Source organism: Syzygium oleosum, unplaced genomic scaffold (genome assembly GCF_021117445.2).
Source record: "Syzygium oleosum isolate NSW1041296 unplaced genomic scaffold, Sole_v2.1 Sole_v2.07, whole genome shotgun sequence".
Classification (NCBI taxonomy): Eukaryota; Viridiplantae; Streptophyta; class Magnoliopsida; order Myrtales; family Myrtaceae; genus Syzygium; species Syzygium oleosum.
Genome location: NW_026607491.1, coordinates 12,271,278 through 12,338,263, shown reverse-complemented (window position 1 = coordinate 12,338,263; position 66,986 = coordinate 12,271,278). Strand labels below are relative to the sequence as shown.

Genomic DNA, 66,986 nt, shown 5'->3' with positions numbered 1-66,986 from the left:
GAATTTTTTTTCCTTTTTTCTTTTTTTTTTCTTTTCCTTCTCCCCCCTGGCCTGTCCGGCCAGGGGGGAGGCTCGCCGGCGAGGGCCCAGCTCCGGCGAGGCGAGTTGGGCCCTCGCCGCCGCTGGGCGAGCTCTGCCCTCGCCGCCGCTAGGCGAGCCTCGTCCAGCTCCGGCGAGGCGGAGCTCGCCATGGCTGGGCGAGCTCCGCCCTCGCCCAAATCTGGCGAGGCGGAGCTCGCCCTGCCATGACGAGCTCCGCCTCGCCAGATCTAGGCGAGGGTGGAGCTCGCCAAGCCATGGCGAGCTCGCCCAGCTCCGGCGAGGGGGAGCTCACCTTGGCTGGGCGAGCTCCGCCCTCGCCCAGATCTGGCGAGGCGGAGCTCGCCCTCGCCGCCGCTAGGCGAGCCTCGCCCAGCTCCGGCAAGTCTACTCTAGCGGGTGGGACAAACCGCCTGTTTCCTGTCATAGGCTTCTTCCCCAGACGGCGGTTGTCTCTGATTTGGGCAAACCGCGATCCAAAAGCGGCTGCTCTTTCTTGCTGGTCCCGCTCTATAATCTGTGCCCGCTCATATATTTCTCCAAAATCTTTGATATTGAGTGACAAAATCTGGCTCCGGAGATCCGGCTTCAAACCATTTCGGAATCTCCGAGCTTTGTCCCGTGGGTTCTCTACCATGGTTGGCGCGAACTTGGCCAATCTTGCAAATTCTGCTTCATACTGATCAACGGTCATCTGACCTTGGCGCAGTCGCATGAACTCCATTAACTTCCTCTCCTGGGCGACTTCCGAAAAGTACTTTCCATAAAAACTTTCGACGAACACCGCCCAATTCAACTCTGCACCTTCCGGGAATACCCTACCCCTGGTGGCTTTCCACCAATCATTCGCACCACTCTGCAACTGATACGCCGCCAACGTCACTTTCTCTGCATCGGTGCACTCCAACACCTCAAATGCCTTCTCTAATTCATCTATCCAATCTGGGGCAGTTTCGAGGTCACCCTTGCTGTTAAACTTTGGCGGCTTCATCTTCAAGAATTGCTCCACCAACTGGGGCATCTGTCTGGCTACTGCGGGTTGGGCCTGCCCTTGCTGGGCCTGATTGCCTTCGTTACCAGCAATTGGTGCGGCTTCAGCAGCCTGCGCATAAGCTGCGGCCCTTTCCTGCGCTTGCATACCCATTATGTGTCCTATTTCCCGCAGGGTATCCATCACATCGTCGAACCTTGGATCTCTAGCTTCGCGGACTCCCTCGCTAGACTGACCTTGGGGCTCTTTTCCTCTTCTCCTACTCATCCTTACGAACTCGGCTACTCAACTGCCTGCTATAATTCCACTAAGGAATTAAAGATTTAAACTAATCTATCCCAGTCTAAGTCCTAGGCAGGTATCTAACACAACAAGCTAGCACACAGCATGCGTTCCAACACAACTGACACAAACTTCACCCAAGGGGATTAGCACACTTACCTCGGGTCCTGCCGCACCTGCATTATTACGGGTCACACAATCAATTACTCAAAGCACAAACTGTCAGGAGATGTACTTAGCACATGAGGTCACCCTATGGACTACCCATGGTCTCATCTCTTCTTATCACTCCAGATTTCGACCGAAATGGACCGAGCTGACCTTGCTCTGATACCAAATCAAACGGGGATGTCACGTCCCGAACCCTCCGGCACACGAGCATCCCACCCTTGGTCGATTTTGGTGCAACGCTCCCAGGACGCGTCGCCGACCCAACACCCAAACAGAGATAAGGCACATGCGGAAGCAATAACTAAACACCCGTATAATATAAACACACGAGACCAAAGATAGAACAACAACCAAACAGGAATATACTTACAAATATACATTTTCATTTCTACAAGGAAACCTTTTTACAAAGTACTTTTTACAGATCAAAAGACACAAACACAGAAAACAGTCAACCGCCACAAGATCAAAAAGGGGCAAGTGGCTAGGGGATGATAGACCGTCTACAGGGAAGGTCACAGTCAAAAAGGTACGAGCTTCCCTTCTAAGGGCTAGGACCTATACTAGAGCTCCCAGTCCGGATCAGACTCTGAGGACTCCTCTGAAGAACTCTCCTGAGACTCAGACTCCTCGGAATCCATGTCTTCTGCCGCGGCCCTCTCATCTTCGGAGTCCGGCTCTAATTCCGGGTCGAGGTATAGTCCTATCTCCTCATCTGAGCCTAGCTCTTCAACTTCCCCATCCTCATCTGAATCTAGGTCCATGGCCTCTAGCTCATCCTCTTCGTCTGCGAACTGATCTGGGTCTTCAACTATCACCTGCGGCTCCCCATTCATTACTTCATTCTGGGCATCCCAATCATGATCATCCTGAGGATTTATCACCTCACCATCCGCAACTATAGGCTCCATCATGCCATTTCCGTCAAGTGGGGCGTTGAAGGTCTTGAGAGGCCGGCCTATGTTCCCATCAACGTCTCGAAGACACCAAGCAATGTACTCCTGGGTCTTATAGAAGTATTCGCTCACGTTCACAAAAAGTACCGATCGATACCTTACATAAGCTTCCCCATTGCCAGAGGGAAATACGTTGGTCGACCGCTGAATTTGTGTCGGAATCCCAAAAAGTGTAGGTAGTTTCGGCATGATCAGGGACGGGGGTTTGAAAAGTTTACCCTTAGGCCCAGATCACTCACCTCACTGACCCTGCAGGTTAGGCATTTCAATATAATAATCAAGTCACGTACGCGAACACACTATCCATACGTACGCCATACGCATGCTCATGCTCAATAGTGTTCGTTTCGCATGCCATTCACCGAGTCTCACACGCTCGCACACTGGCCCATGCATTCTTATGCATGCAAATGTCATCATCATGCCATGTTTCATTCTGGCTCACACTGCACACTGGCTCAATGCTCAATTATCAAATTAATACGACCCGCGTAAAACGCATCAGGTCTCTTTCTTAAATCACAACACTTCGTGGCCCGCGTAAAACGCATCTCCGGCCCAGTGTCTCTAGCCTGCTTCAAAGTGCATGAGGCGCAACACCGATCTCCTCATGAACCAGAGCCCGCGTAAAACGCATCTCCGGCCCAGTGTCTCTAGCCTACTTCAAAGTGCGCACGGCCCAGTGTCTCTAGCCTACTTCAAAGTGCATGAGGCGCAACACCGATCTCCTCATGAACCAGAGCCCGCGTAAAACGCATCTCCGGCCCAGTGTCTCTAGCCTACTTCAAAGTGCATGAGGCGCAACATCGATCTCCTCACGAACCAGAGCCCGCATAAAACGCATCGGGTTGGTTGTCATCCGGACGTATCGGGCATCGTCCCGCGTAAAACGCATCAGGACGGCACACCCCGCGTAACATGCATCAGGGCGAAATGTGATCACACATACACACAGCCAGTTATTATCTGAACCCCGCGTAACACGCATCAGGGTGATTAGGTGATCACATGCTCATGTCAGGCACGCATTCTCGCACAATTCTCATCTCATGCCCCATACTCGGCATACAATGCGTGGCCATGCAATGCAATATAATGCAACATGAGCATCAACATAACACAAACACCCTTCACCACACAGTGCCCAATTCACAAACGACGTGCTCACTTGGCCAATTAATACCGTGCGGCCCAATACACAATTCACCATTCGGCATTCAATTTAGGCCATCAAATGACCAATCACACTCCGCACAATTTGGCCACACGAACACACGACATGGCAATACCCGATTGACTATAATTGAGCACAAATAACCATTAATCAAACAATCCGGGCAATCCCGGCAATTCAGCCAATTAATCCTCAATTTACCGACACTAATCCGAACATCCATTACTGGGGACAGCCACTATTCACTCCATTATCGACCTCCAATTCGCCACTAGATCACCACAATAATCCACCAAATTAATCGTGATCTCAACCTCGAACTACCGGTATCAAATTCTCCTCAAATTGTACTAGTATATTCTAAACCGGGCCTGTCTAAAAATGTACACTGGCCTAGACCGGGTCTAGAAAGTTATACTCACTTAATCCAACTTAGGCGACGAAGAACGGGCGGCCAATTGCCGATGAACGGCGAAATCGGCGGCGGCGTTCCGGCGGACGGCGGCCTTGGCGACGAACGGCGGCGGCGGTCTCACCCGGCCGAGAAAGGAGGGGAACGAAGGAGAGAGAGAGAGAGATGGAACGGGATGGTGATGCTGGTGAGGCACGGCGGGAACGGCGGCTCGGCGAGCGGCGGCCGATCACGAACGGCGGAGGAGGACCGGCGGAGGGGAGGACGATCGTGGGAGGGGAGGAGGAAGTGGCCGAATGAGCTGGTGAGGAGAGAGAGAGAGTGGGTCAAAGGGGTCAAATATGGCTGGTTAGTCGAGGACAAGTGTCAACGATCCATGGAAATGCCTAAAATGCCCTTGATCCAATGGCCCTCATTTGATCTTATCCAATAATTGAGGGGCAAGATGGTCTTTGGCCCAATAATTGAGCTGAAAATTCCAATTTAACTAATTCCAAATTTCCAGTCCAAAATTCGGAATACCCAGCACAGGGTCCAGGGGCAAAATAGTAATTTTTCCGTCCCGGGCCGAAATTCCATTTTTCGACCGTACCAACCCAAAATATGATTGGCCAGCATAATATGACGTCGGTTCCGTAAAAATAGCCTCTTAAGCCCTCGAAAATCGACATCGAAATTCGGGCCCAATTTCGCGATCAAAACTTGCTCAATTTCAAATTTCAAATTTCAATGTTTCTTACTAACGGGCGGCTGTTTAAGGGTTACGCGTATCGACCTAGGTTGTCCGAGTCATCACGGTCTCGATTATCGGGAGAACGAGAGGAAGTATCGCTAGTTCCTGAGGCTACGATCGTTCGGTTCAAGTTCAGGATCGGTTGGCCACGCGTACTTTCGGTCGTACAGAATCACCTGCTATCCGATTGCACGTCGTTGGCCTTGGCCAAACCACATCCATCACCTTCCTACGATCGGCCCACATTGGCCCAAAATATTTCCTCATCGTTTCTCGAAATCTGTGCCAGGTTGGCGATCGGGTCCCTGGTCCACGTACCGTGTTTTCTAATTAGCCATTCCCATTTGGTCAATATCCCGAGAATGATCAGCTCTGGGCGAGACTTTCTAAAGTGAAATGAGAAATAATACTCGTTTTATTGATTCCGGAATTGAGTCGAAATTCGGGGTGTTACAATCATTAACATAGCGATCTGGTCATTGCCGGTCGTCCTACATGACACACCGCCACGTCGGCGATTTTCGGCGAAAAATGGTTGAAATGACTATATTGGAATTATGTGTAAATGTTTAGGATTAAAATGGCAAAATTGGAAAGTTTAAGATTGAATTGGCATCCATATAATAAGTTTACTCTAGCACGAGTGACTGGTGAAACTTTAGTTGGAGCCAAAGACCACGGACCACATCATGCTTGAAAAGAATCAATGCTCAAGAGTTAAGACCATTAGTTAAGGGAAAAATTTCAAATAAAAGCCCGAACTGAAGTTGTTTTCTCAAAATAAGATCCATAGTCGATTTTGTCCCAATTAAAAGCCTGAAGTGGTCATCCTAATCTCAAATAAGACTTTGATATCACGGCCAAACAAATCTTCACCGACGTACTTATTTCGGCAGCTACATTATGGGCAATTTGTCCAAAATTTTTGTAAAGCACATTCTTTCCTAAATTGGGGCTCTAGTTTCCATGGCCATTTGCTTCCTGCCTAGGCTGCCGTCTATCATGGCCAGCGCCAATGGCTTCCTGCAACTGATGCCAGATAAGGTGAACCTGCACACCAATGTTGTCGCTGAGGGTGCACTAACTGTCACACCCCAAATCCTACAAGAATGGAATAGAGGTAGTGACACGACCGTCCTTCCTCCCGAAGGACATAGCCTCAAACCCTATCAAAAGAATCAACTCTCAAAAGTTCCCATCAAAAGCGCTCTCGAACTATCGGCCATTAATCGAGGAACCTGAAAAACACGAAAGATGAAAAGAATGAGCTATCACGGCCCAATGAGTAATACATTTTTTCAAAGCGGATCGAACGATCATTGTGCATCGTTATAAAATGATATCAATCTCATTATCTCAAATTCAATATAAGATACACATAAAATATCGAAAATTTATGATTACTTTCCAAAAAAACTCTATACATAAAAGATCAGTCATTAAAACTTACTCAACAATAACAAACAAACATCAATGGTCTATTCCATTGATTAATCTCATCAATCACACGTCCATGGTCTATTCCATCGACTAATCTTACACTCATCATCGAACTATGATCACGTTTAACGCCGTGACAAAGGCAATCAAGTTTACCCCCCTTGGCTAGATCTACCACCTATATAGCCGGTGGTTCGGCCCAGAAAGACGTCCTGACGGTATGCATACCCCCCCTCAATGGGTTCTCGTTATAGCAATATGAGCCATATCAACCAAAATATTTCTCCAATAACGCACAATCAACACTAGAAAGTTATTTCATTAACCGATTTTACAAACCGAATCACATAACCTTTCACAATTCCATTTATCAATTAAAATGCATTTCATAAAACATTTCGTAATCTATACGAACTACTTTTGGAAATTCCTTTCACTAAACATTTAACCAAAACATTCACAACTAGTCATTTTAGACCACTTCATAAAACATTCTCAATCCCTTTTCAATCAACTAAGAAGGTAGTAAAAGTTCGATCCAATTTATGCAAGAAACATGCTCTTAATAACTTATACTATATTAAAAGTCTACCATTTTCAAGACATGAGTTTGTAAATTCATGGAAGAAATAATACTACTCACCTAGAAATGCCCCAAAACCAAACAAGAACGCTCATTCGAACCGACGATCTCGTAATCCTAACAATTAAATGAGAATTGACGTTAAACCGAGTAAAAAACTACGATAGCTACGAAACGGCTAAACAACGCTTAATCGCTAACGAAACAAGTCAATGACGCTCACAAATCGCTTGTCCAAAGCGATTATCCAAACCCTTCCGTAACGCGAAGCTTGAGCGCGTAACTTGATTGCGCCATAATTTTCTCTGTTGGACCCCGTTCCAAGTAAACTTATAGTCAAAAGAAAGCCCATTCAAAGAACTACAAGAATTCCAGCTTGGCCGTCCCAAAATTAAGCCAAAAACCGACGAAAATCGGCCTAAAAGCTGCTGGTCGCGCACTGTTCACCACGTACGCTTAACTTCAAAAATTTGTTTCGGGCAAATGGTAAGTCCAAATCGAGATCCGTAAAATCTCACAGCTCCACAACACCCTAAACTACCAATTCTATATATATACGCAGCTCAACGACTTAAAAATCGGATTTCGCGGCTTGAATTTCATCAAACTCCGAAATTTAAATCCTAATCCGAAAAATATTCCGATTGAACAAGCGAGGGGCTCAAGTACTTACCGGACGTTGCAATGCGTGTTAAATCTGACTTGGCAAGACATCCGTGGTGAGAACCCCCTCTCCTTTTTCTTCTTCTTTCCTCGCGCAAGCTCTCGGTCCCTTTAAAAGAGCATAAGTCCCACTTCTTTCTTTTCTTTGACTTTTCAACCCCTTTTTCTTTTCTTTTCATTTTTTTTGTTCAAAAAGTCCAAATATTACTCTAACCGTCCCATCAGTCTCGTCGCCCTGGTGATATTCATAAAGGAGCCGAGGATCTCGTTGAAGGTGTGGCCGCTGACGACGGCTGGTCGTGGTTGAATCGGGCTAACACCAAGCCGGCGATGAACCGGGCAGACGCGTTTGGGTGGGCGTACACGAACTACTAGCACAGCACGGGGGAGCAGCTCGTGTACTGAATTTGCCAATTTGTGGGGTGCGGTTTTGGCGGGCTGGGCGTTCAAAGCTCTTGTTCCCCCAGTCCAAAAAAGCCAGGAAAAAGAAGGCTTGCGAAGTAAAAAACAAAGACAAAAGGGGTGTCTTTTTCGTCAATCTCTATTGCTCTTTGATTTGTTCACCTTGTTGGAGCATAATCGTGCTCGACTGGACAAATCCGAATTGCCATCAACATATTTTGCTTTCCAATCAGAATATTTTGGACAATATTGCCCCCGCTTCAGTCGTCGGAATAAATTGGCCGGCGGAGATTTATCTTATCGATGAGTTCATTATCTTATTTGAAGTTAAATTGGGGGATAATGACATAAACAGTTCATGAATTCTGGCCCAATATGCAGTGTGGTCCCCGAACTTTTAATTTATTCAATATAATCCATGAATTTTAGCTTAATGTTCAATGTGGTCCCTCGACTTTTAATTTGTTCAACGTGGTTCATGGACTTTTGGACCATGTTCAATGTAGTCCCTGAATTATGTGAAAATGTGCAATGCATGTACTAAAAGTTCATGGATGACATTGAACATAAATAAAGTTGAGGAACCACATTGCGCATCGGATTAATAGGATTAAAGTTCAGGGACTATATTGAACAAACAAAATGTTCAGGAATCACTTTGCATATTACACCAAAGTTCATAGACTGTTAGTGTCGTTTTCTCCCTTTAAATCGGACACTTCATGGCACAAGATCCACTCTTGCAAGCCCTCATTTGGAATTTTACCTTCTAAGCAAGCTCCGAGCTCGTCTAGATTCAATGCTCCCGATTTACTTGGAAGTTTCGGCGCTAATGCGCCAAAAGAATCGGGCCGAGCTCGAACCAGATCCAGGTCGTGACCCGACCCGGCCCGACCCGTTTTCGGGCGAAGGTCCGAGGCAGGACCACGTAGGACACGACAAAAGCGAAGAGACAGGTGGCCACATCAATGACGGCGAATCTTTCTACTTCCTTCCTCTTGCCTATCCTTCCCTTCCCTTTCCTTCGCTTTTGCTTCCTATATATCAACGACAGCCTCGTCAGCTCTTCCACACCAAAACGAAGTCCAAATCAGAATCCCACCCTCTTCAGGCGACGAAGGAAAACCGAGTGCCCCACGCCCGCCCTCCTTTCTGGGTTCCCCCCCCCCCCCCCCCACATCGCATTTCGGCCAAAAAAGTCTCGTCTTTCGCTGTTCTCCACCGGCTCTTCTTTTTGGGTTTTTTCTAGGGCTCTTGGGAGGAGGGTTCTTGGGTTTTGTCTTTTTTTGGGTTTCTGATTCCGGGTCGATTGTGTTGGTCGTGCGATTCGAATCTGCGCTTGTGGGTGTGTGTGCGTGCTGATTGTTGTTTGTTTTGCGTGTTGCGAGTCCCTTGCGGGTGTTGGTTGCGGAGGTTCTTTTGGGGGGAGTGATCATGATCGATAACAATAACTGGAGGCCGACGCCGCCCGGCGGCGTGGGGGCCGGGGGCGCCGATGCCGCGCTCGACGGGGGCGATTGGAGGTCTCAATTGCCGCCCGAATCGCGGGAGAGGATCGTCAACAAGATGTGAGTGCCTCCTTCCATTCGCTTCGGTTTTCGATATTTTATTGGTTTCGCAGGGTGGCGTTTGGAGTTTGTGAGGGATCGTTGCTTAGGAGTGATTTCCAAGGGTTTAGTATGTTAATGGTTTTTGCAATATGGTCGGGGCGCAACGCGAATTCTGAGGAATCTTTGGCCGTGTATTTTTTTCCTCCTTTGGATCGTTTCGTTTTAGTGAGTCTCAAATGTGGGATTTAGCAGGTATGTAGGCTGGTAACTCTTGCTACAGTGCTTAGGTCCCATCGTAATTTGGATGTAATTCTTTCTTAAGTGTAGAGGTAAGGCCATGTGGCTTTTTGGCAGGAAATCAGTTATGCTGGGAACAAAAAATTTACGTATCCGGAACCTGAGGATATTTCAGCGTCTCCTTGCTTGTAGGTCGTATTATTTTCTATTACTCTCGACTTTATTCGTCCGTAAAGCTGTTACCGGAAGAGGTACGTGGGCAATTAGTTGCTAACGGGGGGTTGGGGTCAAAGTCGTTTGTTCTTGTATGTAAAGCTTTGCTTGGGAAATGGTTGTGTTGATTTAACGGGGAGAAAACTAGACCTGGAGGAGGGTACTTGGGTTCGAAGATACAGAGTGGATGACTAAATCTAGTTGAGGAGCACATGGAATCGGGCTTTGGAAGCACATTAGGCAAGGATGGGATGCTTTTGAAAACAGACTTTCTATTAGAGTGGGGAATGGTAGGAATACTATGTTGTGGGATGACATATGCTGTGGAGACACTGCTTTTAAACACTTATTCCCGGATGTGTATGCACTAGCAAGAAACAAGAGACCTAGGGTGGCTGCTTGTTGGAAGACTAACAATGGAGAAACGATGTGGGAGAATAATATCTTATGTAGTGCTCAAGATTAGGAGCGTGTAGCTTTCTTGAATTTTTTTGAGTTGTCGTACTGAGCATGTTAGATGTGAGGACGATAGGCTGCGGTGGAATTGCTGTAACTCTGGAACTTTTTCTGTCAAATCCTATTATTCCGATCTCCTTTATACTCAGATGCCATTACAACAGAGCACACTTTTCCCATGGACATCTATTTGGAAAGTCAACGTCCCATTGAAGGTTTCCTTTTTTGCTTCAGAAGCTGCTTGGGGATGTTTTCTTACTTTGGATGATGTTCAGAAGAGAGGAAAATACCGGCTAATAAGTGTTTTTTTTGTGCAAGACTGAAGAAGAGAGCATGAATCACTCACTTTTACATTGTACCTGGACCAGAAAGATTTGGGCTGCGGTTTTTGCAATATTAGGAGTGAACAGTGCGACATGAACTTTGGGCATCTTTTTCAAAAAACCAAAAAACGTTATCACTGAACCCATGGTTATGGACCCGAATCCATTAGTATGGAACATTTTCTTTTCCAAGTGAAATCCCCTAGTATATGAAAGGGTGAAAAAGTGCTTTCGTTGTTGTGGAATAAGAAGCCTTCGTATCTTAATGCATGTATTTAATTTATTCGGAGCTATTAGAGCGGGATCCATCCCACAAGATCTCTTCGTTAGTTGGGGGAAGAATCCGCCCGAATCGGATTTTTTGAGGAACATATCGAGAGATAATTGGATTTGGTTAGACAATGTGTGGTTGGTAAACAAGGATCGGTTTTTTAGCAAGGTATGGAATGTATCGTCAAATATTCAATATGATTCTACAAGATCTAGTTTCGTTCAAGTAACGGATTCTAGCCAATTGAAAGGATCTTCTGATCAATCCAAATATCATTTTGATTCCATTAGTAATGAGGATTCGGAATATCACACATTAATCAATCAAAGAGAGATTCAACAACTAAAAGAAAGATCGATTCTTTGGGATCCTTCCTTTCTTCAAACGGAACGAACAGAGCTAGAATCAGTCAAAACCAAAATAATGAATCCGAGCACATGGAGCCATCTCCTATTGGCAAGAAAACAGATGGCAGACTAACTGATATTTCGATCAGTTAGTGAAAGAGCCCAATGCACAAAAAAAAAGGCATGTTGGGTCTTTGAAACAGTTCGAATGACTTTCAGTTTATGTGTTGCAAAGAAACAGATTACTAAGATGATTTTCCTCCTTTTTTTTGTTGGCTCATTTGGAGAGACAGGAACAAAAGTGCATTTTAAGGAGTTGAATCCTTGTGGGATTCTGTTAGGGATAAATTGGTTGTACCCTCTTCACTTTTGGTAGCAGGAAAGTCCAATTTCATACATCTAGTTTGTTGGAATTTTTAAAAACAGTCTTTTGTCCATAATTTTGTTTATGCGCGGCTTCTACCTAAAGCCGTTCTGTTGGGGGTGGTACCCCTTTGGTACCTTCTTAATGAAATCTTATTTATCGTAGAGGAAAAAATATTACTGGTGAGAAAAATTTCGGCTCAAGTGCAAATCTCTTTTGACATGCAGAATGGAGACTTTAAAGAGACACCTTCCCGTTTCTGGTCCAGAGGGTTTGCAAGAACTCAAGAAAATTGCCGTGAGGTTTGAGGAAAAAATTTACACTGCTGCAACAAGCCAGGTATTATATGATGTCCATGCCTTTTGTGATTATTTTATATCAAGTTTCTAATTGAATAGAGGATGCATAAGCAAAGTGGATAGGCGTGTGCTTAAAATTTAGAGTAGTGTTCTTTTATTCGCATAATCTGTTGAGAATTTTTATCATTCGTGCGTCTATATAGTAACTGGAACTGTTCAAATATGTACATTTAGCTTTGCGCCAGTGAAATCAAGTTTGCTCAGTGCTGTGATATCGCGCTAAGATTTTATATCTGCTTCATTTTCTTTCTAACTTGATTCAGTTATGAAATGATTTAGTGATTTCTGCTTCCTTTCCCTTTTAGTCCGATTATTTAAGGAAGATATCTTTGAAGATGTTGACAATGGAGACAAAGTCTCAGAGTACCATACCTAATGCTTTGCCATCTAACTCTGCTGGGAATAGCACTAAGGACTCGGGTACGACTTAAGTTCCTGTTATTTGATATTGACGTAGGAGTTAGAATTTCTGTTTCGTTATCCCCTGATATAGTATATTTTCATTTATGTATTTGTACTATTTTTTCTTATACATTGTTTTTGGGGGACATTGCAACAGGAGTCTTAAAACTTGTTATGATAGAGGCACTTGAATCCTAAAACTTTTATTTTGTGCACTTAAGTCCTAAGACTTGTGACAGTCTTGTACTTTAGCTCTTCCGTTGGCTCTATTGGCCCCATTAGGTTTTAGTGGATAGGAAATCTAGGTGGCTTTTTTTTTTTTTAAATATTAACAGCCACTTAAGATTAAAAAACAATAAAAAAAGCCACATGGCATCTTCCTTCCGACTTAAAATTGATGGAGTTAATGGAATGACTCAAGTGCATAGACATTGCAAGTTTTATGCTTAAATGCACAAAATGTAAGTTTAGGACTTAATTGAGGACTTGCCTAGTAGTTGTCCTGTTACAGGGCTTTACGTAGTGCACATTTATAGACACACCACAAGGCATGCTGCTCACGGATTTTCGTCGTAGTAACTGAAGTTAATTTCTTTTTGGAAAAATGACACAAATCGTCTATAAACTTTGGCCCAATGTGCAATGTGGTTTCTGAACTTTTAATTTGTTCAATGTGGTTTCTGAACTTTAGTCCAATGTGCAATGTGGTCCATGAACTTTTGTTACATGTTCAATTTAGTTCTTGAACTATATGAAAATGTTCAATGTAGTCCCTGATCTTGAGTTAATGGAAGGACAAAATTGAACATTTTCATATAGTTCAGGGACTACATTGAACATGTATCGAAAGTCCAAGGACTACATTGAACATTAGGTTAAATTTCGGGGACCACATTGAACAAATTAAAAATTCAGGGACCACATTGCACATGGGGTCATATTTCAGGGACCATTTGTGTCATTATTCCTTTTTTTTTTTTTCCAATCTTGCTCATTTTTAACCTCAAATGCATATCTATACCATGGTTAGTAGCTCATTTGAATGTCTCGTTTACATTTGTAATATGTTGATTAAATAACTAAAAGATCTTGGTGTTTTTTCATCAGTAGAATTAGATTTGCATTTGTGAAGAGCAAGTTTTTCGAAGAGTGGCAGCTATACTTAAGTTTTACTAGAAAGGGCCAAATGCTTGCATCTTTTGTAACTTCCTCCCACTTTTTTTTTGCCTTAAATGTTATATTTTCTCTTTTTAAAAGTGAGTCTCTCTTATGGCGTCGGAAGATGCATGCTTGAAAAGATGATTCACCTTGCTCCTTTATTTATTTATTTTTTGTAGATTTCAAGATCAATCAAGTACATGAACTTCACAAAGATTTTTATTTAGTACTTGTTGAAAAGAAAATGAGTGGTCATTGTTTGTTTGTGTTTGCTTGTCCATTATCCATCCAGTATCACTTGCTCAGAAAGTTTCAAGTTGGAATACATAGTGCTCTAAAGGTCGTACTTGTGGTGCATCTATACCTCATTCCTTGTCTCTTTGTTCTATTTGCAGTTAATGCTGCTATGCATGAATTGGTCGGTTTCTTGATTGACTAACATAACTTGTATATATTGTATGTCAACTCAAGTTATGCAGTCGCAAATTCAAAGTCAAAGCCAACCAATGCCTAATTCCTTACCTGTGAATCAGCCTCAAGCACGTCAACAGTCGTTGGTTCAGAATATTCAGAATAATGTTGCATCTGGAGTTCAGGCTTCTGCCAGTCTATCGTCTACATTGCCATCTGTCTCTGGCTTGAACCAATCTTCCCTCTCGAATATTATTGGGCAAAACAACAACATGCAAAATATGCCTAGTGTTTCTCAGAACTCGCTCGGGAACTCAATGGGCCAAGGTCTCAATAGCAACGTGTTTGTAAATTCACAGAGGCAAATTCAAGCCAGGCAACAGATGGTTTCCCAACAGCAGCAACAACAGTCTCAGAATCCACAGCAGTATCTTTACCAGCAGCAATACAATCAGCAACTTATGAAGCAGAAGCTTCAGCCGGGAAATATCCCGCACTCGCTAGTGTCATCTCAATTCCAACAGCAGCAGCAGCAACAGCAGCAACAAAATATGCTACAACCAACTCAGCTGCAGGCTCCTCAGCAGTCTGTCCTTCAAACATCTTCTGTCATGCAGCCGCCATCAATGCAACAAGCTCCTCTAACTGGTCTCCAACAAAATCAACAGGCTTCAGTTCCACAGTCAACACAGTCCATGCTTCAGCAACATCAAGGTCTGAGGCAACAGCAGCCTCAGCAGGCTGTTCATCAACAGCAAGCATCTTTGTCACAGCAGCCAATGTTGACTTCACAGCAGCAACAGCAGCATCAGCTTTCAAGTCAACAGATGATGCAGCAGAACCAGTTGGCCGGTCAACAAAATAACATGGGAGATATGCAGCAGCAGCAGCAGCAGAGATTGATTAACCAGCAGAATAATCTGCAAAACCTCCAGCAGCAGCAGCAGCAGTTGATGCCGCAACAAAACAACCTCACAAATATTCATCCTCAGCAAATGGCACCTCAAACTAATGTTTCTGGGATGAATCAGCAGCAACAATTGGTTGGGTCTCAATCTGGTAACTCTAGCATGCAGGTTGGTCAGCACCCAGCCCATGTGCTTCAACAGTCCAAAGTTCCTGTACAGCAACAAATACAAGGTGGCACATCAAATTTGCTAGCCTCTCAAGGACAACTATCACAAGCACATCCAATGCAGCAACAGTTGATGTCACAGATTCAACAGCAGCCTGCACAATTGCAGCAGCAAGTAGGCCTGCAACAACAGGCTAATTTATTGCAGAGAGATATGCATCAGAGACTTCCAGCATCGGGATCATTGGTTCAACAGCAGAATGTGATTGATCAGCAAAAGCAATTGTACCCATCACAAAGACCTCTTTCAGAGACATCGACAAGTAAGTCTCTCTGGTAACCGTCCTAGTTTTGTTTCTTTCTTGCTATGTTCCCTGGCAAACAAAATATTCTTAGATCTTAAATTATCGATAAAGAATTTTTCTTCTACTTTTGTAGTGTCTATTGATGGCTCTGCCCAGACGGGTGACTGGCAAGAGGAGGCTTACCAAAAGGTTTTGTGCCACAGTTTTGTTTTATTCATTGAATTTTATGGAATGCATGTATTATGCGTGATACTTCTCATATTTTTCTACGGGTTTGAATAGTTTGTTGGTGACTGATCTTTGTTGCTGGACTTTAGTTATATGGTTTAGTAGGATACAAAAGTACAAAAGTACAAAAGCACAGATGAGAGTATTAGTAGTTTTGTAAGGTCAAGCCAGGGAAAGGAATTCATTCGCATGAGATATTGGTTTGGAAATTGACTTGATAACAAATACAGCTGTGAGACAGAAATGGGTAGTTGGCAACGAACTGTTGATAGTGTAATCTTATGTCCGAAGTGTCAGAATGTGGGGAAGTTGCATAATAAACTATAATTTGGGGATAGTAGTATAGCCTTGTGCAGGAACCGGTATGACAATAACAACTGCTGAACAGGAGCCAATTCCATTGCTAGAAGTTGTAGAACATCATACATTATTGTGATGGGACTTTTTCTTGGAGAAATTTGAAAGCCTTTGAGTGGAATTTGGTTAGCCAATTCTTTACACGGTGTAGTCTAGACAGGTGCTTATGGTTTCTAAACCTACATATCCCTTCACTAAAGGTGAATTTCTAATTATGTAGTGACTCCAGGCCAGTCGCATTAACATGTATCTAACAATTCTTGTTATGAAAAGCTGCAATGTCTAGCCAAGCTTATATTTTGTGAGGATCAGGTATCGATGATGATGCTATTAATCTGTGAGTTAAGCATGAGAAGCTGCCAAAGAGTGCTTTCTGATGAGCTTTTCCGTTTTTTGTATGACATTATGAAGAGGGAAAAGGAGTAGTTTTGTAGGAATCCCTTCACTAAAGGTGAATTTCTAATTATGAAGTGACTCCAGGCCAGTCTCATTAACATTTATCTAACAATTCTTGTTATGAAAAACTGCAATGTCCAGCCAAGCTTATATTTTGTGATCAGGTATCAATAATGATGCTATTAATCTGTAAGTTAAGCATGAGAAGCTGCCAAAGAGTGCTTTCTGATGAGATTTTCCGTTTTTTGCATGGCATTATGAAGAGGGAAAAGGAGTAGTTTTTTGCAATGGAAAGAGAAGTCATTTGACTACTGAATCGTGTTTACTTAAGAATTTTTCCGTGTAGTGTTTAAGATTGCTGTTTTTTCTTTATCAAGGAGCAGTAAAAGATAAAATCATTGATATGTCTTAATGCAGAAAAGAAATTACCATAATTTTGTCTCTGTCAGTTAATTTCCTTTTCCGGTTTTACATTTTTTTTTAATGTTATCCAGGTGGCGGTTAGCGTTCTGATGAAACAGTAGCTTATACAAGTTGCTAATCTTTTTTTATTCTTCGTACTTGGCTTGTTGTATAAACAACACTGATGCGGTTTAGTCTTATATAAGAGTTGAGCTTTATTTAGATATCCATTGTGAGTACTAACATGCAGCTATCTGTTTCTAGTAATCTGAAAATGCTGAAGTCATTTTGTCCTCGAAGTCATTCTTCTTCCTGTTCTTTATTTTGTGTTCCTTTGCTCTTGGAAGACGATTATTGTTGAAAATTTATAGATCATATGATAATTAGCCATGGGGAAATACCATCAGTGGAACTTCCTTTCAGTTGTTTGCTGGTAATGTGAGTGTCGGTAGTGCTTTTTCTCAATAAGTATTGAAAGGTATATGTTATTTGATTTGTAGAAGAGAACGACCCAGGAGGAGTTTGGATTGATCAATGCAGTACTTATTTTTATTGCAGATGAAATCCATGAGGGAAGCATATTTACCTGAATTGAATGACATGTACCAGAAAATCTCTATGAAGTTACAGCAGGTGTGTAAAGAAAGTCTGTTATTGAGAACAGTCCGATTAAGCGTTGTTGAGAAAGTATTGCTTAATTTCGATTCTTTCCTAATGATGTTACATGGAGTAAACATTTCTTAAGAAAGGCAGCATATATAATTGATCTATAAATCTTTGATTGATGTATCATCCTGTTCAATCTCTTTCTTATTACTTGTTATTCTTATACATTGCCAGCACGAGTCTCTTTCACAACAGCCAAAGTCAGAGCAGCTTGAAAAATTGAAAGCTTTTAAAGGGATGTTGGAGCGCGTAATTACTGTTTTGCAAGTTAACAAAGCTGATATAGGGCCTACTTTCAAGGAGAAGCTGGTTCATTATGAGAAACAGATAATAAACTTTATAAACACAAGCAGGCCCAGGAAAGTAGCTATGCAGCAAGGGCAACTTCCCCCTCCTCATATGCACTTGCAGCAGCAGCAGCAGCAGCAGCAATCACAACCTCAAATTACTCAAGTGCAGTCACATGAAAATCAAATGAACCCTCAGTTACAATCAATGAATTTACAAGGTTCTGTAGCATCAATGCAGCAGAACAATATGGGAAATTTGCATCATAATTCTATGTCTTCTTTGTCTGGGGTTTCAAATGCACAGCAAACCATGATTAATTCACTACAACCAAATTCCATGGACTCTGGACAAGGTAATGCCTTGAGTACAATGCAGCAGGTTGCTTTGGGATCTATGCAGCAGAATCCTGTTAGTGCTCCACAACAGGTGAACATGAGCACCATGCAGCAACAGGGTGGGGTAAACATGTTACAATCAAATGTTAACACCCATCAGTCTAATTCCAATATGCTTCAACATCAGCATCTCAAACAGCAACAGGAACAACAGATTCTACAGACACAGCAGCTTAAGCAACAGTATCAGCAACGTCAAATGCAGCAACAACAATTCAAACAACAGCTTATGCAGCAGCAGCAGCAACAACAGCAACATCAGCAGCAGCTACAGCAGGCTAAGCAGCAGCTTCCTTCGCAACTGCAGACTCATCCAATACCACAACTTCATCAGATGAATGATGGAAGTGATATAAAAATAAGACCAGGTATGGGGGTGAAGCAAGGAGTCTTTCAGCAACATCACTCAGCGACACAGCGCTCCTCTTTTCCGCATCAACAAATGAAACCAGGAGCTTCATTTCCTACCTCTTCCCCTCAGCTTCTCCAGGCTGCATCCCCTCAAATTCCACAGAACTCATCTCCACAGATTGATCAGCAGAATCTGCTATCTTCTCTGACTAAAGCTGGAACTCCTTTGCAATCAGCAAATTCACCTTTTGTTGTTCCATCTCCAGCTACTCCCTTGGCTCCATCGCCGATGCCAGGGGAGTCTGAGAAGCCTATGTCTGGCATTTCCTCCCTTTCTAATGCTGGAAACATCGGAAATCAGCAACCAAGTTCTGCCCCAGCACCAGCCCCTTCCCTTGCCATTGGCACTCCTGGTATATCGGCCTCACCCCTGCTCGCAGAGTTCGGTCCAGATGGTGCTCATGGCAATGCATCTGCTGTTGTCTCCAGCAAGTCAACCGTGACTGAGCAGCCTATTGAACGATTAATTAAAGCGGTTAGTCAAGCAAGAGCATCACTCCTACCCTCGCTATCAATTCATGTTGTTTATTACCTCTGCATGCATAAGATTTAAAACAGTCAGGTGTGGTAACGCTGTTGTTATTCATCTTAGGTTAAATCAATGTCGCCCCAAGCATTGAATGCTGCGGTCAATGACATTGGTTCAGTCGTTAGCATGGTTGATAGGATAGCAGGATCAGCTCCTGGAAATGGATCTAGGGCTGCTGTTGGTGAGGATCTAGTTGCTATGACTAAATGTCGCTTGCAAGCCAGAAATTTCATGACACAAGATGGGGCATCTGGAAATAGGAAAATGAGGCGTTACACAAGTGCAATGCCTTTGAATGTTGTATCATCAGCTGGCAGTGTAAACGATAGTTTTAAGCAGTTCACAGGTGCAGAGTCTTCTGATTTGGAGTCAACTGCAACATCCAGTACCAAGAGGCCAAGGATTGAGGTATCCATCTCTCTGTCTCTCTCTCTCTCTCTTCATTGGGCCTGTTATCTGCGCTTTTGTACTTGAGCACTGAAAGTTCTTGTGAGAATGAAATACCCATCCTGCTTCCATGCTTGATTTGGTTACTTGAATGGTCGATCTTTATGCGGGTCTGTAGATGCCTTTAACTCATATGCACAGTATTTGTTTGATCACACGAATTGTCGTAAGACAAGACTATTTCACAAGAACTAGATCTGGACAGCAATACAAGGGTATGAGTAAGATTTCTTGATGGCCAAAGTGTCTAGTTAGAGCATAAGATTGGACTAAAGAGTAATCGCAGAATAGTTGTTGCCCAGGGCATTGGAAGTGCAAGTGAATGGTCATTGTGGAGTCTTAAGCAAAGATAAATATATCTGGCAGTATCCTAAATGTCTTTTGTTTTAGAGTAGTTGCTTTTAATTGTTGACATTCAGAATTTGGAATTGTATCATACTTTTTAACTGAAACGTGGTAGTTATATTCAAATAACTTCATTTAGAAAGAGAAGAACATGATGGATGAATAAGTTGTTTTTTCAAGAAAAGAAATTATCTCTAGGTACATATGAGCATATAGTTAGATACAATATATACTATAATCGTGCTTCCAGTTGGGGGTTCTCTAGGCTGCCTTAGCATTTTACTGAAGAAACCCAAATGCCTCGTGTTTGTGCAATTGGATCATGAACAAAATAAGCAAAGGTACACGAGATATACTAATTTATATTGTTTTGACTTCAAGAGTTATGCACAAACACAAGAGTCATCTTGGGTAAAATTTTGAGAATGATCTGACATTTAGAGTGATTTTTTGTGCCTTTCCTACATTGCATGACCCATGATAATCATTCACCCTTCTCCTTGTCCATTGAGTCAGCGTTTGGTTTTACTTCTCAAATTCAGTTGTCAAAATTGATCGTTTTCAGGCAAACCATGTCCTGTTGGAAGAAATAAGAGAAATAAATCAGCGTCTTATAGATACTGTGGTAGATTTTAGTGATGAAGATGTTAATCCAAGTGCGACAGTTGCTGTCGCGGAGGGAGGGGAGGGAGTCATTGTTAAGTGCTCTTTCAATGCTGTTGCTCTGAGCCCGAACTTGAAGTCACAGTATGCTTCAGCGCAAATGGTAGGTTTGGTACCCTATGCAGTTTGAGGTTATCATGAGATGCTCACGGTGCTGACCTCTTCTGTGCTTTTTTTGTAACAGTCGCCAATTCAGCCTTTACGGTTGCTTGTACCCACAAATTACCCCAATTGCTCCCCTGTGCTATTGGACAAATTTCCCGTTGAAGTGAGGTAAGCCACTGGGTATTGTCCTTTTCCTTTTGTGCCCCCAGGTAAAATCATTATTAAGTATGGGAGGCATAACATCAAATACTCTCTTAGAGTGACTTACATCTGCTTTGACTTTTCAGTAAAGAATATGAAGATCTTTCCGCAAAGGCGAAGTCAAGGTTCAGCATATCCCTCCGAAGCCTTTCACAACCGATGTCACTTAGGGAGATAGCAAGAACTTGGGATGATTGTGCCCGAGCAGTTATTTTGGAATATGCTCAGCAGAGAGGGGGAGGCAGCTTCAGCTCGAAGTACGGGTCCTGGGAGAACTGTTTGAGCGCCGCATGATTCTTTTTGCCACCTGTGCAAATATTGAGGGAGAGCTGCTTTGGGAGTTCCTTTGCCACATGCATAATATCTTGTTGGTCGAGGTGGTTGTTGACATGAAGCTGTTTTAAGACGAATTCTATAGTAGCTTGGAAGGTTGGAAACAGAGCCTGCATTTCCGAATTTTTTCGGGCCGTCGGGATGTTTGTGCTAGATTGTAACATTTGGCCGTCGGGATTCTGTATATTATGCATGTCGTTTAAGCCAAAAGGATGGGTTTGTTGCTGCACGTATGTCTGTGAACACTCACTGCTGTGGTGTAATGTCTGTATTGTACCGTTCTTCCTTTCTCACATATTTATGATGTTAGTTTCAGATCCCTTATTGTTAATATGTAAATTCTCCCTCTGCCGATTGGACTTGGTTCCTGTTTTCAAGAGTACCCATGCCCATCCGTTAGAAGTTCGGTTCATTTCTAGTTTGCGTAGGGAAATCATTCGGTTCCGTCGCATTGGATGCATGTGGAATCTCATTCTTTGGAGCTAGAAATTGGTTCCGTCTGGTCCCCCACAGTTTCTTTCCATGGTGCAAGAAAAGGTATAACTAGAGTTCAAATGGTACTAGGAACATCTCATTGGAATCTAAAAAAGCACGTATACGCACAAACGTGCATTCACATTCCCAGAATAGCGTCGCAATCGGAAAATGTAAATCCAAGTTCAAAACTTTTTCGGCCGTGACCCTTAAAACTGAAAGTTGCCGACTTTTAAATGAGGTGCTCTGCAGAAGTTTTGGTAAATTGTAAAGGGTAAATTAATTAATCGGCTTGCAAAGGCAAACCATGGAAAGGATTCCAGATAAGCATAATGACACAAATGGTCCTTCAACCTTGATCCAATATGTAATGTAATTTTTAAACTTTAAATTTATTCACTATGATCTCTGAACTTTAACCTAAAGTGTAATGTCTTCTTTAAAGTTATAATTTGTTCAATGTAGTTCATGAAATGTATAAAAATGTTTAATATTGTCCTTTCATTAATTCAAGTTCAGGGACAACATAAACATTTTCATATAATATAGAGACTAAATTAAACATGTATAAAAAATTCAGGGACCATATTGAACAATTTAAAAATTCAGGGACGATATTGCACGTTAGGCTAAAGTTTAAGAATCACGTTGAACAAATTAAAAATTCATTAATCACCTTGCAGCACGTTGAGACGAAATTCATGCACCATTTTCGTCATTCTCCCTTCTAGATATCAGTCTGAAAATGACTGTCCAGCTCCATTTACGATTCAGAGGAGATAGGACACTCCATACAAGTTTGGTCGGACTTTAGCGGGCTCGAGAAACGCTGTAACGCTTGTCTGAGCCCAACTCAATCTGCTGTTCTCCCGGCACCGGCGAGCAGTCGGAAAATCAAACCCATCCGAGGGCGACGACTTCGTACTATAAAACTCTCCTCCTGTAACCGACCGACCCAGAAGAGATCTTGGCCAAAACAATGAAACCCCACAACCTCCTCGCTCCCCAAAACCTCAAGCACCAATGCCTCGCCGCTCTTCCGTCCACCGTCAACGCGCTCTTCTCCCTCCATTTCTCTTCATCCGCTCCGCAAGGCGCCGGCGACCAGTCCCAACCCGCGATCACCCCGCAGATGCTGCTGAGCTCGGTCCAGTCTTCTCAGTGGCATTTCGTCAAACAGGTGTCGGACCGCCTCACCCCTTCCCTAATCTCGGCCACCCTCTCGGCTCTCGAGGAAAGGCCCGAACTTGCGCTCGAGTTCGTGACCCGCGTCGACGCCGGGTGCTTCGATACGAGGACCTCCTGTCTCGCGCTCGCCATCGTTTCTCGCCTCCCGGATCCGAAGCCCGCGCTGCAGCTCGCGAAGAGGACCATTGGGTGCGTTGGTGCCACCGTGAAAGAGGTCTTTGATGAGCTGGTGAGCTTGCGCGGTCGATCAGGTACGAAAAGTAGCATTGTCTTTGATTTCTTGATAAGGGGTTGTTGTGACATGAAGATGGGTCATGAGGCGTTGGAGTGCTTTGACATGATGAAAGAGAAGGGCATCTTGCCCAAGACCGAGACTTGTAATAGCATGTTGAGTTTGTTGTTGAAGTTGGACAGGAGAGAGATTGCTTGGGTTTTGTATGCTGAGATGTTTAAGTTGAGGATAAAATCCAGTGTCCACACTTACAACATAATGATCAATTTGTTGTGCAAAGAGGGAAAGTTGAAGAAGGCAAAGGAGTTTACTGGTTGGATGGAGGGTTTGGGCATAAAGCCTAACGTTGTCACATACAACACATTAGTACATGGGTATTGCTCGAAAGGGAGAGTTCAGGGTGCTCTAATGATTTTTAATGCGATGAAAGCTAAAGGCATCGAACCGGATTCCTATTCATATGGACCGATCATTAATGGGATGTGTAAGGAGGGGAGACTTGAGGAGGCATCCAAATTTCTGGGTAAAATGTTGGAAGTTGGGTTAGTCCCCAGTGCTGTGGTGTATAATGCTTTGATTGATGGGTACTGCAGCAAAGGGGACTTAGAGACAGCTTTTAGTTATAGAGATGAGATGGTTAAGAGGGGTATAAGGCCCACTATTTCGACATTCAATTTGCTTATTCATGCTATGTTAATGGAAGGAAACACTCTTGAAGTTGATAACATGATGAGAGAAATGGGTGAAGAAGGGTTGGCTCCCGATGCCTTCACTTACAATATACTAATTAATGGGTATTGCCAGTGTGGCGATGCTAAAAAGGCCTTTTCTCTTCGTGACGAGATGTTGGTTAAAGGGATCCAGCCCACCCGAGTAACTTATACCTCACTTATATATGTTCTGGGTAGACGGAACAGAATGAAGGAAGCAGATGATTTATTTGAGAAAATAATTGGTGAGGGTATTAGTCCAGATGTTGTGATGTTTAATGCAATGATCGATGGACACCGTACTAATGGGAGCATGGAGCGTGCATTTTCACTTTTGGAGAAAATGGATCAATTTAAGATTAATCCCGATGAAGTCACCTACAATACACTAATGCAAGGACTTTGCAAGGAGGGTAAAGTTGAAGAAGCACGTGAGCTTCTAGGTGTGATGAAAAGAAGAGGGATAAAGCCTGATCACATCAGTTACAATACTCTGATAAGTGGATATAGCAGACGTGGTGACATGAATGATGCTTTTAGGACACGGGATGAGATGTTGAGTGTTGGATTCAATCCCACACGTCTCACTTACAATGCCCTTATTCAAGGTTTATGCAAGAGTAAGGAAGGAGATCATGCAGAAGAACTCCTCAAGGAAATGGTTAATAAAGGCATCACTCCAGATGATGCCACTTACATCTCACTGATTGAGGGAATAGGGGAAGTTCATAAATCTGAAGAAATGGTGACTCTCGAGTAATTAGCACAAGAAATTGTCCTATCCGGTGATAGCAGAGAGGTGTTTCGGAAGGAGTCTGGTTGAGAGAACTCTTTTCACCACCAGGTGTTGGGGAAAGGTAATTCAGCACATTCTTTTTCAATCCATTCCTGTGAGTGTAAGCGACAGATCATATAAATATTTGTCAAAAATTATGCACATGGAAGATGGTGTTCCAGAAAGTAGTACTTGTCACTCAGTTGATTCATCATTATATTATAGTGATTTTTCCAAAATTTTTATTAGTTGTTTTTTTTTGTCAGATATAAGTTGTTTGAATAGTTCATACCAAATCATGTGGCTGATCTAATATGTATATACTGTAATATGGTGCTTCTGTTTGTCCTCTGAAATTTTAACTAGGTCCATGGCGCATGGCGCAGAACAAAATGCTTCAATCATTGGCAGAGTAGAGCAGACCATTTTGCAATTTCTGTTTTGCTATCTGAAATTATCTACTCTGCAAAGGGTTATAAAATTGTCATCTCAAGAATGGAGCGCACTGCTTTGCTGCAATTGGTTTATCTTGCAACTAATTTCTGCATCCTGCAAGTTGTGCATGCCATTCACTTTGGTAAGGATATATGCCTGTGATGAACTGTGTACAAAGGAGATGGTATTTTCGCGTACCTCCATCGACTGATTTTAATTATCATTGTTCTATTTAGGGGATTAGGCTCTCGACACTAATGTATTGATGAAGTAATTCTTTAGTTGAGCCCAAATGGATCCTTGTTGCTTTGGCATCCATTTATCTGTTACCGCATTCGATACATTTTTTGCTTGCTGCTTCCCTTGACATATATTCACTACAAATATATTGATTTTTAAATACATTTTTCCTTCTAATTAGGTGAACTGATTGGAGGTTGAATTTCTTTGCTACTGGAACTCCTCAAGCAGCGAGGAATGTCATGATGGGGTTTACAAGTCATTTCTGGATGTAATTAAGGCAAAGAGGGTGACACTTTGCTTGACAAAGGGATCAACAATTCAGGTCGTTCTGTCATTTCGTAGGACACTCACTTCCATTACATGATGTGGATCGCCACTGGAAATTGCAATAGAGCTTTTTCAGATATTCGTAATTCTTGGACTGACTATACATCTTACTTCAAACATAGGAGTGCTTCTGACAAAAAAAAACAAGCATAGCAGTGCTAAGAGTAGAATTCGGGAAAGCAGGCCCGGTGTATGGGAAATACTGCAACAAGTTATGCTATGGCATGTTGTACAGCTGAATAGAGAACCTACTCTGCATAGATTAGGTAATGGGTTGTTGAACTTAAGTAATATTGCGTGTTGATTTTGTGGTTATTCTCATTTCTACCCCTCGGGTATTTCTCTTTTAAAACGTGTGACTGATCTCATTTAGGAGAGATTATTAATGGGCAGCACTATTTCCTTATATACAACCACAAGCTGCTGCTGCCCTTCTTCTTGCTATAAAAGCAGCTGCAAAACAGGCACAGACGGTGATATGGAGACCACATAAGTCCAAAGAAGAATCATTCAATCATTTATCATGTTAAAGAGAGAAATGTATGCCTAAATAGATGAGAATGACCTAGTTATATCCCCGAACGAGGCTTCTTCAAGATGTTTTAATCCACGAGTGATGAGAATTCTCCAAATGAGGAACTGAACGTTTTCTATACTTCTTCGGTACATTTCCAGAAGGCGGTGAGAACTCCAGCTGCAGAAGGGCATAATTTTCTAAGCAAGCTGTATCTCGTGACCATCAGACGCCCACCATGGGGACAAACCTAGGAAGAAGATAATGCTTGGGTATGTGATCTTCTTGTCTATGCATTAGTCTAGAAGATATCCTACAATACTGAGGAGAACGGAAGAGAAGGAAGCATTCCTAAGAACAAGACGGGCCATGTTTTTGACGAAGAAACTGTCGCATGTTTGATGTTTTATTGCGGTTAAAGCCGTCTCTGTCTTGCAACTGCACGTCAAGAACAAGTCAATTTCCCAGGCTTTTGGGAGGTTAGATTTCTGGACGATAGTTAGGAGCAGTAATGATACAGCTCACCTCTGCCCAATAAATGAATTACTGATGTTTTCTTGGAAGCACGAAAGAAAGGACATGAATCTGACATGCAGAAACATCCACAAGGGGCCCTCTTACGCATACATTGTATTCGTCACATGTGATCGTCCTGGACATTGCGACTTCCATTTATAGCATAGCAAAGCTGAAAGGATGTGAGATTTGGTTAAATGACGGATGCCTCTAGCTATTTCCTGGAGCTAAGTAAATTGCGATAAACTATTCAAGTTCGCAGTTAAATCTATCTCCTGTGGTTTTGGAATATGAAAATCCAGCATGAAGCAAGGGTCGTTTGGCAAGCTGGCGAAATCTACTGCTCCGTATGTTTCGCGAAAAATGAATGATTTGAAAAAAAAGTTTCTAAAAGTGATCGTTTGTATCGATTAAAATAATTAGTTAATAGAAAATATTTTTATTATCGATAACTTCATTCGTTTTGTAAGCAATATAAATAATCGTTTGTAGGAAAATATTTTCCAAAATATTTATTTTTCGCGAAACAAACGAAGCTTAAATTGGGAAGAATTTGAAGATGGAAGAGATCTAAGCCTCATCAGATTGAAAATGCCTTACGGCATATTTGGTTGCACAATGGTGATAGATTACACTCGTGCGTTGCCATCAGGGAGAGTATAGAAGGCAATGTATGGAGTAATGTTGGGGGAACCAACTTTTTGATAAGGACATTATAAGCGCTATAATTTTTGTACGACGCTCATTTAAGTGTCATAATTTTCTTTTTCGATCACTTGAGTACCATGATTTTTTCAAAACATTTACTTGAGTGTTGTATTTTTTTCATCACTTGAGTAACGTAACTTTTTTAACAAAAAGTTTACCATAAGTGTCGGAAATCCGAAATGATGGAAATTTTTTTTTTATAAACTCAAACGAACTCTGTACGAAAGTTATGGCATTAGTGATGGTGCAATATCACACGTTAGGAGAAGAGAAGCTAAGCATAATTTGCCAATTTTGACAGGTGACGCTCAAGTGAACGTTTTTGAGAAGTCGTGACACTCACATAAACGTATTTTTAGAAGTTGTGGCACACAAGTGATGGAAAAAAAAAATTATAGCATTCAAGTGAGCGCTGTACGAAAGTTATAACACTCGCGGCGAGGGACATCACACGTTAGGAGAAGAGAAGCTAAGCATAATTTGCCAATATTGACAGGTGAATCTGAAATTCAGAATCGGTAAGATGTATCTTCTCCAGCCATTTGTAAACCAAACAAAGCCAGAAAGCAATAGTCTCAGTTGAGAAGCTACGAAAACGATATGCCACTCTCGCGCGCGCCTTTTAGGAAAAGTAGGCCCACTCTATGTTAAAATTATCTAAGAAAGAGTACTTGCAATTGTCTGATTAATCCCCTTTCTGCTGTCAGATGATGAGCAATACATTTACAAAACCAAAGCATGTTTTCGGATTCATCGTTGTTCAGCCAAAAACACCTGAAAATGACAAAAAGAAGCACACTAATTACTATGTTCATCGGCTATCACTATATTCTTCAGCCTAGTTCCATCTGGTTCTCTAAGGCACACCCACGCCCCAGAACTCATCTAGTAGAGTGGAAAAAAAGACACGCATCCCAAGGCAATTATTCCTGGAAGGAGAACAACCATCCTCCCACCAATCAACTAAGCAATGAAACATTCTTTGAGCTTAGTATGAATTATCCAAATTCAACCTATAGTTAATGTCTGGACATTTCTGAATGTTGTCATCCTAACTCCATCTGCCTTGGCAGTTCAGGTCCGTAGGGTATAGATGTTAAGAAGCGATTTTTGAGAGCTCTTCTTGTCTGTCCCATCCGACTCAGTGAAGAAAGCGATGTCATCGGAGGCTCAAAGGGTGTTGGTGGTCGAAGACGCCTCGAGTGGGATTAGCTTGGATGCGATCAAATGCGGTTTACAGGGATTTGCGCTTTACCCTGGAGACAAGATTCTGCTCCTAGCAGTTCTCCGAAAAGTTTGCCACCCATGTAAGTAACGCAAGCAATATGCATGAGAGTTGCCAGACATTTTGCGTCCAAAAAGAACATGATAGTGCACAAATGCACGCATAATTAGAATCGTATACGAGGGAAGTAGCAGAAATATCGTGAATTGATTTCACTCCGTGTCCGTTTCTTTTCTTCCAGTGGGTTACCAGATCAAAGTGGATTCAAGCGTGTGGATCGGATCGAGCCGGAAATTTGTTAAGAAAATAGTGGAACGGAGGAAGGAAGAGTACGCTCATGCCGACGAGGTTACAGAGGTTTCCAAGCAATGCGAGTCTATGAAGGTCAATTACGATTCATTGTCAATGTGGTTGATATTTTTCTGCATCATGTACATCAGTAGTTGTAAGTAGATAAGTTTTCTGTTGAAGTGAAAGATCCATTTGATAGATGCCTGGAAAGCACATGCTAAGGATGTAGCAGTAAGAAGTTTACCAGGTCCCAACTCTGAGTGTTAAGTAAACCGTGCCATGTCTTAACGGCATTAGTCCATCTGAGTTCTCGGTCACGAGCTGATATCCATGTTTCCTTCTTCTATACAAAGCTCAGAACTACAGAAAGAAGAATTCTTGATTTTTCATCTTCTACAATGTAAGGTTCAACGTTTTTTTTCCTTGTTCAGCTGTTAATATTTCAACAACTATGCGAACGCTACAACAATATTCTAGAAATTATTCCATCCTAGCCGAGATGTGCCCCCATTTGATTCTGTTAGTTAGATGGCTAATACAAGTCTTCTGTTCGTGTAATTTCAGATTGAGTTGGATATAGATGTCTGTGGAGAAACGTCCCCAAAGGAAGTTGTCCAAAAAGCTGCTACAACTTTTAAGCCATCGTGGGTTATACTGGACGGGTTAGTTGAACCTTTTGTTCATGAGACCATTTCATGATGTTTTGAATGCTGGTTGGTGTTTGTACTGTCAGAGCACGTCTTGTATCTATATCTTAGTGACACTATAGGGTCTAAAACTCTCCAAATAAAATCACAGACCAAATTATTATGCAAACCAAAAGGAAATATGACAAGATAAATAAATTCAGCAGATTCATCCCTTATCGTTGAACCAATCAGAAAAGAGATGATGCGTCTGTTCTTACTCTACTGTCCCCAGTTAAGGTAATAAGAGCAAATAGGGAACAATTTGATTATCTATACTTCTGGACTCACAGTAAGAGCAAAACACATATACTGTGTGTGAGGTAAAAAAAGTACTGTAGTGAAAGGTGACTAGAATGATTATATGGTGACAATTTGTTCAAGGATATTTGTCTATGGACATAATTTCACTAAGTTTATTACCTTTTGAGAGATAGTTTTGTCAATATGATGGAGAATGGTATCCAACGTGAGCACACTAGGAATTCATATATTGTGATTCTAAAGTATCTTTGCTGCAGGAAAATGACAAAAGACACGGACTATCTCATTGCAAAACTCTCATGTGGTGTTTCGATAGTGAAACGAAACAACACCTTAGAAACGTTGAGACAGCCAAATCCTCAAAATCTTCAGAAAGAACACAGACCGATTTCAAGTGCCTTGATAGGAGGAGATGAATTTAAACAGCCAAAACCACAAAGTCCTCAGAAACAACAAATACACAAATCAAGTGATTTTACAGGAGACGATGAACAGGAACCAGAGATCAGAAATTACATTTGTTCAATCTGCAATAACAGACGTCCAAAGAGCGGATGGAAGAGAGAATTCACTTATGCAGAGCTTCATGCTGCTACTGATGGATTTTCCGCTAATAACTACCAATCAGAAAATGGGCTCGGAGTAGTCTTCAGGGGTGAGCTGAATGGACTGAAGATTACTGTTAAGCAGAAGAAAAATGAGAGTTTTCAGGGAGATGATAAGGAATTCCAATCTGTAGTTCATATGCTCAGTGAAGTTAGACACGAACATTTGGTCACCCTATTAGGTTCCTGTTCAGACGGAAACCACAGGTTGCTTGTCTATGAAGATGTCTGCAACGGTTCGTTGGACCAACATCTATCAAGTAAAAACCACAGTTAAGGGCACATAACTGTTAACGTCTCTCAATAAGTTTTCGTGTTGGAAATTTGCCTCATGTATACATTCAGAGCATGAACCTAATCAGTGAGATATTTGGTTTAACTGATGCAGGAGATCCTGGTATACTGCTCACATGGGATCAAAGGATAAAAATTGCCATGGGAGCTGCCAAGGGCTTAAAGTATCTGCATGACAAGAACATTGTCCACCGAAGTTTGAGACCCAACAACATCCTCTTAACTCATGATTACGAACCTCTGGTAAGAGTTTCGTAATGTCTTTGGTTATGATTCTATATGAAAGCTGTGGACTTAGTTTTAGGCATAACGAGATAATCACTCAGTTGTTTTGTGACCCTTATTCATATTAGCATAAGCTTTTTATAGCCAAGTGAATGCAAACCCATTTACAAATGGGCATATTTTATCTATTGGCCATTGAAAATGCTAGTCATTAACGCACTAAGGTTTTTGAACATCTCAACATAAGCAAATGGAAAATATATTTCTGTTTATATCAAAACCTGAAAGAATAAGATCAGAACAATTTTCGAAACATTTATACTTTTGATGGACAAATAACCTAGGGTAAAAAACTGGTAGGTCAAGTGAAGTGAAGACTGCGCACTCATGAATTAATCCTGATCTGATCACCACTTTATTTATGACATCAGAAATCATATGATATGCTGTACTGCTTTTGTATCAGCTCGGAGATTTTGGCCTTGAAATGACTCTACATGAAGACTCTGATCTCTCATCTGAGACAAGAATTGCAACTATACCATACTTGGCTCCCGAATATGCAGATTTTGGTGAACTGTCTCAAAAGACCGACTGTTATTCCTTTGGTGTCATACTGTTACAGCTGATAACAGGATTGAGGAGCACAGATCCATCATTTGGAAAGCATAACATTGTAGGATGGGTAAATGTCTCAATGCTTCATACCTAGTCTGCTTGCATTCGTGATTCTATTGATCTAGCAAAGCAAGACATAATTAAGGAAAGTGCTTGCAGTTCATTTTACATTTAACGGTGTAGGTGGGATATTGCTAACGATCAAGATATGCTGCATGCTTCACTCTCTGAGCAAGTGCCTTAGTTTTGGGTCTAAAAACTCTATTACTTACATTGCTCTGCTTGAAATGTTGCAGGTAAGGTCATTGGTAAGAGACAAAAACTACCCAGAATTAATTGAACACAGCCTGACCGACTCTTACGATGTCAACCAACTCACTTGGGTGATTCAAATGGCGTTTAAGTGCCTGAGAAAGGACCCCAACAGGAGAATATCTGTGGACCAGGTCAGAGTCTCAAGTCATAAGTGTCATTAATATATGCTACTGACTGTGCACAGATGCATTTCTCCTCTCCTTTTTTATGTGTATCTTCCATGATTGAAGTGCAGAAACACTATTTAAAAGTCCATTGGTCAGCAATCTGATATCACACCAGGCATGGTTCTCTCTTGTTATCAGAATAAAGAAAAGTCATTTTGCTTTTCTCAAACTCCTCTGTGAAGGATTATACAATGCTTACGACTGGTTGTGAAGCACCTTTGTTAATGTAGTTGGAGCATCTCTATCATCTTGTTTTTATCGAACTATTCTGGACGAACAGCTCTGCATTCCACTTCTAAACCATTGATTTTTTATATTTGCGTAGTGATGGTGAAACTAATAGGCATCAAGTGACATTTCCTCAAATGCCACTACTTTCACATCAGTGCGAACAAGATGCTCACATGTCACCTAGAGTTTTAATATCTTCCCAGCCTTTCCACTGGTTCAAATTTTCTTCTACTCAATTTAGGCAGTCTGATTGTTAGTTGACTTAAATGCAGGTAATTCATGCATTAAGTTACATAGTAGAAGGAAAAACTCTCCCGGTTGTTAGGGACCGACCACGACCGGAGTCAATTGGTGGCACCGACGACTCCTCTGCTGGTTCACAGTGCAACTATGAAAGCTCCACACAACGAACATCATCCCCAGGCGTTAGGGACCGACCACGACCGGAATCAATTGGTGGCACCGACGACTCCTCTGCTGGTTCACTGTGGAACTATGAAAGCTCCATGCAACGACCATCATCCCCAGGTGGAATGGATGATCTGACGACAGGATTGGTACCATCAATTACTGCAAAAGAATACTACATGACAACAATTGCCATTCAATTGTAGCTTAGTGATTCTCAGTCGTCGCGATACTCACAATAAGAGTACATCCTTCCCAGAAATTGTTTTTATGATACTTTGCTTTATTATTGCTTCCCAATGATCAGCTCCAATGACATTTCCCACATCCACACATAAAAGCAGTAGTCCTCGACAAAGACAAATTCTGTACAGTGAACAATGATGAACTGATTTGAACAAAAGGAGATTTTGACCATTTTCTTAGCTGGAGATGAAACTGGCTTAGCTCTTTTAACCATTTCCAGGTTTATTGCAAGTAAAACACCCATGACAGAAGAGACATATTATTCACCACATAAATTCGGTCTTCCACTTTGATCTTTGTTGGTTTCGGACACCTTTAGGTTGATATATTAAACAAAAAAACATTCTTAAGAGGTTTGGCTCTATGAGAGGAACTTATCGTGCCATGCCAAGGTCTGTTTTTCAACAAATGGGCTAATGGAACAAGAAATTAAGCTTAGGAAGTAACAGCACAATGTGAAGCCGAATTAACTGCGTCCTCCAAAGAAGCAACCCTTGGAACACGATAGGATATTCAACTCCACATTCCAAAGGTCCAAAGACTCTTGTTTGGATTTCCTAATCTTGATTAAAACCGCTTGCAACACCAAGGTATGATTTTTCAGAGACCTTAAATTCTGGCCATGGTTTTGTTTCACCATAGTGTACAAACAAGACAGTGTTACTTCGTGACGATTCCTAGTAACTTCCAACTCATCACTTTCTCCAGCACATTTCTTCAGTGGGTTAAAGGATGAAGGTGTGGATACGTGTTACCGCGTCTGGAGCAAACCAGGAAATTATTCGTGAGTTGACCAAAAGAAAGAAAGAACAGTAGATTGACGACAGCATAACTATAAATTGGGGCATTCAACTTCATGAACCACTGAAATTCTGAACGAGCTGCCAGAGGCTCAAAGTATCTGCATGAAAATAACATTTTGGCAAGAATATCTCGTATGCCGGCTGTGGAATGTGTACAAATGGGATCTTATATTATGTAGCTTCAGCACCTTATTTTTGTTCAGTCTCTTGTAAATAATAGATTGAGATCCATCACTAATGCTTTGCTTGAATCAACATGGCTCTGAAGCAAACCAGCATGTCTCAGAATTGCTTAGGCATCTACGTAGTCGTTAGTGCATTCGACCCTCTGTTTTGGCTTCTTATTATTCTCACAAACTATTTACAGGAATCTGACGATTTTCAGCAGTACTATTGCCTCTGAGTAAGTATGTGTACTGCTCGGATCCCTGAATTTCTTAGCTGTTTTAAGCCGTTAGATGAAGCTGTGGTTTAATTTTTTAAAATTTTGTAAATGAAGTCCATATAAGAATTTAGTGTCGAATGATCATGTTAAGGAGAGAAGCTGTGCCTTACTAGATAAGTTGGATAATGATCCTTGTTATTCCCCCAAAAAAAAATTTCAAGGTGTTTGGATCCTCATTTGACGGATGAGAGTTGAACAAACAACATGAACTATATGCTGTTCTTAGAGTTGAGAATCTCGTTTTGCAGAAGTGATCATAGATGACCAGTTTAACCTCTTTACTTTTTTTTTTCTTTTTTTGACCATAGAAAATTTTAGACACTTATGTTTCGCCGGTTTTATCCCGTCGAAAATCTTTCAACGAACGCTGCATTTCGGATTTTATTAGAGGAGACTAGGGTCTTGAGTCAAGCTCGGACAGAGAATGTCAAATGTGTCTATTAAACCCAACTTGTGCCTTACAACTTAACTCGATAATACACCCAACTCAACAAAACTAACAATAGGATGACAACTTGCAAATGTCAAGACTAAGCTATGTCGGAATCCAATCAACGACACAACTAGTACACAACATTGCAATTCCAGGTACGCCAGAATCTAATCAATGACGTGACCTGAGAGAATATGGCTGGAATCCAATCAACAGCTATATTCCAAGCACAACGCCAGAATCTAATCGACAACGTTGAACTGGTGGCACAACATTGGAATTTAATCAACAATACTGGACCTGATAAAGACTCGCGCTGGAATTGAATCTACGATGTGGAATCTAAAAGCTGTAACTACTACTACTCCTATAGTGCCGTAAGAAAAGATAGATAAGAAGTCTGTTGTCTTGTTCGGAGAGCCTTCTACGTCAGAAATCCTTGAGTATTTATAGAGCAGCCTGATAACTATCGATCGGCTACTTCTCCTTGAAAGTTATTTTCCACTTCCTTACATTTCGCACTTTAACCGTTTCCTGATTTGTCGATGTTGCTTACGCTCCTTGGGCGTCACGTAATAGCTGATTTTCTTCCACGTGTCTCCTTATTTCCTGCTGTTTCCCACATTTCACTATTTAGCTTCCTTGATCTTCACGCCCACGGTCATGTCTTTACCTTTTGACACGTGGAAATGAATTTCTTTACCATGTAACACCACGTGCTTAATTCATGATCTCATACTCATCGACATCACATGCAAAGCTCGTGATCTTGGACTTGCAAGGCCCGTGATCTTGGACTTGTCAACGTCACATGCAAGGCTCGTGATCTTGGACTTGTCGACGTCATGTGCAAGGCTCGTGATCTTGGACTTGTCAACCTGTCGACACTTCTATGACGTGTCCTATCGATAACTGCTCCAAATCTTTCCGATGCCTCTGGGCCTGACTCACGGCCTTTCTTCGGATTCATGCTATATGGGCCGTGTTTTACGTCCTTTGTGACTTGCAATCTGCCTGCTCCCACCGGGGATAATTTTGGGTGTCAATAACTTCATATCGCATGAACGACTTCCGTCGGATCCTTCACTGTTCACGACCCAAAATCTTTTTTTTTTCAGCAAAGAACAATGAATTTACCTTACTTAAAAGCTTGCGGGCCCCGCTATGGAAAAGAATATGTTATTATCCATGCCCTAGCCATTGATTCCACTGGATTAATGGAATCCCAATCTCAATTTCCTAGGTTGAGGTAATATTCCAATTTGATCCGAATCAATCCACATGCTCCCATTTTTAATAGAATTTAGGTTAGAATTACGACAAACCCTAGAAATGCATCACTGATAGTGGTCGTCCCTCCTCTTATTCAGCTTCAGAATTCGTCAATTTCACGTCCCTTCGAAAAATTACATACTTACATTTTCCCTGACACCATATTGGTTCACTGAACCCCAGTGGGCAGCAGTAATGATACAGATCACGTCTGCCCAATGAAGTCCCTGGTCATGTTGTTATTTAAGAAGAAAAATAGCACTTTTCACTTGCTTAAACTCGTTTCCACGTTCAGATAATGAGCCATACCTTTACATAAGCAAAGCATATTCTATGGATCGTCCATGTTCGTCTACGGTCGTAGCATAGGAAGTAACAGAAAAGATAACAGCATGCTTATTTCTATCAATCGCGACAAAGAAATTCCAAGGTGTTGAAGCAAAATCCCTAATGAGTTTTGAGGAATGACAAAACAATCTATTACTGATCAGAATTACACTTAAGTTATTTGATGCAGGTAAATACCGAGTCATCAAACTTAATCGATGAAAGAACTTTGTCATCAAACTCAAAATTACTCGCCAGACGCAATAAGTGTTATTTTTAGCAAGTTTATGCAGGATAATCAAATCGATACTTTAAGAAATCCAAATTGGTAATCACAAGATCGTTCCTCAAATACGAAAAACTACACTTATGGAAACCTTGATTTGATTGTATGGGCGATCAAATCACTCAGAGATAATGGTTCTTCTTCTAACGGCTATGCATCCTATTTTGGGAAGAATCTCCAATAGGTTGATTTGGAGATCAATGCTCTGAAGATTGTCCAACGGATAGATTGGAAGTAGAGGAGTATAAAAGGAGTGCAAACGTCGTACAAGAAACAAGAACCAGAATCGAGAATTCCAAAGTTTGAATAAAGTTTCGATCTTACACACTTGTGATTACTCTTTTCCACGTTGTGTTTTTTAGAAATAAAATTACTTGAGTGAAGAGTGTACGTGATAGTGTTATCTATCATTTGAGAAGCACAGCTCTTGTAATCTTCTGGTGATTCAATAGTGAAATACAGTCAACAGGCTGTCAGCGTGGAGAGTGGACATAGGCTCAATAAAGCCGAATCACTATAAAGATCTGTGTGCAGTATTCTCTATTCCTAAACTTTTATTTATTATTACTGACATTATACTGTATACATATCTGTCAAACAAGTTCGTCAGAACATCGTTTTAGTAATCAGATGTAATCATCTGACAACAATTTATATACAAGTTTGTTATACGAATCCATCTGATGTTGATCATATGTGTTGTTGACCTAGACTATATTCATTCCGCACGTTTAAATCATACAATTTTGGTAAAATCACCTATTCACCCCCCTCTAGGTGATAGCACTAGCCGTAACACAAGGAATATCATGTCCGGACAGTGGTGAATGTACTCACCAAGGTCCATTTGCTTTGGCCAATTAAAACTCGTGGCAGTTTTAATATAAAGACTGAGTTTTGAGAGCTTTTTCCCCTTGCCGTGCTCTCTAGACTTCGATACTTTGACTTGATAAGAAATCATGTCTGCAGAAGCTCAAAGGGTAATTGTGATTGAAGACGCTTCACCAGGAAATAGCCTGAACGCTATCAAATACATCTTACAAGGCTCTAGGCTTTTCCCTGGAGACAAGCTCATGCTCCTGGGAGTTCTCCGTGAAGTTACCCACCCTAGTAAGTAAGCAAGGAAGATGCATAAACTCTTGTGATAACATGATAATGAGTTAATGCACCCACATATCAGAACTCATAGAAGAGAGTAGAAGCTGCAACATTGCTCTCGCTTTATGACCCTTTTCTATGAACTCCACACTCTTTGACTTGCCCTTATCCCGTTTTGTTAGTGGATTACAGGATTAAGGTGGATTCAGGTTCATGGCTTGGAGCAAGCCAGAAAATTTTCGAGGAAGAAGTTGCACGGAAGCGAGAAGAGTACATCAACAACGGTGAAGTCATGAAAGTTTCACAGCAATGCAAATCTATGAAGGTCAGGCAATGCCTTTCTGCATTACAGCCTTCAGTAATTCTAGCAAAGCAAATTTTTCCGTTGAAGTGAAACATCCAAATTGAGCTGGTACATGAAAAGGGACTTTGTAAACATGTGTTAAAAACCTTTCCGCTGTCCAATCTCTGATAATTAATAGCCGTTCTATGTTTGACGACGTAGTCAATCTAAAATGTCACCGTACAACGTGGATATCAAGCCTCGAATGCACAAAAGTTATTAATCTTACCAGTAAACAGAACTGTATCTATGTTACAAGTACGTCCATCCTTCTCTTCTAACACAAGGATACAGCCCGGTTTAGCTGCTAATATTCAAGCGCAGTTCCAGAATGTGTGCTAGTGTTCAAGTATATGCTGCAAAATGTTCTACTATAAGAGTAATGTGCCCCAATTTGATTTTGTTAGTTTAATGGCTCTTTGTTTGTCAAACTGCAGATTGAGCTGGATATAGATGTCCAAGGAGGAGATTTTCCAAAAGAAGTTATCCGAAAAGCTGCTACATCTTTTAGCGCAACATGGATAATACTCGAAAGGTTAGTCAAACTTTTTGGTCATGAGACCAACGCACGACACTTTGAGTATTGATTGGTGTTCCTACTGCCAGAGTTAATCTTACTATTTATTCCTTATATTTCGTTTCAGGGTACACTATATAGTCTACAACTTACCAGCAAATTCGCAGACCAAGATACTAGTGACAAGAGGAATACGTTGAGCAGATACATATCTCACTGTTAAATAAAGCAAAAAGAGATTTTACATTACCCTTAAGGGTCTGTTTAGTAACGTTTTTGTTCCTAGAAATAATTTCTATTCAGAAATAGTTTTTTCTATTTCTATTCCCTAGACGAGTTTCTGAGCAAAAAAACGCGTTTAGTAACTGCAAAAAATTTATATTCCCGGTGTAGGAAAAGAATAGAAATGCGTTTGGTAGGACACTAAAAATTTCTACTCCCAATTTTTTCATTTAATTATAAAATTGTCGGTGGAGACGTAACAATTCATGTTCGGATAAAATTGGACTAGAAATAGAATAAGAATATATTATGATATAGAATTGGATGACCTTAATACAATCATAAAGAAAATTACTCCTTATAGATAAAGCAAACACCAGATGGTGGTCAAGGAAATTGTAGTTTATGGGACTTAACAATTCATGTTTGGATAAAATTGGACTAGAAATAGAATAATAATATATTATAATATAGAATTTGATGACCTTAATACAATCATAAAAAAAATTTCTCCTTATAGACAAAGCAAATACCAGATGGTGGTCGAGGAAATTGCAGTTCAGGGGGTAGGATTTTAGGATTTTGGGTTAGGGGTTAGGGTTTAAGGATTTCGATTTTGAGGTTTAAGGTTTGAGGTTTTGGGTTTTGGATTTTAGGATTTAGGGTTTGGAATTTAGGTTTTAGAGTTTTGGGTTTGGCGTTTTGGGTTTAGTGTTTCGGGTTTCGAGTTTGGGGTTTTAAGGGTTTGGGTTTAAGGTTTGGGGTTTAGTGGTTTAGGGTTTACAATTTAGGGTTTGGGGTTTATGATTTAGGATTCGGGGTTATGCGGTTGAGCGTTTTAGGATTTAGGGTTTGGAATTACGATTTTAGGTTTTAGGGTTTCGGGTTTGGAGTTTTGGGTTTAGGGTTTAGTGTTTTGGGTTTTAGGTTTGGGATTTAGGGTTTGGGTTTAGGATTTGGGATTTAGAAGGTTTAGGGTTTGGGTTTTGGGGTTTCGAATTTTTTATTTTAGTGTTATGGGTTTTAGGGTTTGGGTATTGAGGTTTAAGGTTTTGGGGTTTTAGGGTTTTAGGATTTAGGTTTTAGTATGAGAATATCTTTTGAAAGAGAGAGCTAATCTTATTCCTCTTTTTGTTCCAGAAACAAAAAAGTAAATTTTTTTTACTTCTTATTTCTGTTCCAAATCTATTCTTTAACCGATTTTTTGTTCCAGGGAAAAAAAATTAGCTAACGTTACTAAACGAATTTCTGTTTTTTTTCTGTTCCCGGGAACAAAAGAACAAAAAAACAGAAAAACAGAAATGTTACTAAACAGACCTTAACTGTCCACAGCTCCAAGGTAATAGGAGATAAATGGAATAAATTGATTGAAAATGATCACATGTTAAGCTAACAAAGTCCACGTATTTTTATTGTGTGATAGATTGAACACTACTGAATCACAGGATGGCTTAAACGGTGATTTTGAATTTAGTAGCTTTAAAGTCCAGACTAAATGACATGTTTCGGTTACTTAAGCACTGTTTTTGAGCTGGTAACCTATAAAATAGACTTGAAAGAAACTAAAATTTTCCTACATGAGCGCACCCTAGTTCTTATTTTTATAACATTCTGAAAGTACCCTTGCAACAGGAAAATGGAAAAAGATAAGGATTTTCTCATGGCAAGACTCTCATGTGGAATTTCAATAGTGAAACGCAATCACACCATTGAAGAGCTGAGACAGCCAAGAGTACGAAATCTGTAGATGCAACATATACGCAACTCTAACAATTTGACGGGAAGTGATGAACCAGATCTGATAAGCAGGCACTACATTTGTTCCATTTGCCGCAACAGACGTCCAAAGATGGGACGGAAGAGAGATTTCGCTTTTGCGGAGCTTAAGGCTGCTACCAAGGATTTTTCTCAGAAAATGGCTCTGGACTTTGGAGTAGACTACAAGGGAGAGCTTAATGGACTGAAAATTACTGTTGAGCAGCACAAAAACGCATGCTACCAGGGAGGTGAAAAGGGATTCCAATCGGATGTTCGTATGCTCAGTGTAGTGAGACATGAAAATCTGGCCATGCTGTTAGGTTCATGTTCAGAAGGAAATCACAGGCTGTTTGTTTATGAATACGTCTGCAATGGTTCACTGGACAATATCTGTCTAGTAAGTTAATACCGCATACCTTTTGACGTCATGCACAAATTTGACATCCGTCAATATATTCGAATGGAGTGCCTAATCAGTACGATGTATGTCTTAATAATGCAGGAAATCCTGGTAGACTTCTCAGGTGGGATCAAAGGATGAAAATCGCCGTAGGAGCTGCTAAAGGCTTAAAATATCTGCACGAAAACAACATCATCCACCGAAATTTGAGACCTGACAACATCCTCTTAACTCACGATTACGAACCACTGGTAAGCGCGCCTCATACTTTTCGCAGTGACTCTTATGAAAGCAATGGAACTTGTTATATAATTGGCTTATGGATGAAACAACTGAGCTCTTTTTGCTCCAAAATTGATGCAACTTATTCTGCCTATAGTCATAGCACAATACCAATTTGAGATTTCATTCGCTTCATATGTGTTAGGAGTAGAAAAAGGGTAAAGTGGTCTTTAGGACCTTTATGACTTATTTTGTTATATGTATTGGACACTATTGATGAATACAGAACACACTTTTCCCCCTCTCTCTCTTTCTCATGGTATCAAAGCCTGGTACCTAAACCTCTCAACCCTAGCCACGCGACCCAGCTCACCGAAACAACTCGTCGCCGGCGACCCCAGCTCGGGCGAGGCTCCAGCCGCTCGACCTAGCTCGCGCGGGGCTCCAGCTCGCGCAACCCAAGCTCACACGAGGCTCTAGCCGCGAGACCCAAGCTCGCGCGAGGCTCCAGCCGCACGACCCAAGCTCACGTGGGCCTCCAGCTCGTGCGACCCAGCTCGTGCGAGTCACGCAAGCTCGGTGACTAGAGGTTTCGTCGCCATTGATGTGATTGAAGGTCTTCTTGTGGCTCAGTGACTCCCGGCTCTTGCGGTCGTGAAGTGATATGGTAGATTGTGGCTCGGTGACTCCGCTTGTGGCTCGCCATTGATGTGATTGACTCTATTGAAGTTTCGAGGTCTGGCCAGGTTAGATTACTTGGTTGTTAGACCTTAGATTATAGGTGTTTGATCAATCGGCTTATGGTTTATCGATTGGTGGAGCTGTGATGGAAGGCTGGTAACGTTGACAAGGCCTGGGAGCTAGTATACGGTCTGTTGGATTGCTGAATTGTTGTGGTTAAGATTGAGGTGCTTGAAGGAAAATATTGCGAGAATCCTCTTATTGTTATTGAAAAATGGGTGATTCTGAAAAGAATAATCCTGTGATGACTGAGATGATTTCCTCTTCGTCTAATCGAATTACTAATAAGAAGCTTGTGGGTAGTTCTAACTTCCATCAATGGAAGAAAATTATGAAGCTTACTTTGACATGTAGGAATCAGCTTAGACACATAATTGAGCCGAAACCCGAAGATGATGCAAATTGGGATATTGTTGATGCATGCATCCTTGATCAGATCTTAAACGCTATGTAAAATAATATAGTTGATATAGTAACCCATATTGACACGGTCAAAGAAATGTGGGAGTATTTGAATGTATTATGTTCTGGCCAAAATAACTTGTCACGAATTGCTGATACCTGATTTTTAGCTCATTTTTTCATATTTTCAAAAATCTCAAAATTAGGACTAGGAATCTTGCCCAAACCTAAAAACCTATTTCTAAAACAAAAAATATTTTTTTAACATTTTCCTACATTTTTCCTTAATTTCTTTTAGTCAAAATAAGTGAGAAAATCAAGAAAAAATAGCAAATGGAATCAGAAAATTCCATAAAAATAGTCATTAGTCTTATTTTAAATCTAATTTCATTAATACATCAAAATTTTTGAAAAATATAAATCGGTTATATGTTTTTCCCAAAATTGGGCAAAATCAAACCCGAATTGAACCAAAAATACAATTAAATCTTTTCTAGTCATTTTTAAGTCATAGTGTCTTCACAACAAATGATTCTGGGACCTTGAATTACATAATGGTCAGTCCAATTGCACAATTTATCAAAGAAATCAGAAAACCCCAAAATTTAATTGAAAATTAAGAGTTTTGAGCCCCAATTGGGAATCGTGCCCAATATGAAATTGTTGAACCATGAGATCATCATTTCTAGGGTTAATCAGATGTGGGTAATTCAATTTTGACATCAATTTTGCCTAATCAGGTCACTAGGACATCAAATTGAACAAAACACTATTAACCCGAATACAAAAATGTGAAAATCTTGGACATGATTATCACAAAAATTGGGTCAAAATTGAGCTTAATTTGCGAATTTAGACCAACCCGGGTTGTTCATCTCCCTTACCCGACTCACCCAGAATGCACTAAACCCAGAAAAAAAACATTTCAAGCCCGCGACTTGGCCGATCTTTTCTAGCCAATTTGGCACGTGAAAATCAACTTGGTGGAGAATCTCCAGCTGGCACCAGGGAACCGATCTAATCGATCGGAAGTCGGTTCCAACGAACTTTGGGCGGGAATTTTGATGAACAAAAACGAAGAAAAACTGAACATGGCAAAGGAGAAGGTGTTCGACGAATTGCCAAAGAGAGAGAGAGAGAGAGAACCAGAGTGAGAAAGGAGAGAGAAATAGCTTGAGAGGTGTGTCGAGGCCTCAAGGACAGAGCGATCGGAGTTTTTCCGGCAGGAAAAATCCTGAAAAACGCCGGCAAATCTGCTCCGATCGAGGACTTCCACATCTGGTGAACCTGTGCAGAAGTTGGTCGCTGGCGCCTGAAACCGAGCTCCGGCCAGTCAATCCAGGACCTTCCCGGCAAGACCGAGGCCAATAACTTGGAGATCAAGTGTCAAGGAAGACATCCACGGGCGCTGATTAGATCGGGAACTCTATTTTGATCCTCATTGAAGCAGGTAAAGTTGGTTCATGATCATTGTGTGCCAAATTTTTCAGAATAGGTTTTAGCTCAATCGTGTGCGTTTCTTCGCGTTTTTGTTATTATTGATGCCTAAAATGTATTATGATCTCATTTTCATTGTTTGTTTGCACTTTGAATGATCGAAAACGCATTCAAACCGAGTCGGCCATGATTGTTAAGCTTCGCCGGAAATTCCAAACCTCGCCGGAATCTGGAAATCCTTGCTAGAGAGTTGTCACAACTCTAAGTCGTTCAAGTAGGTTTGCTTTGACCTTGTTTGATAATTTGGTGTTGATTTGAACCGATTTAGACGGTTAGGGCGATCAATATGATGATTTGCATTTCTGAGAAATAAAGAAAAACAGTTTGTATGTTAGGGTGTTTATGTTGATTTTTCGTCGGCCGGCGATGGCCCGACGGTCATCCAGTTAGTCTAGATCGATAAAAGATGACATGAACTTGATAATAGACAATAAGAAATGGCGAAACAGTCGCCGGAAGGTCGTCGGCAATGAGCTCGAATCGGTGACCTCGAAAACATTGAATACAGAACTGTGCCCATCAACCGTTCGACTAAATGCCTTAGAGAATAAAGGGCAAAACGGCGCCGTTTTTGGCGTCGTGCCCGTCGGAGGAGGTGATCGGCGACCGGCGACGCCCGGTTCGGCCAATGCCGAACCGGGTTGAACTGGGCCGGTCCGGTTCATTTTCTCGGCGGGGAAATTCAAAAAATAAATAAATAAATTTAAAAAAAAATCATTAAAAAATCATTAAAAAATAAAAAAAAATTCAGAAAAAATTGAAAAAATCACAAAAATATAAAAAAAATTTAGAAATTCGAAAAATTTCAGAAAAGTGAAAAAAAAAATTCATAAAGATTCAAAAATTTTCAGAAAATTCATAAAAATTCAGAAAATACAAATAAAAAATGTAGAAATTCAGAAAATCTAAAAAAATTCGAAAATTGGAAAATTCATAAAAATTTTCAGAAAATCAGAAAAATCAATTCTCGGTTAATGAAATTCTCAGAAATTCAATTTCTGAAAAAAAATTTAAAAAAATTTAAAAAATTTAAAAATTCACAGAATGGTTCAAAAATACTGTGGCCAACCTTAGAAAGTGAAATTTGAATTTTTGGAAGTGCCCAAGTAGCATTTTTAGAAAATCTCAAATTCAGGGGTTATAACCACTAAAAAACCCTAAAACCTTAAAAAATGCAAATCATGAAATGAATAAGCTTCTAGGGCTTCATTAGGGTTTGGATATTTTGATTAATTTTCATTTTTAGAGACCATTTAGGATTGATTGATTTGATTGACATTGATTGCGCATTTAATTTTTGACTGATTTTCCTGCGACTAGAATGGATAGAATTAGTGGGTAAGCTTCGGAAATTTGCATAACACGTTAGACATCGTATCGTTCTTAGGTACCGAAAGGGCGTTAAAGTTCTCGATTTGGGATCATTAACGTAACCAAGTTCCCGTACTTAGAATCTCTGATTCGTAGAATCGTGGTATTTCTCCCATACCTCGATTAGGTTTCTAGTCTACCTACCAATAATGACTAGTGGTGACTCCAAAATCAAAAACTTAGACTAAATAGGAAACTACCATCCGCTGTCACGTGAGGTATGGTTTGGGAGAGACCTTTACACGGAAATACCTTCTTAGCGCGCAAATCTCGAAAGTCCCGAAAAAGAAAAAGCGCGGCGCGACAAGCTTGGTGACTTCGCTGGGGAATTACCTTTTTTAAGTGGACGCAGGCCCAGATAGAACGATACGCTTGTGTTTTATGCTTGCAAGGATCCCAGGTACGTCCCGCTAATGATAGTGTCAAATGGTTTTGCAGGCGGGTGGTATAAGGGGTGTAGTATTTGCTAACCCTTGTTTTGCAAGATGGTGTTGGGATTGAATGTGAATTGAATGAATTTTAGAAGTGCTGTTTGGTCATTAATTGCTATGCATGTTTTTAAATTGCTTTAGCACTACACCATTAGCACACACCACCCGTGGCCCAACCCCAGCTACATTTAGGATTATCCTTAGGAGGTATGTGTTTAGGCGAAACTATGAGCCGATTGCTCATGGGATCGTTTAAATGTAATACCGATCACCGAGGTGGAATAATATTCCATTACTTTAGGCCGATTGCCTATTGTAATGGGATCCCTTGTCCATTAAGGTGGTAACCTTGAGCCTTTAGCATATCCTACCCTTTAGGCATCAAAATTTCACTGGTTGCATTCGCTTGTCTTTGTGGTTGGTATACCTAAAACCAAACGAAAACGTTCTGGTAAGCAAGTATCGTTCCCTTCCATTCTTTTACAATTATGCAAGTTAGTTGGCACATTTAAAAAAAAATGCCTAAATGACATTCAATGTTTGGTCTAAATGCCCTTTCATATTAGAATGCATGATTAGGATGTCATACTCCATTTGATCATTCTTTCATTTTTAGATGAAATGTATAGGTCCATGGTGGATTTTTCATGTAATTCAAGTGCTTATTCGTTCATTTCAATGTATTCGAAGTTGTAAACCATAGTTTAGAACTTTATGATCTAAATGGAGTATGACAGAATAGGCATTTACATCACACATTGAATTTGCCCATAATTTCAAGTATATGCTCTCTTAAGGTCTAAACGGACTCAAAATGACATGTGCATTACTTTCTAGGCATGCAAGTGTATTTTACCTCCGTTTTACCTCAAAAGGATATATGATTGAAATGGAGGCATTAAAATTGATTCGTAATTCATGGTGATTAATAACAAATCTTTTTGCATGATTAGGCTCAATGGGAAAACTAGACATCCAAGTAATTCCCATTCCTCGGAAGGAGCTCGTTGCTTGGTGGAAAGGCATGTCCAAGGACAGCCAAACTTATGTCCAAGAAAGGCTTGGATACCTTCTCGAGCTCATACATGTAGAACATCAAGTCAATTTAGTCCAAGCTTTGGCACATTTTTGGGAGGTTTCCACCGCCATATTCCAACTTGGAGAACATGAATTGGTACCAACATTAGAAGAATATCAAGCTGCCATTGGAATTAATTTTAAGCCTAAGGTCGTAGAGCCACCCGTTGGACTTAATCCTGTGAGCCTTCTAGCTGAATTCCTTAACCTCAAAACTTCCAAAATCGAAAAGCTAATCAAGTCAAACACGGGTAGAATTCCATTATCTTTCCTAGTAGCCAACTTTTCAAAACTTCTTAGGGAAATGGGAAACACTTCAGCCCGGGCATTCATTCTAGCTTTTTTCGGCTTTATTCTATTCCCCGTATCTAAAGCGGGTTTAAACCCTTTAATCGCTGTGATCGCGAGACAAGCATGTCTTAAGTGGGACTTTTCTAATATGCTTCTTGCCCAAACTGTCATTTCCTTAAACACATACCAAAATCATGGGAGGGGTATCTTTCAAGCTTCTACTGGTCTTTTATCATTATGGTTCATCTCACACATTCGACTATGGTGTCGTTTCATGAACATTCGCGAAATTTGTTCGGCGATAAATCCAATTGAACGATATATTCGTCTCCAAAGTAAATTACCCAAACAGTCTTTCTTAGATTGGGCCAATTTCATTAGAGCCCTAACTCCTGATCAAATCCAATGGCGGATCAATTGGCCAAAAATTGACAAGGCTAAGATCAAAAGCCGAGAGGGGAATGCGGTACCATTGCTTGGTTTGAGCGGAGGAGCAGCTTATTGACCTCTAAGGGTTATTAGACAATTCGGGATACTTCAACAAGTTCCACCGGTATGGAATCCCTAAGAGTTCACCTTTGATATCCCAAGTGGAGCTATACCTGAAGAGGAGAAGAATAGCCTTCAAGCCAAAATTCACAAGATCATCTTATCTTTGGATAACCCACTCGAACAAATAATCGAGTGGTCAAAAAGCTTGGAAGAAGACGTGAAGATTTGCATGGCCTCCAAAGAATACATCAAATGAATAGAAAATAAGCGTCCAATTGATGTCGAGCCATATGTCCCATTGAGCGTGGTACCGGATCTTGTAGATGAATATGTCCCGGAATACATTGTTCCAAGCATGCCTGGAGTGGAACCTATGTCCCTGAAGAGGTCGTGATCAATGTTGAAGAATGGGAATCTCAAGCTAAGGAATTGGAGGAATACCAAAAGGCGGAAGCTATCTTAGCTAGCAAGAAACCTAGGATTGGATGATTTAGATTCCCATTTGAGTTTAAAGTCATGGTGTTAAAAAATTTCAAATTTTATATGCAATGATGGATTGATCGCTTTCTAAACATGCATAGATAATTTCAGAACATGATTTCAAAACATAAAGGAATCACCATGGATTACAATTCTTTGAATTGTATGATTCTTTGAGAAAGACACCGATGAAGAATTTTATACAAGGCTAAGGCTTGTATGAAATTTCTTATCCTTGATAATCTCATGAAACCATACAATTAAAAGAAGGTAGGGTTTCGTGATCATTCTACTATGCTAATATCGGGTCTTTTTTGCGAAACAGGTTATTTAGCAACGGAAGGTAAAAAACCTCGAACTCGCTTACAAATTAGAATGGCGGAAGAAGAAACCCGTGCTCGACTAGCTGAAGTCGAGAATCAAATGACCCAAATGGCTGCAATGATGGCAAAAATGAAGGCTTTTATTCTTACATCTGTTGACACCTGATTTTTAGCTCATTTTTTTTATATTTTCAAAAATCTCAAAATTAGTACTAGGAATCTTGGCCAAGCCTAGAAACCTATTTCTAAACCAAAAAATATTTTTTTTAGCATTTTTCTGCATTTTTCCTTAATTTCTTTTAATCAAAATAAGTGAGAAAATCAAGAAAAATAGTAAATGGAATCAGAAAATTCCATAAAAATAGTCATCAGTCTTATTTTAAATCCAATTTCATGAATACATCATAAAATTTGAAAAATCTCAATTGGGTATATGTTTTTCCCAAAATTGGGCAAAATTAAACTCGAATTGAACAAAAAATGCAATTAAATTTTTTCTAGTCATTTTTAAGTCATAGTGTCTTCACAACAAATGATTCTGGGACCTTGAATTACATAATGGTCGGTCCAATTGCACAATTTGACATAAAAATAAAAAATCCCCAAAATTCAATTGAAAATTAAGAATTTTGAACCCAAATTGGGAATCGTGCCCAATATGAAATTGTCGAAACATGAGAACATCATTTCTAGGGTTAATCAGATGTGGGTAATTCAATTTTGGTATCAATTTTGCCTAATCAAGTCATTAGGACATCAAATTGAACAAAACCATATTAACCAAAATACAAAAATGTGAAAATCTTGGACACAATTATAACAAAAATTGGGGAAAGTCACATATTTGGGTTCGAAATATGATGAGGAATTCAATTTTGGGATTTAATTTGAAAAAAGCGGTCAAAATTGAGCTCAATTTGAGTTTTTAATCAAAACCGGGCCTGCCGGGTCGACCGGGTCAACCCGACCCAACCCGACGACCCGTCTTCTTCGCCCGACCTGCCCAGAATGTGCCAAACCCAGAAAATTCTAACTCAAACCCGCAACTTCGTGAATCTTCTCCGGTTAATCTAGCACGTGTAAATTGATTTGGTCAGCTGGAGAACCTCCGGCTGGCACTAGAGAATCAATCCCAACCGATTCTAAGTCGGTTCTAACTAAATTTGGGCGGGAAATCGAGCTACAAAAAATCGAAAAAATTGAACATTGAAGGGGGGAAGGTGTTCAACGAATTGCAGAAGAGAGAGAGAGAGAACCAGAGACGCGAAAGAGAGGAAACTAGTGAGAGAGTGAGTTGAGACTCCCTGAGGCCTAGTGATCGGAGCTTTTCCGACCAGAAAAGCGCCGGCAAATAGGTCTCGCCGGTGAGTTTCCTCACCGGAGGACCTACAACAAGGCTGATCCTCAAGGCCTGAAAACCATGCTTGGCCGGCTGATTCAGGAGCTCCCCGACGAAAACGAGGCCATCAACTTGAAGATCAAGTGACAAGGAACCAGTCTACGGTCGCCAGATAACTCGGGAACTCCATTTTGATCCTCATTGAAGCAGGTAAAGTTGGTTCATGATCACTGTTTGCCAAATTTTCCATAATAGGTTTTAACTCAATCGTGTGTGTTTCTTCGTGTTTTTTTTATTAGTATTGATGCCTAAAACATATTCTGATCATCTCTTGTTTGTTTGTTTGTTTGTTTGTGTTCTGAATGATGGGAAATGCATTCAAACCGAGTCGGCCATGATTGTTAAGTTTCGCCGGAAATTCCAAACCTCGCCGGAATCGGGAAATCCTTGTTAGAGAGTTGTCACAACTCAAAGTCATTCAAGTAGGTTTTCTTTGACTTTGTTTGATGATTTGGCGTTGATTTGAACCGATTTAGACGGTTAGGGCGATGTAGAATGATGACTTGAATTCTGAAATTGCAAGTTTAGTTAAAAATGGACTAGGCTTTTTCGGACTTGAATTTCGACGGCCGGTGAACATCCGACGACGTTCCGATTAGTTTCGATTGACACTAGATGATATAGACTGGAGAATGGATCAACTGAGATGGTCAAAATCACACCGGAAGGTCGTCGGAATTTGGCTTGAAGTGTCGGCCTTGAAAATGTTCGATACAAAATGTTGCACATCACATGTTCGACAAAATGCTTCAATGAAAAGGGCCAAAAAAACGGCGCCGTTTTGGTGTTGGGCTCGCTGGAGAAGGTGACCGGCGACCGGCGCCGGCGAATCCCGATTTGGTCAGACCGAACCGGGTTGAACCGGGCCGGTCTGGTTCATTTTCCCGGCAGGAAATTTTGAAAAAATAAATAAATAAATAAATAATCGTAAAAAAATAAATAAAAATAAATAAAAAAATCAGAAAATATAAAAAAATTTAGAAATTCGAAAAGTTCCAGAAAAAATAGAAAATTCATAAAAAATTAGAAAATTCATAAAAATGCAAAAAATTTCAGAAAATTCATAAAAAATCAGAAAATACAAATAAAAAATGTGAAAAATTTAGAAAATCAATAAAAAATTGAAAAATTAGAAAATTCATAAAAATTTTCAGAAAATCATAAAAAATAATCAAATCAATTCTCTGTTAATAAAATTTCCGAAAAAAAAAATCGAAAAATCGAAAAATTCAAAAATTTTAAAAATTCACAGAATGGTCCAAAAACACCGTGGCCAACCATAAAAAGTGAGATTTGAATTTTTGGAAGTGCCCAAGTGGCATTTTTAGAAAATTCCAAATTCATGGGTTATAACCCCTAGAAAACCCTAAAACCCTAAAAATGTGAATCATGAAATGAATTAGCTTCTAGAGTTTCATTAGGGTTTGGATGTTTTGATTGATTTTCATTTTTTAGAGACCATTTAGGATTGATTGATCTTATTGACATTGATTGTACATTTAATACTTGTTTGGTTGTTCCTGCGATTAGAATGGATAGAACTAGTGGGTAAGCCTCGGAAATTTGCATGACACGTTAGACATTGTATCGTTCTTAAGTACCGAAAGGACGTTAGGGATCTCGATTCGATATCAATAACGTAATCAAGTCCCCGTACTCAGAATCTCTGGTTCGTAGAATCGTGGTATTTCTCCTGTACCTCGATTAAGTTCCTAGTCTACCTACCAATATTGATTAGTGGCGACTCCAAAATCACAAACCTAGACTAAATAAGAAATCACCTTCCACTGTCACGTGAGGTATGGTCTGAGAGAGATCTTTACACGGAAATACCTCCTTAGCGCGCAAATCCCGAAAGCCCAAAAAAAGCGCGGTGTGACAACATCCCGTGGACAGTATCCTACTACTCCAAATGCGGGAATTTCAAACACTACTGAAACACCAATTGAAGAACCAGCCAGAAACACAAAATTGGTTCGAGAAAATCTTCCAAAGACTACGCTTGAGGTGGTAAATTTGGAAGAGGATGATCAAATCAAGAAGACGTCCAAAACAAAGGATGAAGAAGAGATCAAGAGATTAGCCAAAATTGAAGAATGCTTAGCAAGTCAAGGCTATAAACTTCAAAGGTTCGACAAGTTCTCGTCGTATGCGAAGATGGTTGTTCCAGAAAATTATAAGGAACCAGAGTTCGTGAGCAAGTATGATGGCACTGGTTGTCCCAAAAGTTATTTGAAGTATTATCTCTGTAAGATGCCAAGATATTCAGATAACACGCCACTTTTTATTAGCACATTTCAAGATAGTTTAAGAGGAGCAGCCCTTGCATGGTACACCTCCCTCGACATAGAAGACTTCACTGAATGGGATCACTTGGCAGGAGAATTCCTTCGCCAATATAAGTTTAATGTTGAAGTACTTCCAACTAGATAAGATCTCGTCAAAACCGAGAAACAGAAGAATGAAGGGTTCAGGGCCTATGCTTAGAGATGGAAAGCTGTTGCATCACAAGTAAAGCCCTCCATAAGTGAAGATGAGCTCATTGAGCTCTTTTTAAAATCATTGCCAATTGAGTATTATGACAAACTTCATATATCAAGCTGTCAAACATTCACCATGTTGGTAAAAGTGGGTGAGAGAATTGAATGGGGGATGAAAGAGAAGAAGGCTAAAGAAACAGCAGCACGAAAGCCTTATCCCGGGAAAAAAGATAAAGAGCCCATCTGAGAAGTAGCTATGGTGTCTAGCCCAAAAACTCATCAAGCATCGTTTCCAAGGCAATCAAATGTCGCTCGGAAAAACTCAAGGCAGTTTGAGCCAAATAAAAGGCCCGTGAGGCAATACACACCTTTGCCCTGACCCTTGTCAAAGCTATTACCAATGTTTCTAGAAAGGCATTTGGTGGCCAAAGAAGTATCGAGAGACAGTCCCACGAGATTTTCTTGGTACGATGAATCAAAAACCTGCACCTATCACATGGGAGAAAGGGGACATGATATAGATAATTGTCCCACTCTAAAATACAAGGTTCAATAGCTCATTAACAAGAAGATATTAAACTTCCAAGAGCCCGAGCCAAATGTACATCAGAATCCTCTTCCTGAGCACAATACAGTAAATATGATCAAAGATGAAGAAATAGTGATCAAATCTGACAATGAAGATGAATATGAGGTCAAGATTAAAGCTTATCGTTTAGGAAATGCCCGATTTCGTCAAGAAGCACTCCTAAAAGGCGAGATTATAGACAACCTAGGAGGAGACTCCGGAAGGTATAACTTTCAAGTGAAATATACCCCACCGCCATGGGCATTCAAAAATGAGGTAATTGTGCCTAATGGCTTGGGTGGTATGGATGATGAAACCAGTCCTGAGGAGAAAGCCCTATCTATGAAGGAAATGCTCCAAGATAAAACAGATGAGGATGAAATGGAGAAAAAAAAAGTCCAACAGGGTGAAAGGCATTTCACCCAGAAATCATCCAAAGAAGGCGAAACCATAGACTTACTCGGTCAAGACAGCGATAAATACAATTACCGTGTCAAATATACTCCACCACCATAGGCGTTAAAAAATGAAGACATTGTACTGGACGGATGGGGTGGCATGGACGAGGTCCCAATTAGCCAACTAAATCTCGAAGAAAATGAAAATCGAGAAGAGGAAAAGCAGAAAAAGATTCGCCGAGGTGATAGGTGATTTGCTCGAAAAGCACGAAAACAAGGTGAAGTTATCGATTTTCTTGATCAAGATAGTGGCCGGTATAATTACCGTGTCAAATATACAGCCCCTCCGTGGGAATTCAAGAAGGAAATGATCACACCTAATGGTAGGGGTGGAATGGATGCTGACGAAGTCAATAAGAGCATGGTATCTATGATTATACCATTTCTAATCAAGCTTGATGAGGTAGATAAATATAAGGAGGAGGAAGGTCCTGACGAACCAATCACTATCCAACTTCCCATTGATCAACTAAGGATTGAAGGAAAAGAAACACAGCCTGTGATTATCACTCTCCCTCCAAAAAAAGTTTGATACTAAGTGTGTACCTTGGGATTACTCTCCCAAAGAAGTTGATGCTATAACCTGATCGGGGAGATGCAATGTCCCGAAATAAGGTGAGCATGAGAAGAAAGGAGTAACCGAAGAAGATGTCAAACAATTGCTTTCAGTCATGAAGACGAGCGAATTTGAGGTAATTAAACAGCTAAGAAAGATGCCGGCCCAAATTTCTCTGTTGGATCTCTTCAAGACTTCAGAAAGCCACAAAATGGTGCTTATAAAGCTTCTCAATGAAGTGCACGTCCCGGAGACAATTAATGAAGTACAATTGGAAGACTTTGTAGACACTATTCTTCTAAAGGATCAAATTGCCTTCTCCGATGAAGATTTCCCAATTGACGGGCGTTCTCATAATAAGGCTCTGTATATTGCCGTCAAATGCCGGGGCAAGGAGGTATCACATGTACTGATCGATAATGGTTCCGCACTTAATTTGTGTCCATTAAGCACACTGCATCGCTTGGAGATTAGCGAAGAGCTCATCAAACCTTCTAAGGTAACTATGCGTTCGTTTGATGGAATGAAGAAAGACGTTATTGGTGATATCGAGCTCGAGATGAACATTGGCCCTGTGCCTTTCCTGATTGACTTCCAATTAGTGAATATTCCGAGGACTTTCAACTTGTTACTCGGAAAACCTTGGATTCATATGGCTGGTGCCATTCCTTCAAGCCTCTATCAGAAGGTCAGGTTCGTCATTAATGGTAAGATGATCATCGTACACGGGGAGACGGATTTCACCACTTACAAAGAGAGTGCAATACCGTATGTCGAACCCGAAGTGAAAGAAAAATCAAGTTATCATGTTAACACCTAATTTTTAGCTCTTTTTTATATTTTCAAAATTAGGACTAGGAATCTTGGCCAAGCCTAGAAATCTATTTCTAAACCAAAAAATAATTTTTTAGCATTTTTCTGCAGTTTTCCTTAATTTCTTTTAGTCAAAATACGTGAGAAAATCAAGAAAAATGGCAAATGGAATCAGAAAATTCCATAAAAATAGTCATTAGTCTTATTTTAAATCCAATTTCATGAATACATCATCAATTTTAAAAAATCTCAATTGGGTATATGTTTTTTCCCAAAATTGGGCAAAATTAAACCCGAATTGAACAAAAAATGCAATTAAATTTTTCCTAGTCATTTTTAAGTCATAGTGTCTTCACAACAAATGATTCTGGGACCTTGAATTGCATAATGGTCAGTCCAATTGCACAATTTGACATAAAAATAAAAAATACCCAAAATTCGATTGAAAATTAAGAATTTTGAACCCAAATTGGGAATCGTGCCCAATATGAAATTGTCGAAATATGAGACTCTCATTTCTAAGGTTAATCAGGTGTGGGTAATCCAATTTTGGCATCAATTTTTCATAATCAGGTCATTAGGACATCAAATTGAACAAAACCCTATTAACCCGAATACAAAAATGAGAAAATCTTGGACACAATTATAATAAAAATTGGAGAAAATTATATATTTGGGTTCGGAATATGATGGGGAGTTCAATTTTGGGATTAAATTTGGAAAATTGGGTTTAAATCGGGTCGAATTTGAGAATTTAGACCAACCCGGGCCTACTAGGTCGACCGGGTCGACCCGACCCGACCCGAGTTACTCACCTTCTTCGCCCGACTCATCCAATGCACAAAAAAACCCAAGAAAACCAACTCGCGGCCAAAACTTTGCCGACTTAGTATGGGAAATATAGCACGTTTTAATCGATGTGGCCAGCTGGAAAATATCTAGCTGGCACCAGGTAACCGATCGAACCGATCAGAGACCGGTTCCAACGAACTTTGAGCGGCAAAAATCGCAGAACAAAAACGAAAAAAACTGAAGGCGAGAAGGAAGGTGTTCGACAGATTGCTAGAGAGAGAAAGAGAGAGAGAAGAGAGAGAAACAGAGAGAAAGAGCGCGAAGTTGAGAGAGAGTGAGAGGAGTAGAGATCCCTGGATCGAGTGATCGGCTCTGGTTGATTGACGGCGCCGCCAAATCGATTAAACAGGAGATTTCCTCCTCGGGAAAGCATGATCGCGAAGGTCTGAAACTTGAGCTCTGCCGGTGTATCCGGAGCCTTTCCGGTGATCCCAAGACCACCAACTTGAAGCCTGGGTGTCGAAGAAACTCTCTATAGCCGCAGATCAACTCAGAAACCTCGTTTGACTCTCCAACGAAGCAGGTAAATATCGCTCACGGTCATTGTTTTTCTAGAATTTCTAGAATTGCGTTTAGTTCCAAAGTGAATGTTCATGCGATCTCGTTGATGATTTTAAGCATTTTTGTGTTAAAAACATGTTTCTAATCACATTTGGTGTTGTCTCATTGCATTTGGGGTGTTAAACTTGCATAAACCGAGTCGGCCATGCATGAAAACCACTTCGCCGGAGCTCGGAGGTCCTTGCCGGAGCGTCACCGTGGCCATAGGCCAGTCAAGTTAGCATTCCCTTACCTTGTGTGATGATTTGATACCTATTTTGATCAAGATAGACGGTTAGGGCGCTCTGTATTGTGATTTAGAAGTTTGAATAGCTAGTTAAGAACAGTTTGCAAGTTAGGTTGTTTAGGTCGATTTTTTGCCGGCTGACGAAGGTCCGGTGGCGAGTTGATTAGGCTGGGATGATAAGTGGTGATGTGAGGATGATAAAGAACCTAAAATCGACACCAAAATATCACCGGAAGACCGCCGGAGAAAGGCTTGAAGTGGCGGTCTCGAAAACTTAGGACTAAGGTTCATGCCTACCAACTGTTCAAAGAAATGCCAAAATGAAAAAAGGTTGAAACGGTGCTGTTTTGGGTGCTGGACTCGCCGAAGAAGGTGACCGTCGATCGGCGCCGGCGAGACCCGGTTCGGTCAAGCCGAACCGGGTTGAACCGGGCCGGTCCAGTTCATTTTCCCGGCGGGAATTTTAAAAAAAAATTAAAAAATACTAAAAAAATCTAAACAACTAAAAAAAATAAAAAAACCAAAAATAAAAAATATAAAAAATATATATATATATTTTTTGGAAAATTTCAAAAATCAGAAAAACAGAAAATTCACAAAAAAAAAATAGAAAATTCGTAAAAAATTCAAAAAAATTTCAGAAAATTCATAAAAAATTCATAAAAATATAAAAAATTTGGAAAATCAATAAAAAAAATTGAAAACTTGAAAAATTCATAAAAATTTTCAGAAAATCATAAAAATCAATTCTCGGTCAAATAAAATTTTCCGAAAAAAAAATCAAAAAATCAAAAATTTTGAAAATTCACAGTATGGTCCAAAAACATCGTGGCCAACCATAAAAAGTGAAATTTGAATTTTCGGAAGTGCCCAAGTGGCATTTTTAGAAAATTCCAAATTCAGGGGTTATAACCCCTAAAAAAACCCTAAAACCCTAAAAAAATATAAATCATGAAATGAATAAGCTTCTAGAGCTTCATTAGGGTTTGGGTGTTTTGATTGATTTTCGTTTTTAGAGACCACTTAGGATTGATTGATCTGATTGACTTCAATTGTGTGTTTAATACTTGTTTGGTCTTTCCTGCGATTAGAACGAATAGGATTAGTGGGTAAACCTCGGAAATTCGCATGATACGTTAGACATCATATCGTTTTTAGGTACCGAAAGGGCGTTAGGGATCTCAATTTGGGATCAATAACGTAACCAAGTCCCCGTACTCAGAATCTCTGGTTCGTAGAATCGTGGTATTTCTCCCGTACCTCGATTAGGTTTCTAGTCTACCTACCAATAATGACTAGTGGCGATTCCAAAATCACAAACCTAGACCAAATAAGAAATTACCTTCCACTGTCACGTGAGGTATGGTCTGGGAGAGACCCTTACACTGAAATACCTCCTTAGCGCGCAAATCCCGAAAACCCCAAAAAAGAAAGAAAGCGCGGCGCGACAATCATTCCTTCGAAATGATCTCAATGGTGCAAATTCCTGCCGGTTGCATCATAAAATCCCCGGAGTTCTCAACACCATCTATTATGTCTGGAAGGGTGTCATGCCAGTATGGATTTACTCCCGGTAATGGTCTTGGATCGAAATCTCAAGGAATCAAAGAACCTATCACTCCGCTTGCTACAAGAATGAAACACGGTGTAGGTTATATTCCAGATAGCTCTAAAAATCACCATGGAGGCCAAGGCCGAGGTCGAAAGAACCATGGAGGCTGTAGAAGCCGAGGTGATCGCATCATTAATCCATCCATATGGAAGGGCAAAGCTAAAGAGCTTCCCTATCATCAGATTCACATCAAGGAAACTTTTCCTGGACTTTCCAAGCTACTTTAAGAAGAAGTCTTACATGCAGATAAATAATCTATTCTGCCTGGTTTATTCGAAGAGAATACCATCAACGTTATCATAATTGAGGCAGAAGATACCTACGCACTGGAGTAGGAAGATTCTCTTAAACTTTTACTACTAGCTTTTTCCATTGCATTTTGTTGATCACAATTTCAAATTTCTTGTGATTTCATTTGCAACTTTAGTTCAGTCGCAATTTACATTCCTGTTGATATAGATGTAATCACGTCTTTCAATTCAATAAAAGTGGTCAAATGTTTTGTTAAGGACATGTAGAAACAAAACCAAACCTATGATGAACATTATCCTCATTCGTGAGGCTTGAGGCTTTGGGTTTCTATATTGCTCCTCATTGCGAAAATGATTTTAAGAGCAAGGAAGTCTGATGATATGAGGACTAGCTCTGTCTTTATATTCTTTCAAAATAAATTTCAAAATGAATTTCCAAAAGGTTTTTCATAGGACCATGTATGTTACTTACTTCGTATGTAATTACTAATCATGTTTATTACATGTCAGGTATGAGCATTCGCATATTCATAATAGGCTCATGTGTGACCTAAATCTTTCCAAGGAGATCACTTGCGATATTGAAGTGGATAATGAGGATGAAGAATGGGTCAGAAGGGAATGGATTCGTCATGAAGAATCAAAACCACTCACATTAGAGAAAACGATCACTATTAATCTGGGAGATAAAGAGAATCCCAAAGAAATTAAGATTGGAGAAAGTCTTTCCTCGGCGGAAGCAGAAAGAATCACAGATTTGCTCGGAGAATATCAAGATATATTCGCATGGTCTTATGCTGACATGTCAGGCCTTGATCCGAGCATAGTTGAACATGCTTTGCCAATCGATCCAAGTATTCCACCAAAGAAGCAGAAACTTCGGCGAACGAAGCCGGACTTGGCAAAGAAAATAGAAGAAGAAGTGATAAAATTGCTTAAAGTCGGTTTCATTGAAGTAGTACCATATCCAAAATGGGTTGCCAATATAGTACTCGTAATGAAGAAAGATGGTCGAGTACGGGTGTGCGTTGATTATCGTGACCTAAATAAAGCAAACCCTAAGGATGATTTCCCGCTTCCACATATCGATGTATTAGTGGATAGCACTGCTGGGTTCGAAACATTTTCATTCATAGATGGTTTCTCAGGATATAATCAAATCCTCATGAAGAAAGAGGATAAGGCGAAGACGTCCTTCATAACACCATGGGGCACATTTTGTTACAAGGTGATGCCTTTCGGTTTGAAAAATGCTGGTGCCACATATCAAAGGGTAATGGTAACTTTGTTCCATGACATGATGCACAAAGAAATCGAGGTATATGTGGACGACATGATCGCAAAATCCGAACAAGGAGAAGATCATGTTGAGATACTTCGCAAGTTATTCGAAAGACTTAGAAAGTACAAGTTGCGATTGAACCCCAACAAGTGTGTATTTAAGGCAAAATCCGGCAAACTGCTAGGATTTGTGGTCAGTAGCAGGGGCATCGAAATAGATCCCTCCAAGATCAAGGCAATATATGACTTAAAGACTCCTTCTACGGTAAAAGAAAAGAGAAGCTTATTGGGGCGATTAAACTACATTGCCCGTTTCATCTACTAGCTTTCTGAGACTGCTAAACCATTGTTCAAATTATTGAAGAAAAATGCCAAAGTAAAGTGGGATGCAGAATGTCAACAAGCCTTTGACAAGGTCAAAGAATATTTGGTGTGCCCACTAGTGCTGGTACCACCAATCCCTGGAATTCCGTTGATCTTATATTTGACGATTCACTATGAGTCGTTAGAAGCGGTGCTTATACAAAGAAGAGCAAATGATGGTAAAGAACAAGCTATTTATTACTTGAGCAAGAAGTTCACAACATCATAAATGAATTACCCGGCAGTCGAGAAGACGTGCGTTGCATTGATTTGGGTATTACACAGATTAAGGCAATATACCCTTCATCATCAATTTTGCTAGTGACTGAGAATGATCCGATCAAGTACCTTCTTGAGAAATCCTCCTTGGTCGGAAAATTAGCAAAGTGGCAAGTCTTGTTATCTGAATTTGACGTCAGAAGTTCATCCCAAAAGTTAGTCAAAGGACGAGCAATAGCAGACATATTGGCAGAAAATTCACAGAATATCGCCAATCCTGAAGAGCAACTTGATGATCATATATCAACACTGGTCGATGATAAACGGACCATGTATTTTGATGGTGCAATCAATTTATCTGGATCAGGAACTGGGGTAGTACTGATCTCCCCAGAAGGCCAACACTATCCGGTATCTGCGAAATTGGTATTTTCATGCACCAATAACATTGCTGAATATAAAGCATGCATTCTTAGCTTGCAATTAGCCCTTTCAATGAAGGTAAAAAGGTTGCAAGTATATGGAGATTCTATGCTCATCATATTGCAAACAACTGGTGAATGGCAAACTCGAGATGCCAAACTAATTTCTTGTCACAGATACTTAGAAGAGATGATGGAAAACTTCGAAAAAGTAACATTTAATTATCTCCCAAGAGCTCAGAATCATTTTGCAGATGCTCTTGCGACTTTGTCATCTTTACTACAAGCTGAAGATAGTATGGATATAAAACTATTGAGAATTAATATTATTGAACAACCAGCTCATTGCATAATGGTCCAAGCAGAGTTTGACCACGAACCATGGTATCATGACATCAAAAAAATATCTTCAATCAGGAGAATTTTCTGAAGAAAGCCAACCAAATGACAGGAAATTTATAAGGAAGATAGCCAACAAATTCTTCCTCAGTGGTCAAACCTTCTATAAGAAATCATTTGATTCAACCCTACTAAGATGTATAGATGTTACAGAAGCTGAACAGATCATGAAAGAAATTCATGAGGGTGAATGTGGACCGTACATGAATGGACATCTTTTAACTCGAAAGATTATGAGGTTGGGATATTATTGGATGACAATGGAAACAGATTGCATCCAACATGTGAGATGTTGCCATCAATGTCAAGTTTATGGAGACAAAATTAATGCACCGCCAAATGAGCTACATCAAATGTCCGAGCCATGGCCATTTTCAATATGGGTCATTGATATGATTGGTCCAATCAACCCCAAGGCCTCAAATGGGCACCGGTTTATCCTGGTTGCTATTGACTATTTCACTAAATGGATTGAAGCAAACTCCTACACGAATGTTACTGCCAAGAATGTTGCAAGATTCATTAGGCGGGATATCATTGCTAGGTATGGAGTTCCAAAAGCAATAATTACGGACAATGGCTCAAATCTAAACAACAAGATTGTGGAAGACTTACTCGAATACTTCCACATCCAACATCTGAACTCATCTCCATATCGTCCACAAATGAATGGAGCAGTTGAAGCGGCAAATAAGAATATCAAGAAAATACTGGCCAAGACAGCCGAAAATTATCGTGATTGGCACAAAAGGTTACCGTATGCTCTGATGGCATACCGAACTTCAATTCGAACATCAACTGGGGCAACCAATCCCGTTTTCCTTGATTTATGGAATGGAAGCAGTGCTACCTGTTGAAGCAGAAATTCCTTCATTGAGGATACTATCTCAATTGAAGCTTTCAGAAGCTGAGTGGATTCAACAAAGATATGAACAACTCAACATGATCGATGAAAAGAGATTAAGAGCTATATGCCATGGACAAGCCTATTAAAGACGAGTGGCTAAATCCTCTAACCGAAAAGTGAAACCAAGACATTTCAAAACGAAAGATTTAGTAGTGAGAAAAGTCGTCTTCAACAATTCAGATCCTCGTGGCAAATTCACTCCGAATTATGAGGGTCCATACATTGTCAAGAAAGTTTTTCCTGGAAGAGCATTGATTCTTGTAGATACGGCAGGAACAGAATTGGCCTATCCTGTAAATGCAGATGCTGTCAAGATTTTCTATCCATGAAATGAAGACGAACATTCAAGAAAAGATTCGGGTCACTTTAGGACATGTGCATATCATGCATATCATGCATACCATGCATTTCATAAACATGTTTATCTATTGTGCAGAAGAAGGCAAAAGGAGTCCGAACCAGTCGATGGTTTCAGAATTCCCAACAAAGTAGTTAGATAATAGAGGGAAGTATCACTTCCAATTCTATTTTCCATTGATATTCCCTAATGTGCTTTTCTTTTTATCATTCTCAGGGAGACAAAGAAAAGGGAGCAACAAAAGAAAAATCCCCAGTGGAATCAAAGCAAAAACATGCAAACAAGAGGGATCTTGGTAAGTTGATCATACAAGTATCCCTAAATCGTGAGTGTACGTGTTAAAGAAGTTGCATTTCTAAGAGAAAATCAAATTTCTTCTTCCCCAAGCAGAATGACACTAAGACTAAGCAAAACAAAACAGATTGTTTTGAAAAGGAAATACCTCGGCAATATTTCAAATCAAAAGTTTTGAAACACGCTTTCTTTGAGAATGCATTAAGTATCAAAATCCCCTAAAAGGGATAATTTGACAAAAGGCTTTGAAAAATTTCAAAGAAAAAGTTTGGATCAAATCGAATAGAAAGACCATCAAATGATGAAAGGTAAGCCATATTCAAACACGTCCCTTATATACTCAAAGTCAAAATGAAGAAGTGAGTGAGAAAAACTCATCCGAAGGAAATAAGGGATGTTCGCAATGATTACATGGATTGAAATGATGAAAAGCAGTCATTTCACTATCCCAAACACATGCTTACCCCTTTGCAAACCAAATTTGAGCCAAAACAGTGGAGAAGTTTTTCCAAAATAACCCTGTTAAGAACCACCCTACATTGGGGCAAATCAGGAAGTTTGTGATTGACAGCTACGGAGAATAGGATCAAGAAAAATTTTATTACATACTCTCGCATCAATCTTTCTATGATAACTTCATATGAAGTCATATGGAAGCTCAAGGCATCCCAAAAAGAAGAAGAGCACTTCATTTCTTATACCCAAATACATTACCTTTGGCAAAGCCCAATTGAGCCTGAATATATTCATTTCAGAACCCTAAATTGGTGATCATCTCTTCACACTGGAGCATGAGCATATGATCCACTCTAATAGATAAGAAACAAAAGGACATGACACAGAGTCCTTAGAATACAAAAAGATCAAAGGCAAAAAAATCTGGGGCATGAAAAAGCAGTGTGCCTAGTAAAAGCAAGGCCAAATGCCCGGGGAAAATAAGAAAGAAAAGAGAGTTCAAAAGAAAGCTCGAAATGACAAAAAAAGTCATGACAAAGCAAAGCCAAGATCATGAGAGATCATAGATCACAACAAGTGAGAATGAGCAAAAGAAAAGAGATTGTAATGAATGTTTAGGGGACTCTGATGTTCATAAAAGAAATATCCCTAGTGAACAAAAGAGGAAAAGAGTGGTGATGCCAAGAAGATCACCAATTTCATAAAAACCCTGAATTCAAACAAATGAGCCTTTTGAGCCTACCCAATACCAACAATACAACCTCTCCCCAAAGACTTTTCAGATTGGGATGTTGAGAGTAGAAACATGACTTTATGATAAGAAGTCATCACTCAAAGAAGTGTATGCAATAGTATCTTGTCTTGTCCTCGAGGTTCTTAACTTGTAGACCCGAAGTCAGGTATGATGAAATTCTTTTTCTTGGCCTCGAAATGCCTATCCTTTGAATAGCCATTGACCAAGCTAATATTACAACCTTTTGAAAGACCTTATCGGATCAATTGGATTGTATACATTGCGAATATCTCCGAACACCTAAGGATTAATTAAGAGAGATAAAATTGAGGGATATCAGACAAATCCCATTTCAACCAAATAGAGAAAAGACCAAGCTCATAGATTGAAACAAATCCTTTCTAATGAAGGTCTTCCAAATAATCATTTCAAGCATTTCTTGAAAGATTGCAAGCATTTTGTTCAAATAATTCCTCGAAAAGGAAATTTGATTGTCTGAAATGCATTAATGCAAAGAATGCATGTTTCCAAATCAGGTTTCAAAAGTTTCTGGTCAGCTTAAAATCAAGTTTTCAAACAGTTTGTGTTAAGCTAAAAAAAAACCACGCTTCAAACAGTTTTGATTATTTTCAAAACTACTTTTCAAAATAGAAAATCTCAAATTCAGGGTTTATAACCCCTAAAAAACCCTAAAACCCTAAAAAATGCAAATCATGAAATGAATAAGATTCTAGGGCTTCATTAGGATTTGGATATTTTGATTGATTTTCATTTTTAGAAACCATTTAGGATTGATTGATTTGATTGACATTGATTGCGCATTTAATTTTTGACTGATTTTCCTGCGACTAGAATGGATAGAATTAGTGGGTAAGCTTCGGAAATTTGCATGACACGTTAGACATCGTATCGTTCTTAGGTACTGAAAGGGCGTTAAAGATCTTGATTTGGGATCATTAACGTAACCAAGTTCCCATACCTAGAATCTCTGATTCGTAGAATTGTGGTATTTCTCCCATACCCTGATTAGGTTTCTAGTCTACCTACCAATAATGACTAGTAGCGACTCCAAAATCAAAAACTTAGACTAAATAGGAAACTACCATCCGCTGTCACGTGAGGTATGGTCTGGGAGAGACCTTTACACGGAAATACCTCCTTAGCGCGCAAATCCCGAAAGTCCCAAAAAAGAAAAAGCGCGGCGCGACACGAGTTTATGAGTTATCGCAGGAGTTTTACCGATCTGAAAGGAAGGGACATCCTATTACGCAATACTTTGCTTAGTTTAAGAGAATGTATGAGGAGTTGAATGCTGTTCTTCCCATTTCAGCCAATGTTCAGCAAATGCAACTTCAAAGAGAACAATTGGCTGTAATGGCATTTCTAGCAGGCATTGGTCATGAATATGAAACTGTTAGGTCTCAAATTCTTGGAGGAGAGGCTATCACATCACTCACCGATACGTTTGCTCGAGCACTTTGGGTATCTTGTGAGTCTGCTCAGGATATTACATCTATGGCAGATAGTTCAGCTCTTGTGTTCCAATCTCGATTGGGTAGTGGTAGTAGGAGTGATGGAGGAAATCGTGGAGGATATAGTAGTGAAAGTGGTGGTCGAGGGGGAGGCCGAGGTGAAGGAACAGGGAGAGGCCAAGGCCAACAGCATGTGTCTACCAACAACTCAGGGGCCACACGGCTTTGTCATTACTGTGGCAAACCTGGCCATATTCAGAAATTTTGTTACAAGCTACATGGAAGATCAGGGCAGCAACAACAGTTTGCACATACTGCTTCTGGTACTAATTCTTCTCCATAGTCTTCTGAAGGCAAGGTAGTTGTTATGTTTGATGAGGAGTTTGCACGGTACACCCAGTCTCAAATTTCATAGCCTGTTTCTTCCACTGCCACTTTGGTACATGCAGGTAATGTTACTACATGCCTTTCAGCTGCTTCTCGTCCTTGGATCATTGATTCAGGGGCTTCTGACCACATGTCAGGTCTTTCGGGTATATTTTCCTCTCTTACTTCATCTTCATCCATGGTAACCATAGTCAATGGATCATCTACACATGTTAAAGGGGTTGGCACAGTTTATCCAACTCCTTCTTTGCCATTGCCCTCAGTGCTTTACCTTCCTCAATTTCCATTTAACCTCATGTCTATCAGTAAACTAACCAAAAACTTTTAGTGTTCAGTAACATTCTACCCTGACTCTTGTATTTTTCAGGATCTGGCTACAAAGAGGACGATTGGTAGAGGACGTGAGGCAGAGGGGTTGTATGTACTTGAAGACGCTCCTTCCATTGCATGTCCTAGTGTTGCCTCTTTACATCAGATCCATTATCGCCTTGGTCATCCTTCTCTACATAGCCTTCATAAGTTAGATTTTAGTTTTAGATCCCTTCCTAGTTTAGAGTGTGAGTCATGCCAACTTGTCAAATTACATCATATTAGTTACTCACCACGAGTCATTAAACAAGTAGCGTCCCCTTTTTTGTTAGTTCATTCAAATATTTGGGGTCCTTGTCATGTGGCTTCCAATTTGGGTTTCAGATATTTTGTTACTTTTGTTGATGACTATTTCAGGGTCACTTGGTTATATCTAATGAAAAATCGTTCAGAATTGTTTTCTATATTTCGTGCATTTGTATATGAAATTCATACTCAATTTGGAGTGCAGGTTAAAGTTTTGCGTTCTGATAACGCTAAAGAGTACTTTTCCGCACCCTTTCTGATTTTATGACTCAACATGATATGATCCATGAATCTTCCTGTCCTAATACACCACAGCAGAATGGTGTTGCTGAAAGAAAGAATAGACACTTATTGGATGTTACTAGATCCATGTTGTTTGAAATGAAGGTTCCCAAACTTTTTGGTCTGATGCTGTTCTGACTGCATGCTATCTTATTAATCGCATGCCCTCTTCTGTTTTGCGAGGTGGTATTCCATTTTCTACTTTGTTTCCAAATGAGTCACTCTTTGTCTTACCACCCCGTATTTTTGGTTGTGTCTGTTTTATTCGTGATCATCGACCTAGAGTATCGAAACTTGATCCAAAGGCCATCAAGTGTATGTTTTTAGGTTATTCCCGTACTCAAAAGGGATATCGCTGTTATTCTCCATTATTGAGAAAATACTTTATAACTGCTGATGTTTCATTTTTTCAAACCACTCCTTATCATGATGTTCCAATTTCTGTTACTGAGTTGGATGAAGACGTCTATATGACTACCCTTCAGTCAATTGCTCCAACCACTTCACCAGTCTCTACACAGGAACCTCCTCCTCTCCAGGTTTATACTCGACGTCCTCGAGTAGCTACTATTTCCCCCCTTCCTCCTGACACCACTACGTCATCTTCTGCTCATGATCCGCCATTAGCTGACCCTCCTCTTGTTTCTGATCTTGATCTCCCTATTGCTCATCACAAAGGTACACATACTTGTAATCAACACTCTATTGCAAACTTCATCTCATATTCTTCTGTGTCTCATTCTTTTCGATCCTTTTTATCTACTGTGGACCAATATTCTATCCCCAAGTCTGTATCTGAGGAATTACAAAATTCTGGTTGGAGGACAGCAATGGAAGAAGAAGTAAAGGCTCTCCAGTTTAATCAAACTTGGGACTTGGTACCTCTTCCTTCAACCAACACTACTATTGGTTATCGTTGGGTATTTGCTGTGAAAGTCAATCCCGATGGTTCTCTTGCTTGTTTAAAAGCACGACTTGTTGCAAAATGGTATGCTCAGGTGTATGGGG

The 66,986-nt window shown here is 40.4% G+C and overlaps 3 protein-coding genes and 1 pseudogene across 5 annotated transcripts; all 4 read left to right on the top strand.

Moving 5' to 3' along the window:
• Positions 1 to 9,026: 9,026 nt before the first annotated feature.
• LOC115671492 (mediator of RNA polymerase II transcription subunit 15a) lies at positions 9,027 to 21,417 on the top strand. Its single transcript, XM_030593114.2, has 11 exons — positions 9,027 to 9,414; positions 11,835 to 11,946; positions 12,272 to 12,386; positions 13,998 to 15,335; positions 15,451 to 15,506; positions 17,259 to 17,333; positions 17,541 to 18,938; positions 19,056 to 19,400; positions 20,350 to 20,550; positions 20,632 to 20,720; positions 20,840 to 21,417. Exons 1-11 carry the CDS (start codon positions 9,281 to 9,283, stop codon positions 21,045 to 21,047), a joined length of 4,071 nt encoding a protein of 1,356 aa, XP_030448974.1. The 5' UTR covers positions 9,027 to 9,280; the 3' UTR covers positions 21,048 to 21,417.
• A 922-nt stretch (positions 21,418 to 22,339) lies between these two features.
• Positions 22,340 to 25,785, top strand: LOC115672027 (pentatricopeptide repeat-containing protein At2g15630, mitochondrial). 3 transcript variants are annotated; one of them, XM_056313322.1, is made up of 3 exons: positions 22,340 to 24,547; positions 24,832 to 25,042; positions 25,322 to 25,785. In XM_056313322.1, exon 1 carries the CDS (start codon positions 22,540 to 22,542, stop codon positions 24,448 to 24,450), a length of 1,911 nt encoding a protein of 636 aa, XP_056169297.1. In that variant the 5' UTR covers positions 22,340 to 22,539; the 3' UTR covers positions 24,451 to 24,547; positions 24,832 to 25,042; positions 25,322 to 25,785. The 3 variants fall into 3 exon arrangements, with proteins under 3 accessions (XP_056169297.1, XP_056169298.1, XP_030449809.1); XM_056313323.1 differs by lacking the exon at positions 24,832 to 25,042 and having other exon boundaries at positions 25,372 to 25,785; XM_030593949.2 differs by lacking the exon at positions 24,832 to 25,042.
• A 2,144-nt stretch (positions 25,786 to 27,929) lies between these two features.
• On the top strand, positions 27,930 to 32,862 carry LOC115671518 (probable serine/threonine-protein kinase PBL24). Its single transcript, XM_056313332.1, has 8 exons — positions 27,930 to 28,515; positions 28,675 to 28,817; positions 29,289 to 29,386; positions 29,932 to 30,551; positions 30,668 to 30,816; positions 31,265 to 31,483; positions 31,713 to 31,862; positions 32,402 to 32,862. The coding sequence occupies exons 1-8, from the start codon at positions 28,365 to 28,367 to the stop codon at positions 32,741 to 32,743; spliced, it is 1,872 nt and encodes a 623-aa protein (XP_056169307.1). The 5' UTR covers positions 27,930 to 28,364; the 3' UTR covers positions 32,744 to 32,862.
• Positions 32,863 to 64,435: 31,573 nt separating this feature from the next.
• LOC115670680 (uncharacterized) lies at positions 64,436 to 65,477 on the top strand (annotated as a pseudogene).
• Positions 65,478 to 66,986: the final 1,509 nt, after the last annotated feature.

Bases quoted from the DNA above. Each gene is read 5' to 3' on its own strand.
- LOC115672027 (XM_056313323.1), top strand. From the start codon at position 22,540: ATGAAACCCCACAACCTCCTCGCTCCCCAAAACCTCAAGCACCAATGC.
- LOC115671518 (XM_056313332.1), top strand. From the start codon at position 28,365: ATGTCATCGGAGGCTCAAAGGGTGTTGGTGGTCGAAGACGCCTCGAGT. The intron at 28,818-29,288 runs GTCAATTACGAT...GTGTAATTTCAG, and splicing joins AGCAATGCGAGTCTATGAAG to ATTGAGTTGGATATAGATGT. The intron at 30,552-30,667 runs GTTAAGGGCACA...TAACTGATGCAG, and splicing joins TCTATCAAGTAAAAACCACA to GAGATCCTGGTATACTGCTC.
- LOC115671492 (XM_030593114.2), top strand. From the start codon at position 9,281: ATGATCGATAACAATAACTGGAGGCCGACGCCGCCCGGCGGCGTGGGG. The intron at 11,947-12,271 runs GTATTATATGAT...TTTCCCTTTTAG, and splicing joins ACACTGCTGCAACAAGCCAG to TCCGATTATTTAAGGAAGAT. The intron at 19,401-20,349 runs GTATCCATCTCT...GATCGTTTTCAG, and splicing joins CCAAGAGGCCAAGGATTGAG to GCAAACCATGTCCTGTTGGA.